The sequence below is a fragment of the Pyrus communis genome, chromosome 15, assembly GCF_963583255.1.
Source record: "Pyrus communis chromosome 15, drPyrComm1.1, whole genome shotgun sequence".
Classification (NCBI taxonomy): domain Eukaryota; kingdom Viridiplantae; phylum Streptophyta; class Magnoliopsida; order Rosales; family Rosaceae; genus Pyrus; species Pyrus communis.
This window is the reverse complement of record NC_084817.1, coordinates 18,607,919-18,674,739: the sequence shown is the minus strand read 5'-3', so window position 1 is coordinate 18,674,739 and position 66,821 is coordinate 18,607,919. Positions and strand designations below refer to the sequence as shown.

The 66,821-nt window shown below is 38.2% G+C and overlaps 3 protein-coding genes across 4 annotated transcripts; 1 reads left to right on the top strand and 2 right to left on the bottom strand.

The window, feature by feature from the left end:
- Nucleotides 1–15,130: 15,130 nt before the first annotated feature.
- On the bottom strand, nucleotides 15,131–18,186 carry LOC137717884 (uncharacterized). 2 transcript variants are annotated; one of them, XR_011065832.1, is made up of 3 exons: nucleotides 17,171–18,186; nucleotides 16,396–17,048; nucleotides 15,131–15,331 (listed from the first exon to the last, which is right to left on the bottom strand). XR_011065832.1 is itself a non-coding variant. In XM_068457381.1 (2 exons), exons 1-2 carry the CDS (start codon nucleotides 17,444–17,446, stop codon nucleotides 16,455–16,457), a joined length of 870 nt encoding a protein of 289 aa, XP_068313482.1. In that variant the 5' UTR covers nucleotides 17,447–18,186; the 3' UTR covers nucleotides 15,975–16,454. The 2 variants fall into 2 exon arrangements, 1 of the variants encoding a protein (XP_068313482.1); XM_068457381.1 differs by lacking the exon at nucleotides 15,131–15,331 and having other exon boundaries at nucleotides 15,975–17,048.
- A 13,985-nt stretch (nucleotides 18,187–32,171) lies between these two features.
- LOC137717733 (probable protein phosphatase 2C 10) lies at nucleotides 32,172–36,933 on the bottom strand. The gene is made up of 6 exons (XM_068457196.1): nucleotides 36,727–36,933; nucleotides 36,402–36,573; nucleotides 35,399–35,632; nucleotides 35,024–35,300; nucleotides 32,844–32,998; nucleotides 32,172–32,688 (listed from the first exon to the last, which is right to left on the bottom strand). The coding sequence occupies exons 2-6, from the start codon at nucleotides 36,438–36,440 to the stop codon at nucleotides 32,548–32,550; spliced, it is 846 nt and encodes a 281-aa protein (XP_068313297.1). The 5' UTR covers nucleotides 36,441–36,573; nucleotides 36,727–36,933; the 3' UTR covers nucleotides 32,172–32,547.
- A 17,550-nt stretch (nucleotides 36,934–54,483) lies between these two features.
- On the top strand, nucleotides 54,484–56,401 carry LOC137717133 (nodulin-26-like). Its single transcript, XM_068456437.1, has 4 exons — nucleotides 54,484–54,702; nucleotides 55,636–55,819; nucleotides 55,984–56,077; nucleotides 56,191–56,401. The coding sequence occupies exons 1-4, from the start codon at nucleotides 54,484–54,486 to the stop codon at nucleotides 56,399–56,401; spliced, it is 708 nt and encodes a 235-aa protein (XP_068312538.1).
- Nucleotides 56,402–66,821: the final 10,420 nt, after the last annotated feature.

The window sequence follows — 66,821 nt, the reverse complement described above, 5'->3', positions numbered from 1 at the left end:
CTTCTACTGGTACAACAAATTCATCTGTTGTACCAGGTCAAATAAATGCCTGGTGGAGAATATGCCGGTGGCCCAGGCACTGGCTAATGGTCGCTTGCTGGCGCTCAGTCCAGCCATCCTTGCCAACCTCTACCGCTGCCTGGCCGAGGCGACCATTGGCAAGATCGACCCGCACCAGAACGGACCCCTCTGGGTGTTCCAACTCTGGTTGCAGGTCTACTTCTCCACCCTTCGACCGGAGGTTCCTGCCTTCCAGCGAACGGCCGCCCTCGGCCTTCAACTGGCCTCTCGACCAGCGCCACCTCACCGGGCAGCCGAGGTTTTCAAACACTTCCTCAGCCTCGACGTCCTCTCGGATGACGAGTTCTTGGTGTGTCGGCGCCAGGAGTACCCATCCTCGCTTAGACTCCCTACGGCAGCATGGGCCGAATCTGAGGATGCGGGCATCCGCCAGCGCTGGGGGTCGTTTGTCTTGGCTCGCGACCTTCCTCTTGGTTGCGATGCTCGCCGAGCCAGCTGGGAGGTTTATCACCCTCATTTTCTCGCCCGGCAGCTCGGCTATCTTCAAGGCTGTCCAGTCCCCCTGCTCGCCTCTCGGTCGCTCCTAAGTCGGGGACGTCTTACTGGTTCCTCTGAAAGGGAATGCAAGACGTCAGACCAGGAGTTCCAGGAGAAGTGCAAGAAATTTCGGCTTCGGCCGACGGTTCCTGAGTCTTTGGGAACTGACACCTTCGGGGATTGGTGGGAGGAATATACCGGAGACTTCTTCGGCGCCCCGGCCGAAGATCTGGTAAAGAAAATCTTCGGCGATCGGCCCAGATCAGCATCCTCGACTCACCCTAAGGAGTCGGCCCAAGGTAGTATTTCCGTTTCTTTCCTCCTTTTGTTTTATTTCTCGTCCCTGTTATTAATTACTTTGCTCCAGGGGGTCGTGGGTCGAAGGCGGTCGAAGTAGTCGCTGCGGTGGCAAAGGCGAAGAAGCTAGTGCCCAAGAAGGCAATCCTTGTCACCGAGCGATCGGTGCCTTCCAAGCGCCCCCACCGAGAGGCCGAGCCTGCGGAGGAGACCCCTCGCCCTTCTAAACGTGTCAAGAAATTGGCGAAGAAGGGCGACCGGGAAATTCATGTCGTTCCCAGTGATACTACTGGGACGCCTGCTCCCGCCGGCTCTCCATCTGTGCCGGCAGCCGCGGCCTCCCCAACCTCGAATCCTCCAGCTGTTTCCCCGGCATATCCAAACGCCGCACCCGCTCTAGCTTCGGAGTCGGTCGCGGCACCTGAGGCACCCTTGTCTCCACCGGTCGTTTTGGAGGTATAATTCTGTTTTCACTTGCTTCCTTAGGTTTCTGATCGTAATGCTAACTGTTCTCTTTTTGTTCAGGATGTCGAGAGCGAGAGTGACGAAGTCCCGCTGCAACGCCGCCGTCGACCAGTCAACTCTCCTCCCGTCCATCCTCCTCCTGTAGTCGAGGTGACCGCTCGACCACGTCCTACTGCGGCGGAACTTGGCAAGAGACCCATGGTCGATCCTGAGGCCACGGCTGAGTCACCGATCCACCCGCAGGACGAAGACCCTCCCATTCCTCCACAGGAAGTCTCTTCGGCCTTTGTAAGTATTGTTTCTTTTGTGTTTTGAGTTTTTGTGACATTGCTTTTGAAACGATATTAAATGTCAGGTGCCTGAACATTCATTTCACCGGCAATTTTACGCGCCGAGGGGCGTTGTCTATATTTCCTGGCCGCCGTCGTGGCCATCAAATGTAGATAAACTCCATCGGCCGCGTGAATTGCGTAGCGGTCTAAGGCACTGGGCTCGGCCATTAAGCTCCCTGGGTTCGAGCAATGACCCAGAGGGCATGGCCGAAGTCTCCTCTCAGCAGGTCTAAAACAATCCCCTTTTTCTTTATGCACCATATCACGCCTTACTTTCCCTCACATTTTCCTTTTATGCGCACAGCCATCGTGGGAAGTGGAACTTGACGCTCTGCTTCAAAGCACGACCGGGGAGGTCGGCTCCTCTGCAGCTCCGGCCGAATCGGCAGAAGACACGCCCGCCGAAGTCTTCGTGAAGCTGCACGAAGTCCTATCTCTGACTGCTTCCCAAGCTCTCCGGAGCAAGGGCCTTGACTCTGTTGGGGAGTGTCTTAATGACCTTGCCAGCGGTGGTCACCTGAGCCCGGAGGGCATCTCTTTCTTGACCGACCTCCTGGAGCGGACTCGGCAACACTTTCTTATCTTTGAGCGTGCCCTACAGGCCGAGGACGATTTGAAGGTGGCCAAGGTTGCGCATGAGGCTGGCCGAGTAGAGATGGAGGCTTTCAAAGCAAAGAAAGCAAAGCTGACCGAGTTTGATCTCCAGATCTCTGACCTCCAGCGTCAGATTTCTGACCTTCAACGTCAAAGGTCGACTGCTGCTTCCGAGCTTGAGAAGGATTTCGAGGCTAACAAGTCTCGGCTGACGGCCTTCGCTGCCGGCGCACGGCGTATCCAGCAACTGCAGTGCAACAAGAAAACGCGGCAGGCTGAGATAATTTTGAGCGAGGCGAAGTGGCTGGAGCTGAAAGCTGCCCTTGAGACTTACCTCCCCTCGACCCCTTAGGAGTTCATCATTGTATTTGTACTTGTAATGATTTTCTGTTATCAATACAATGGTCGTTTTGCTATACAATGGTCGTCTTGCTCTCAATACAATGGTCTTACTCTTGCATTTCCCATGTAATTGGATAGTACTTCTTTAAAAACTTTCCATTAATCGGTAATTTGTGAACTGAACCCGTCCGATCTCTTAGATGATATGCCCCCTTGCCGAGGACTTTGTGAACGATGAATGGCCCTTCCCAATTTGGCGACCACTTGCCAAATCTGGGGTTTTTTATTCCAACAGGCAACACAGTTTGCCAAACCAGTTCTCCCTCGCCGAACGTTTTTTGTCTTACACGCTGATTATATGCTCGCTCGGCAATTTTCTTTTGTGCTATCAACAAGTTACCCGCGTCGATTCGACTTTCTTCCAAGTCTTCTAACTCTTGTCGCATCGCTTGACTATATTCAATACTGCACAAATCATTCTGCTCAATTACTCGCAACGAGCTTATACTCAATTCGACTGGTAACATAGCGTCGTGTCCATAAGTCAACGCGTAGGGAGTGGTTCCAGTAGCCGACCGGGGTGAAGTTCGGTATGCCCATAATGCTTCATTTAACTTCAAATGCCACAACCCTGGTTTCTCTTTTACCATTTTTTCAAGGATGCCGATCAACACTTTATTGCTTGCCTCGGCCTGCCCGTTTGCCTGTGGGTAATACGGCGTAGATTGCTCCAGTCGGATATTCAAACTTGCCGCGTATTCCCTAAACCTATCGGCCGTAAATATAGTGCCATTATCAGTTATGATCGTTTCTGGCACGCCGAATCTGGTCACAATATTCTCTTCTACGAAGTTGCATACTTCTTTAGCAGTTAATTCGGCGTATGACCTTGCCTCGACCCACTTGGTGAAATAGTCAGTTGCTACCATTATCCACGCGTGTTTCGCTGCCCCTGATGATGGCGTGATTTTGCCAATTACGTCCATTGCCCAACCCCTGAACGGCCAAGGTTTAGTGACCGAGTGTAGTAATTCGGCCGGGGCTCTCTGTACAGGTCCATGAATTTGGCATGGGACGCATCTCCGTGCATATTCGATACAATCTTTTAATATATTGGGCCAGAAATAACCGTGTCGTCGGAGCAACCAACGCATCTTTCGTCCGGACTGATGTGCCCCACAAATTCCTTCATGTACCTCGGCCATTACTTGGGTGGCCTCTTGTGGGCCGAGGCACAATAGTAGTAACCCGTCCTCGCCCTTGCGGTATAACTCATTTTGGTACGACACGTAATTCGTGGCGTGGACCTTCGTTCTTCGGTCATGTTTCCCATTGGGGTTATCGAGGTATCGTAACATCGTCCTTCTCCAATCATCTGGTTCTACTTCGACAGCACATATTTCCACGGGATCTCCTCGTTCTAGTAAGGATGGGAGAGACATTACCCTTGTGCGTATTACGTGTGCGCGCTGGAGAGTTTGCCGATTAATCAAGGCTGGGTATGAGCGCAGACTTGTGACTGCAATTCGGCCTAGCTTGCCCCCCTTGAGTTGTGCTCCGGAGGCGATCTGGGCGAGTTCGTCGGCGTCTGTGTTGTGGATGCGTGAAATGTGTTCAAATGTGATCCGTTCGAACGACTCGGCCAGGTAGGTGGCGACCATGTGATAGGGCGCTAAAGTACAACTCATGCAACGAAACAGGCCGTTTATCTGGTTAATCACCAGTTCGGAATCACCGAGGACGAGAACGCGGGAGGCCCGTAGATCGTGTAAAACGTGGAGGCCGATAATGAGGGCTTCATATTCGGCCTGATTATTGGTGCAGCTGAAATCCAACTTGAGGGAAAAATACCATCGGCAGTGGTCAGGCGATTGAATTGCAATTCCCACACCCGCCGAGGTCGAAGTGCTGGAACCATCAAAATGCATAGTCCAATGACTATCGCGCGTGGTGATGAAACCGATATCGACGTTGTCTCCCTCAGAACCATAAGGAGAAGGGTGTTGGGCCAAGAAATCGGCGAGAGCTTGCCCCTTGACGGCCTTTTGGGGTACATACTGAAGACTGAACTCGGATAACGCGAGCGTCCATTTCCCGATTCGGCCTTTGACAATAGGCCGAGTGAGCATGTACCGAATTACGTCTGTTTGGGCGATGACCTGCGTTACTGATGGGAGCATGTAATGCCGAAGCTTGGACGCAGCAAAAAACAAAGCTAAGCACAGTTTTTCGACAGGGGAGTAATTGAGCTCTGGTGAATTCAGATTTCGGCTAAGATAAAAGATCGCTTGTTCACGCCCTCCATTGTTGTCTTGAGCGAGGAGACAACCAATGGATTCAGTAGCTGCCGAAATGTATAATTTCAAGGGTTTGTTGCGACATGGTGGAACGAGCACGGGTGGGGTTGAAAGAGCCACCTTGATTTGTGTAAATGCCATTTGATGTTCTTCGCGCCATTCAAATTTGTCGGTATCCTTAAGTTTCAAGAGCGTAGAGAATGCCTTCATCTTACCCGCCGAATTGGCGATGAAGCGACGGAGGAAATTTATCTGCCCGAGTAACGACTGGAGCTGCTTCTTTGTCGTTGGTGGTGGGGCGCTAATGATGGCGCGAGCTTTATTTTCGTCGACTTCGATACCGCGGTGGTGCACTAAAAATCCTAGGAAATTACCGGCCGAAACACCGAAAGCACACTTGGCCGGGTTCATCTTGAGCTTGTTCTTGCGCATGCGAAGGAACGCTTGCCTCAGGTCGTCCAGATGTGTTTGACGACGTTTGGATTTCACGACCACATCATCGATATAAACTTCGACGATTGTACCGATTAAGTCGTGGAAGATCATATTCATGGCTCGTTGGTATGTGGCGCCGGCATTCTTGAGGCCGAAAGGCATGACGACCCATTCATAAGTACCAAGTGCCCCCGGGCATCGGAAAGCCGTCTTGTGGACGTCAGCTTCGGCGATGAAAATCTGGTTATAACCCGCATGACCGTCCATAAAAGAGAGCAGTTCATGATTAGCTGCGGCATCAATTAATAAATCTGAAATCGGCATTGTATACTCGTCCTTGGGAGTAGCCAGATTTAGATTACGGAAATCGATGCAAATGCGAAGGGCACCGCTTTTCTTTAACACGGGGACGATATTGGCCAACCATTCGACATACCGTGCGGTCCTAATAAATCCGGCTTTCAGAAGCCGAACTAATTCTTCCTTAATGCCGAGCTGTACTTCGTTCGAAAATCGTCGAGGAGGCTGTCGAAAAGGTTTACACCCCTCCTTGATGCGTAGCTCATGCTCTACAAGGTTTCGGTCGAGGCCGGGCATTTCATGATAGCTCCACGCAAAGCAATCTTTAAATTCGTGGAGTAACTTCCGTAGTTCGACCTTCATGGACGGTGGGAGTAACGCGCTAATAAACAATGTTCGAGGATCCTCGGCCGTGCCTACGTTAACTTCCTCCAACGGGTCCTTGACTTGAGGCCGATGGTCTTCGAGTTCGGCCGGCGCAGCCTGAACTTTATCGAAAGAAAGAACGGGGCCGTTATCTGCTTCGGCCAGAAATTCGATTAAATTGACGCCCGAGTGCGGTTGCTTGGTAATGGCGTACCAATGGGCCAGCAGACGTTCCATTGTAGATGAAACCGCGGCCTGACGCCTTTCTTGCGTGGTGTGCTCAATCATCGGCGTTGGTGACTAGATCTGCCAAGCCAAGTCTCGCCGAATCCTGTTGGACAGTCTCGGCGCCGACCTCAATTACTTTCTGTACCGAAATTCTCGTCGGCCGCCCATCCTCATTAAGGCCTTGGAGGGTGATGTAGCCGACGTGATCATCGTAATAGCGAGCCTGAATCATGTTGGTTTCAAATGGCTGGTTATCGGCTGGGTGGACCACGACCGATTTGCCATCCCAAAAGATGAGGACTTGGTAGAGTGATGACGGAATGCAACTGGTTTGGTGGATCCAGTCGCGACCAAGTAATGCGTTATAATCGGTCTTGGAATCAATGACAAAGAAAGCTGTCATATGTTGACGACCGGCAATGCTAACTTCCAACGGAAGTACGCCTTTGGTCTGAGACTTGTCACCGACGAAGCTGCTCATAGTAATCCCTGACGGAATGAGTTCACTATCAGAACGGCGTAAAGCCTTCATGACGGAGATTGGCATAATGTTGACTGTGGCGCCGCAGTCGACGAACACCTTAGAAATGGGGAATCCTTCGATATGAGCCGTGACATACAACGGCTTCAGGTGTTGGAGATTAACCGAAGGGGAGCGGGGAAATAGCTCGGCCAAAGCTGCCGTAAGGTTGTCCCCGCTTCGGTTTTCTCTATCGTCGTCGTTTGCGACGAAGTCTACTTGCGTTGCTTCCTCGGTAACTACGTCCCCGTCCAAGAAATTCGACTGGTGGGTACCTGGCTGGAATTCGGCTGGTAGGACGTGGACCATACTGATCTCCATATGTTCGAGGACCGAGGGACCCATTGGCTCGTGGTCATCGTCGTCTGCAGAACTAGCCTCAGTAGTAGTTGGCGGAACATCCTGAATTAAACTTTTGAGTTCCTCGGTAAGAGCCGGTATCTGAGAAGTAGGAACCAAATCGAATGTGGGTGGGCGATTTCCTTCGACAATGTTGACTGCCGAAGATTCATGTTGATCCTTGGTTACACGGGCTCGTTTTTCATAGGCAATACGGGCGTTCCTCGTGTCTAGATACGTATCCAACCGTGCTATCCGTTGTTCCTCGTCGGCCGTGAGGCCGAAAAGCGATACAGCCGAGAAAACTTCGAAATGATAACGTAAATGCTGGAGGTCTTCAAGCGAGAAGGGTAATTCGGCGGTGTCGATATCTGTATAAGGATCGACCTCAAAACCCAGGACCCGAGCCTCCCGTATATGTTGAAACCGAGCTTTAATGGCTGGATCAGAAGTTTTCTGGATAATTTGCTCGGCATCGGGACAAGTCAGCGCTAAGTCGAGGGCTTCCTGACATGCCTTGGGGAGTCCGTACAAATCATTTGCGGAGTATTTCTTATGAAATTCTCGCATGTATTCCATGGATGCAACGAGGAATGGAGGGTGTAAGTTGCGCCGTATTTTGATAAACGGCTCGCGCGGTGGTAACGGAGACAGTTTCCTTTCGGCCTCTTGTGTAAAGTACTCTAGACGAGCTCTCGTTTCCCCAGGCCGGAGAAGGATCTTAATACGTTTCTCAGCCTCCTCAATGGTGGTTTCGAAATTAGCATCCGCTACTTTCTTGCCTTCGGCTAACTCGGTCATGATAGTCGGGGTTGGCCGTTCGCTACTATCTTCCACGGCCTTTTTTGGTTGCCATTTGTTGGCCGGGCTGGCCTGCGCTTCTCGTCGCCGAGCCATGCAATCTATCCGTTGACGACGACGTTTTTGGGATTTGGACAGCGCCGTATACAAACCTGTCGGAGAATTGTAACTGTACCAGCGTTGATCCGATGTCCTTGGTGGTTTGAAAGTTTTGCGATCAACTGGCGAGCCCGAACTGTTGGCATTGCGCGAATAATAATCCTCATTGTAGAAGGGTGCGGCGAAGTCAAGACGCCGCCTGACCGAGGTCTGTTCTTTCGGCTTTACTTGTGGGCCGAGTCGGTCGAACACTTGACGTCGTGGACCTAATCCCTTTGATGACGCCGTAGGGGCCGTTGGTGGGGTTGAAGATTTCTTCCCAGGTTCAACTGTTGTTTTACAATGGTCACATAAAACCTTCGATCCACAAGTTTCGTCGGAATATGACCTCGTCATCGGCTCATCGGCGGGTCGCACCGATTGTTCCGTTGGTGGTGCATTTGAAAATATATCAAGCTTTAGTCTTGTTTGACCATTCCCTTTACGGATATGCTGCACCGGGACATATTCGGCCTTCCCTTTGTTTCTGGGAATGTGAGCATCCACCATACCAATCGTTGTGGAAGGGAAAGGATTAACATCGACCGCCATCTTTTCCGGAAATTTCAACTTTCCTTTTTCGATCCAACTTTGAATTGTGTCCCGGAACACAACACAATTATTGGTTGCATGCTTATTAGAATTATGATATTTGCAGTATATCTTTCCTTTTAATTCATCGGCCTTAGGGATAGTATGTCCCGGCCGAAGCTTGATGATTTTTGCTGCCAATAATTGATCGAAAATTGCATCAGCCTTGGTGATATCAAAAGTGTATACTTTTGATGACTTACTCGTTTCCTCGGTGGCCAAACGGGTTTTGGCGTCTTTGGTATTTACTTGCGCCAAGGCCTTGCAAACATAGGGTTTGTCTATTATTATCTCGGCCGCATCCACACTAACATACTGAGGGTCTTCACTTTCGGCCGATGCATAGCTCACCGTGGGGTTCTTATACAACGTCCCCCGGGATGGTGACTTGGATATCTTTTCTTCTCGGAGCAGATACTCATATTGTTCGACGTGTTGAGCAAGTTCGTACATATCTCGAATATTTGCCCCCAGAAACTTCTTTTTGTACTCCACGTCTAATCCGTTAAGGGCGATCCTGACGAACTCCACCTCCGGGAGTGGTACTCGGCACCAATTCCTGGCCGACTTAAACCTTGTTAGGTATTCCATTGGAGATTCGTCAGATGCTTGAGCCATCCTGGCCAACGACGATACGGACATCTCCATCCCTGGCCGATAAAATTGTTCATGGAACTTTTCGACCAACTCTTCCCAACTTTGCACGGAGTTGGGTGGAAGATTAATGTACCAGGCGAAAGCTGAGCCTGTCAGTGAAAAGTTAAACAACCGTAGTTTGTAGAAATCGCTATTGACGTCCCCACACTGCGCTGTGAACCGAGCCACATGTTCTAGTGAGGATAAAGATGATTCTCCGGCGAAGAGGCTGAAATCGGGGATCTTAAATCCTCGTGGGTATTCAAACCTTTCTACATAAGCTGGGTATGGATGGATAAATTTTGGAAACTTCGGCCCTTTCTTCAGGGCCGAGTCAATCATTCTCTGGACTTCGGTGATGTTTACGGAAGCGGCTTCTTCTCCCTGGCTTGGTCCCTCGGCTCTATTTCCTGGTCCTCTTCTTTCCAAGAGGACTGGTTGTGGCCGAGCGGACCCTCTCTCGGCTGGGATGGGCAAATTCGTCGGGAGCTGCCGAGGCTGGCCGACCTGGCCATCTTCGAAGGCTTTACTAACCAGTAGTTCAAGCATTCTGGTCTGTGTATCGCTGTTACTACGTATTGCGTCTAGCAAATCATTCATCTTCTGACCAATCGACTGCTCGACCTGACGATATTGTTCATCTAGTCGTCTCCGAAGGAATGTCCTAGTTGGTGGATCGGAACCTTCCCCACCATCGTCATCACAATCTTCCACAATCCCTTCCATGAACACCCCAGCTGTTTGATTCGGGACTGCGGGGTTGTAAGGTTGCCCGCCGAGACAGACCTCATTCTCTCGGCGTGTTACACTTGTGGCCTCGGGCGGCGCAATTATGATCGGATTTTTTGTAGAGTGCAAATCCTGCCCAAGGCCTTGCACTGGCAAGTCAGTCGTTGACTTTCCCATGGTTGTTTTCTGCTTCGTAGACCGTGTCTCAATGGTCATGAACTCCGAAGGTTTAGCACAAATGGTCCCACTGGGCGTGCCAAAATGTTGACCCTAATAATTACAAAACCTACGTGGCGCGCAGGCCGAGCAACTAGTAAGCTAACTACGTCCTTCGGTTGAATGCGGGGCGTGCCAACTCGTCGGCCGAGCTCGGCCGAGGAGTACAATTTGTTGATATCGCTTGGAGCGCGTCGTTGACTTCTGTATCTTGCGATTGCGACCGAGGAAGGAACGCTCTCGGTCTCTGAGTTCTACAGCCTGAAGACAAGGCTACCAATTCTGCGGAGTTCAATAATCGTCGGAGCCCGATTCGGTCACTGTGATTATATTCGTGAGAGTATAAGCACGTCGAATCGAGACCAAGGTGTATGGGCACAGGTACTCGAACGTGATATATGTCTTGATGGTAAACGTAGTTCGGCCGTCGGAATGCCGAACCCTGAAACTCACCTGTGAGTATCCAATCATAAAACCACTCGGCAACCAGTACGCCGAGCAATGTAATTCGTAACACCTAACTATGCCGAGAAAGCTTAGTAAGGTGACCTCTGCCAACAAAGGTTCGAAAACCTTCCTCGACCGAGACTTGGATAGATAATCGGTCGGCCTCGACGCAGTGCTGTTTATCCAAACTGAAGATGCTTCTTGGTCGGCTGATCCTGCGGCAGCAGTGCTGTTTATCCAAACTGAAGGTGCTCGCCGGTTGCTTCCACAGTGCTGTTTATCCAAACTGAAGGTGTGTCGGCAGGAAAAAGAAAAGGAAAAATCTCAAGGTGATTGAGAGGTTTTGCGCAGGGCAATTGTATGCTGAGTTCAAGGTCTTTTCTGTTGCATGATTTCTTGTATTTATAGTCCCCCATTCCTTGAATCTGACTCCGATTTGGATCGGGAGTCCTTTTCCCAATTCGCCTCTTCCTCGAACAATCCTACTCCTACTGGGATTCTGAATTTTCCTTCTTTTCGGGACTTCATTCCTTGCTGGTCGAGAATCCTAATTGCATCAGGTTTCCTCGACCTTTCTATTTATCCGGATTACCTCTGAAGGGATTTGGCCGACCCTGCCAGCTGGCCCGGGCCTTATTATTCGGCCCATAGTATTTATCATCTCCTTGGCCCGAGCACATCCTGCTGCTCGGCCCAGCAATAATATTTCGGGCCCAAACACATATATACAGAAGACCTTGTATTGGGGAAGACAAACAGCTCGTGGCATTCGAAACTCCAGAGACACCAGCATTATCTCCACCTGACTTAAGTGTAAGTGTCTATGGAGACGTTCATTGTTTGATAGTGGAGGCAGTAACACAAGTAGATTTGACTTGAAAAAAGTAGAGTTTAACTGGATGCCTCGTCCTATGAACAACACTTTCTCAAAGAGGATCATCTACAGCCATCCTTCATACTTGCTCATCGACTGATAAGAACATCGACATACAATATTTTGATAAGAGTGGTTACGCGTAATTGGTTGGAACCAAAGTGAGAGGTCAGACAAAACCAGAGATGGTAATGCGCCTGCATTCTCTTTAGATCCATCTCCAATAGAGAGGGCTAAAGGTCCAAGAGACAAAAAATGGCCTGATTTGTATGGCCTTAGATGAAACCGGTATTAACCCTGCTGACAGTGGATAGGGTTGCCCAAGTCATTGGAACTACACAGTCCAATATTAGCGTAATTTCAAATGCTAATTTGACACGCAGGCTCACAAGTTTAGAGTCAAAACAGGATGGAGAGCTCCATTGTTGCCGGCATGGCCGACGGTCGATGCATCCACGAGAGGACATGAGTTTGTTCAGGTCTGTATGACATGAAGACATTAATCTCTTCATGTTCATGTATATGAAAGAAAATTGAGTTCATTCCTTTTTATTCATTGCTAGGTTCATGTAGGTCCCGTGAAATTCACTGTCAATTCACTCTCAACGGGCCTCCTCACGTGTCACATCATCAATTAAGCCTAATACGGGTTTCACACTCCTAACGACACCATGCAATGTCTCTTAATTTCCCGATTCACACTCCCAACAAGCTAAACAAACAAGGATTTACAGTTTCTTATCTTCATAACTTTGGATTTTAAAAGCAAATGATGAAAATCACAGAAATTAAAGTTATCGTCATTTCAAATCCTTTTATTGCAATTAACTCCACCAAATTTTGTGTCCAATCCCCACACACCAACAAAAAAAAAACACAAAATCCATCAACTATGCTAAAAAATTAGGGTTTATGGTAATAAAAAAAAAGGATTTTACACAAGAAAAAGAAAAATTAAGGAAAAACAGAGAATTTAAAGGGAAGATTGAGATGTTCCAAGCAAGGGATAGCCAGAAAAGCAAGAAATACTAATCCGGCATTGAACCCCAAGACTACGGAATCAATTTATGCCTCCAGAACAAAGCATTGCAAGAAATTGATCGAAAGATCTTAACCCTTGCAGCCGAAAGAAGAGGCATTAATTCGCATCCTATTCAAGCTTCATTATTGCTTAATCTACACAGAAAACAGGGAGAAACGGAGAATGCAGAGAGAGACGGAGAGAAGGGAGAGGAGGGAGAGATGTTGAAGGATGTAAGGTTAATCGTGTGTTTATATAGGCGCCAGCTTAAAACCCTAGCGGCGATGTTTGGGATTTTTGTAGACCGAAACTGTGGTGTATTAGCCGGACCGCCCGCTTCATATCATATTTGCATATTGGTACCGCTGAAAAGTTGGGATTTATGATTTCGCCTCGTTTATTTGTTGTTTGAAGGAGGCACATTGTGTGCCCTCCTCTTTGGGTGCCTTTCTCATTTTCTTATTTTGTGCGATAACGGTTAAATTACGGCAACATTTTATATTGATTTTATTATAATATAATAAAACAAAAAATAATAAGAATATAAAATATTGATGTGACTTAACCGTGATCGCACACAAAATAAGAGAGGACGGGAAAAGCATCCAAAGAGGAGGGCAATCTGCCTCCTTGTTTGAAACCTACCTAATAATTTTGAAACCTGCCAAATGTCATGTCTGAACAATAATAATTTGAAGAAAAAAGGCAAAGTCTACAAAATATTTTGGCTGATTTTAGCTACTTGAAAACTCAATTACTTTGTTTTATTAAATTTAAAAGTCGTCATTTTATTTTTTGAAACTCATAATGTGCTCCATTTTGATTTTGATCTCATTCTTCCTCTTAAAAGTTAAAAATCCTCTTTATAAAACTCAAAATTCGTTACACATTGTCTTAGATTTGTTAATTTCTTATGTGGATTTGATTTGGGTTCGCCTAACTAATCATTTTTTTAAATATTTTTACCATCTATTTAATTTCTTTTAAACTTAATATTCCATGATTGTTGAATGTTAACGCATAATGGAGATTTATAACCAAAATTATTGCACATGTGTCATAATCTTATTGGGTGTTGGGTCCCACATATATTTAAGAACGCGACCTATAAGTTTCAGGAAGAAGAAAGAGTCCACAAGTTAAAGTGGAACGATTTTTAAGTTCAGGAAGTAAAGTATGACATTTGAGTTACAGGAAAAAAAATAAGATCAAAATAAAGTTGTACAGACGTGAAAGTAAAAATAAACCAAATATTTTTTTAATACGGTCACATGTCTCACATCACATGTTAGCCCAAGAACACACACAAAAAGAATTGCGTGCACTTAGGTCCCACACGGACCAATTTTAGTGAGCTCGAATGCAAAGAATTCTCTGGTGTGTGTTAAATGAAGGTAGATAAGGATTCTCATAATCTACAAGAGGGGTAATAAACATCTAGTATTTATCTAATTGTTTCATGAAGGAGAATTTCCACTAACATGGCAATGTTTGTTCTTTTTAAAAGCTTTCAACGTCGGAGAAATTCACCATGTTCACTGAGAAGCAAACATTGTTCCTTGTGCTCTAGCAAACCATAACATACTCTACCTAATCCTTGTATTTGGTTTTGTAACTTTTCCAAAGTTGTGCCTCTTATAAATGACGGATTCGATACCAAATTATTGTTAACTCATTATATGCTTAGTTAGAACATTGAAATAAAAGTAAAGTTAGAAAGAATTAATTGGTGTAGAGTGAGATAAACGCATAAACGCATATAAAAACATCGTACTTTCGGTGTTTTTATACTTCACAATAACAACGGGGAAGAAGTATTTTTATAGGGTAAAAGGGAAAGAGCTGGTCCAAAACAAAATGCATTTCGTCCAAATCACAAACAGAATACACATCAGACTAGTTCACCTTCTCAAACAACTCAATCAATATCAACTGCCTCTTGATTTTCCATGACCTGGATTATCACAGCAAAAAGTAAATTCTAAATGCTAGTATTTGTTCTTTAAGAAGATGCAGCTGCTGTTTAGTGAACCCATGGCGTTGTTGTCCCATCTGAGTAGCCAATCCACCTCGTGACTGGTTCTTGTTGCCAGAACCCCATCATTAGGATCCACAGCTTGTGGAGAAGATCCACTCGACTACCGATGGGCGATGGTATTGCGTCTGCAATGTATCTGGATTGTTTTGTGAGCTTTTTACATGGAAAGAGTTGTCACAGCCTGGCTTGTGTTTGCAGATGACCGCGCGGGATGGGTACAAGTAATTTCATTTCCAATAGGAACTGACTGCCTAGGTCACACCTGGTTTTCTCTGCCATGAACAAAAAAACTGCTGCATAGGAATGCTGTTATTATTGTTAAAGTTACTACGATTTAAACCTCAACCAAAAGGGTTAGCCGCCGCAACTGTCTGCTTTGCTTTTGCATAGCTAGACTGCCCGGATGCACCACTTGATGTATTAGCATGAGGAGAACTCTCACTCGCAACTGGGGGAGAAGTAACCTGCTGTTTTGACGCTGGAAAAGGTAAAGATTATGCAGCCATGTTGCTTTCATTAGCTTTTCATTGAGCAGCAATCCTCAACTGCAACAGTGGAATGCATCAAGTTGGCATTTCCAGGCTGTGAAAGATCAAAATTGTGCTCAAAGCGCAAATGCTTGCAACTGAGCAGCCAATGCAATGTGGTTATTTGGCATGTTTGGGCATTTGGCTGAGATTGTGGTGCCAGCCCTAGCCTTAACATGTTTTCGGGCATGAACCCATGACTGATGGCTGGGCTAAAGGCTTCGATTGTCCTTGGTCCATCTGCTTTTCTCCACGATTAAAATGTTCCAGTGCCTGATTAGTATGCAGCTAAAAAAAGCGTGTAACAATTATCCGTAATTTGGACCAAACCTCATAGATTAAACAATGTCTATGCACAACTTAAAAGTTCTAAAACAAATGCAACGAATGCAATCTTCGACTACAGTTGAAAAGTGTCCTGGTAGAGAAAATATTGCAGGAAATGGTTAAAACACATAAAGCAACTCAAGTGTCGTAATGACTATAACATATAAAGCAAACTCATGCAGGTATGTTACACTCCATAATAAAAAGGGAGGACTGAAATTTTAAAATACAATAACACCAGTGAAAGGCATAATCACAGTTCTGAAAGATTTTTAAACATCATCCAAACAGTTTAACCGACTGTGTTTCGATAACTAAAGTTGAAACGAGAAATCCTGATTATTGGAAGAGTTGGTGCGATGAAAGTCATTCTCGCTACTTCTAAGCTTGGATAGACCACGACATCAGACAAACAAGAAGGCATGCTGAGTGCAGAAACCAACTCCAAGGAAACAAACTATCAAATATACAAAGATGTTAACAGAAGGTAGATCCTCCAGTGCTTGACCCATGTCCTTTTTAAGAGAGAGGTCCTACATTTGATGAGACTCCCAGTAATAATGCAATTTCACAAAGCAAGCACAACGCAGTTAAAATAAACTGCAAAAACGCAGAAAATTAATCCAAGGAGATCAGTAAAGTTATATTCCAAGGCAAAGTCGGTTGGTCCTATTTAGGGTTTGGTGCTTGTATTTCGGTTTATTTTACCATATCCAAATGACAATATTTTCTTGCAAAGAAAATAGCTTATGGTATTGCTTCTTGATTTACCACTAACTAACGGGATAACTTTGCAGGATAAAACTCGAATGTACACAATATACTATAAGATGAAGCACAACTCTAACAAGGAAAATAGTGAAGATTGAGTACTCATTTGTTCAAGAAAAAACCAGTCATGTCCATTCAAGTAGTTACGTCATTTCATTAGTATTTACACATTGATTGAACTTTCTACACATGAGAGCTGTAAATACCTGCCATGTTAAAGACAAATCCACCTCTGTTTTCAATGCTGCCTCGTTCGGTATTAAGCTCACGTTCTGTAGACATCTGCACTGCCTGATAAACTCTCTTGGAATAACTCTGTGTTGCTAGGTCCATCTTCCCTTGCACACCTTCTTTTCATAACATCCGCTTTTTCTTGTTCCCAAAACAGTTTTGAATCAGAGGACATATTGTTTAGATTCTGGGACATAATTTCCCGATCTCGCTTGTCCATCCTTTCTCCCAGGAGTACCTCATCTTGGTTTCGTGCATACTCCCTTTCTCTCGCAAGTGCCTCGTCTCTTAACCTCTCCCGCTCAATATTAATTTCACCTTGGCGAACCAGTTCTTTCAAGAACTTTGCACACTCATTGAAAGAACCCCCCTTTTTACCTCTTTTCTTCGCAACCTTCTTACCCACAGGAATCGACCTTTTTTCAGTTTGTGACTCCTTTTCAACTGGGGACTCCAACGGCAAATCTCCATTAGGTGAATTGTGCCGTGGCACCTCGTTTTTGACAACGGTTGGACAAGTGGAAACAATTTTAAATCTCGGACATCCCTTCACAACGGCCCAACAATTGTGATGTTTGAATGACTTATTCTTGTTGTCTGCACTATACAACAAGAGTGCTTGTAGTGCCTACAAAAACATTGCAAGAAACAAAATTTAATCATCTACAAAATGACATTACACATTTAAATTTCAAAAAATGAAATTTAATTATCTACAAAATCACATTACATTGGATTAAATTCTACTACCTGATGAGTAAGATTTTTGCCACTTTGAAAATCATCTTGGGCTTTTTCCAAGGCGTTTCTCCAGCTGCGTAACTTTTTGTTTAGAGTTTTCCACCTGCTAGAAATACTTTGCTCCGTGCGAGTCGAATTGCTCCTCTCGGAAAATTCTGCACGGATTTGTTTCCACATTTGATTAAGCTTCAATTCGCTACCCGTAAGCGGGTCATGAGCAACACGAACCCAACACTCGCACAACAAAACATCCTCCATAGTCGACCACGAGGTGCCGGGTTCCATGGTGAAATATTGCAAGCAAAGAAAATGGTAGCAGCAAAGCAAGAAATGCTAATCCGGGTTTATAACCCTACAACTATGAAATCAATTGATGGCTCCAGAACAAAGCATTGCAAGAAATTGATCGAAAGTAGAGGTATTTACTACTCTTACCAGGGTTTCAAGACCCATTAAACAAAACCCACGTCCTAATCAGCATCCTAATCATGCTTATTGCTTAAAATACACAGAAAGTAAACAGAGGGAAACATAAAGGGATTTGTATTAGGATTGGTTAGGCTAGGATTGGAATGGATAGGTTGGGATTATTGTCAAGTGTTTGGATTGAATCGAAGACTGTAACCAAAAAATGACTCTGCATTTCCAAATCCAACATGAGCCCACCTGAAAATCAGACCCGCAGCCACTCACCCAGTATCAACCCACCTGACGAACGCTGGAATTTAGAATTTCAATACCCACAGATCTGAAAATAGTGGTTGAAATTTCAATACCCACCAATCTAGAGACAGAGACAGAGACAGAGACAGAGACTTGTATTGAAAAAGTCGGTGGGGGAGTTTTGATTACAGTCGGCGGACGACAGCCTGTTCAACTGCGGAATCACCAGAGACCGTTAAGTTCAATGTCAGCTCTCCCAGATGAGCTGTGGAGGAGAATTCTGGAAAATTAAAGTGAGAGTGAGAGAGAAAGTAGATAACGACGGAAAGAGGAAGACGATAAGAGTATAGAGCGGCGCCGCGCGACTCGTCTCAGTCTCAGGATTCATAGCGCTTGAGGTTTCGCGTAGATAGAGCTGTAAATGGGTCAGGTTCATTGGGTTTGGATCGGGTTCAACTTGACTCGTTAATTTAATAGGTTATTCAAATCTAACCTTTTAAGTTAACGGATCATCTGAATCTATCTGTTAAGCTAACAGATCATTCATTTCATCCGTTGACTTTTTTTTTTTTTTTTTTTTTTTAACATTTCATCCAAATCAATTATAACCCTGTTTTGTATAGTAGGATTTAACTTTCTATCAATTACATGAGTCTTCGAATCTTAGCATGGATCGGGAAATTGTTCAAGTAAAACACAATAATTCTCTTCCTTAAGTTTCGAACAATGTCTCGCTACAGAGTCTACAGTGGCTCTATTTTTTTTCTTGCATTGCATCCTCTGCTGCTGTTTTACCTTCAACATTCACCTTTATTGTAACTGATGAAAAGAAAACAAAGGAAAATAAACAAGAAGCATTAATAACAACACAATCTGAAGTCTGTGAAGAAACAACAAAACAGAACCCAACAGAAACAAAACAAAAGGACAAAACTAATTAACAACAACATCCCTCTTAGAATAAATAATTTAAAGAAACTAAAGCCTGTGAAGAATCCCAAAATACACTCCCATTAAAAATCCACATCTTCCAACTTAGGCCTTTAAGAAATCTCCGATAATAGGCTTCTCCAAACAACCCAAAGCAATTTCAGTGCATCACACTGAACCTAGCACCAAGCCCCCTTTCCTCTTCTCCAAAAGACAGAGGCTTCTCCAAAGTAATGGAGCACAAGATTCAGGGATTCCCCAGCTTAACCTTGTCGCCCTAAACAGCCTTGTCCATAAAGCTTACACAACTGGACAATGGAGCATAAAATAACAATAGAACCTAAGAACCAAGAGCATAATTTACTATAAGTAAATTATTCATATACCGCTTTTCCACCATAGGCTTAAAAGTTGATAAAAGTTGAAAAATATCTTTAAAGGACAAGTTAAAATACATACCATGCTTAATCAAGACTAATACTATTAGAGCATTGTCCTGTGAAAAATTTCTTCAGTGAGTTTCCACCATGAAAGAATATCCAACTCTTATTTTTTTATCGAGTCTCTTTTCTTCAAGATATAGATGCAATTTAGTTTTTTCAACTGAAGTTGACCCATCTTGGTAAATATTATCAAATTCCTACATATAAAAACAAAATAGAAACAAAGATCAACGTACAATATAAAGATGCATATAAAAAGTATAAAAGAGGAATAACAAATATAAATACTACCTCAAAAAGTTTGTCTCCTACTTTTATTTAAGTAGGAGTTTGATTAACCGGGTTGGATACAAGAAGATGAGAGAACTTGTCCATGTAACGACCAAAGAGTGCAAACAATGTGTCACTAACATCCTTCAACTCTCTCGACTCCTTACCATAAAGCTTGTCATAACCCCACTCTACAAATTGCAATTTATAGCGAGGATCAAGAATCACCACAATGGCAATGATCAAACTATACTTTGACCAATACTTTTCAAACTTCAAATTCATATAATTCCCCATCCGTCTCATGAAATCATCACAATCTTCCATAGCATCTCGAATACAATAATGGACTTTGAACACTTTTGGGAAGAACAAGTTTGATGTAGGGTAATTTGTTCCAAAAAATAAGCAAGTAACTTCATAAATATACCCCAAGAAATTGGAAATCTTCTCTATTTTATCTCACTCTTCCAAGGAAGGACATGAACTAAAATTAGAATCAACAAGTGCCAAATTGAGAAAAGCATAGAAAATAGCACTATCAAGCATTGTATATGTTGAATTCCATCTGGTAGGCACATCTTGTCTCAACCCTCTTTTACTACCTGCCAACCCTACTTGCACAATGCAAGCAAAAAACTCATTTTTTTCTCCCTTCTGAACATTTTATATATTTGATGCATTCACGAACTTTCGTCACTGATCCATCAATTTCCTTTAGACCATCTTGGACTATCAAGTTTAGGATGTGAGCACAACAACGAACATGGAAGAACTTTCCATCCATTAATAGCAAACCTCTAAAATTTAATTGTTTCTTCAATAGCTCAACAGAACAATCATTTGTAGAGGCATTATCCAAAGTAATGGAAAACAATTTCCTTTCAATCCCCCACTCAACTAATAAGGCGTTAATTTTTTCAGACAACATAGTTATGCTTGGTCAACTAGAAAATACAATCAGTACACACATGTAAACAAGTCTAACTAATCTTGAACTCCTAGGTCTAGCCTTTAGTAGTCCAATTTATAGAGAATGAAACTACTATTTTAATCATCACGTAAAAATAAGACATGAATACTAACAGCACAATGATGAAAATTACTTCTCTCAAATCAGCATATGAATACCAGTGTTCTAAAACGCGGTCTGGGCAGCCGTCTAGGAGTTGGGCGTCGGGTCGACGCCGCGATTATTTCAAAAACGTTCAGGAAATCGGCATGGGTATTAGGCCGTGCCTAGACGGCCGACTAGGTAGGCTAGGCGGGCTAGGCACCAGGCTAAGCGGCCTTTGCGGCGGTTTTGTTAAAATTTTCCGTCAAACTACACTGCAATGGTGACGAAAGAGAAATTGAGAGAGCGTGAGGGAAGAGCAAACGTGAGAGATATGTAGAAGGAATTAGAATAACAGTGCAATTGCAGGAAAAAAACGATAACTTTGACCTGGAAGTCCAAATTTCTTCACCGGAGAGGATTTCTTCGCTGTGCTTGAGGAAATTGACTAGACTCATGATTAGGTTTTGGAAAATTATACAGAGCAAGAAGATGAAAATTAGGTGGAGAGATGGGGAATCAAGCGGAGCAATCGAAGAAGAATGAAGGGAGAGGAAACGAGAAACTTAATTAGGTGGAGAAGATAGGGAATTGGGCGGAGCAAGCGAAGAAAAAAGGGAGAAATTACAGAGGGAAAATGGAAAAAAGAAGAAGAAGAAGAAGAAGAAGAAGAAGAAGACGAAGAGGATGAGGAAAAGGAAAGAATAAAAAAGAAAAAAAAATATTCGGTTTTCAAGGCGTCAAAATGGACTCCTTGGTTTGGGAGTTTCTGACTGTCTTGGTTGATGTAAGGCATGGGTCTTGGCTGATGTGAGGCATGGGAAATTGGGAACAGACAGGTGAAAGGATGCATATGCACCTTTTCAAAATTCTTTTTATTATGAACCACCTAACCGGATTTTTACTTTTAATCTTTAAAAATTAGATATAATCATTCAAAATGTATATGCTTAATATGTTTTTAAATTCTGGACTTGCTAGATATTTTATTTGCATTTTATCATTCTTTATTATTTTATTTATGTATTTTATACAAGTATAATTTTTTGTAAGTGTCAATATGCACTTATTTACAAGATATACAAGAAATTTACCTAAATCAGCCTAGACCGCCTAGGTGCCGGCCTAGACCCCGCCTAGCCACCTAGGCGCTAGGCACTAGCCCGCCGCCCGACTAGCACCTAGCGCTTTTTAGAACCTTGATGAATGCTAACAAGCTAAGATGCAATTTGAGAGAAGAAAAGAAAATGCTACTATACTCAAAGAGCAATAAAAAAATTTAAGGGAAAAAGATGAGGAAGATAGCCGGAGCCAAAAGGGAAGGAGCACAACAATGAGCGATCTCTCAATCTTAGAGAGCAACGTCGTAAGACGGTGCGAGAGAGAGAGTGAGTCGTGAGGGACCTGAGGGTTTTCTATTAGGATTATTGAAATTACACAAAAGTCCTCAATAACAGGTGTTAACGACGTGGTTAATGGGTTTCGCAGGCACCCAAAATGACCAGTTATTTAATGGGTGATTTGTGGGTTAACCCGTTAACCACCCAACTCGTTTATCACTCACTCGAATACTAATTTTAATGGGTCGGGTTGAGTTGAGTTAACGGGTCCGGTGGAAAATGACAGGTCTAATTGTAGACTGATATTACGGTGTATTAGCCCTCATGACCTGGCAAACGGTTTCGTGCCATGTTTGTGTCTTTTTACTATCAACATAGGAAAATGATCATCTTTTGATTCTTTTGTGGAGGGATCCAAGGGATCAATTAATCATGTCTGTTTATCGTACATCGTGCGGTTAGAAATCATTTTAAATTTGAAATTTAAGAATATAAATAGTACCTAACGAAAACTGATCGCACAATGTACTATGAATAGACATGATTGATTGATCCTCCAGATCCCCACAAAGAGGATCCGGAGAGGATCCTTTTCCATCAACACATATCATCTTAATGATTTATGTCATGTTTATTTTTTTATTTTTGAACAAATAATTATTTATGTCATGTTAAACATGTATTTTAACGAATTTTAAATTCAAACCCAATCCATTGAAATAAACGGGTCACTCAATCCATTTTATCCGTTAAAGATAGTATTTTATTACTTCAATAAATAATCAAAAGAAAATCTTCACACTAAATTACTAAACTTTAAATGAATTCAAAAGCTCTCTTTGATTCCGAAATACAACTATAATTATTTCACATCTATATGCCACATAAATCAAGGGAGAGACTAATAGGGCTAAAACTTTAGTTTAATGGGTTACTCATGGGTAACCTGAATTAACCTGTTATTTAATGGGGCTTAACATGTTGTCTTGATAAAATCCCTTGACGCGGTAAGCCTCAATCCAAAACTTATTTCTTTCGTTTCATTTCGTGTCAGATTAACAGGTCGTGATTGTCAGGTCTGATAGGAGTGTATTTATGCGACTTTGTTATCTTATTTCTTTGCAGTTACTTCGTTAATTTCTATTTATTTTGGTAATTTATGTTAATTTCGTATTACTGCAGGTCCAATTGGTAAAGACAACAATAAATGGCCAAATGGAGCAATGTGGAGCAGTTTTGGACTTGGATTGGATAGAATGCGTGGAGAGCATATGGGCTTAGGAAATACACAATCTTATCCAACCTTATCCAAACTTATCTCATCTTATCCAGTCTTATCTTATCTTATCTAATCTTATCCAACATTATCTCATCTTATTTCCAGCTGCAAAAGGAATCCTTATCACATTCTAAAAAATTCCCATTTGATTATAGGGGGAGACTGGTGCTGCATGTTTTATTAAAAGCTTGTGCCACAACCTGCAAGGGCTAGAGAAGAAGGAGAGTGTCGTGTCTACCATTCATCCATTGAAGTTGTTGTAATTTTCAGAGTTCTTTTTATCTTTGTTTTAAGTTTCAATGTTTATTTTAGATTGCTTTTCTATTATGATGAACATGTGTAACTAAGTTTCTTTTTAGCTAGAGGTGAATTCGAAACCATGATCATATGTTTTATATAAATTGATTACATCCAGTTATTGTTTCGTAAAACATGAATGCGATTTACTTATCTGCTTTATAGAGAACTTATTATTGTATGTTTATTAAGGGTGCATACTTAGTTTGCATGCAGGGATTTGATGCTAGAATATAAGGGAATTTCACATAATCATTACGAACTTATATTTGCAAGTAGTAAAAGTCACTAGTCATGATTGAGTTAAGTTAATTCTTGGCAGAAGTATCATGCTTTTCATAGTTACGAATGCTTTGTCAATGCTTATTATTTTCACAGAACTTAATGATCTTTGAGATGTATCTCTATCATGCTTTTCATAGTTAGGGAACTTGAGAAGAATAATTTGGTTGCGTCATTGAGTCCAATTCAATGAACCTAGGAAAATCTGAGAGTTAATTTGTGCAGTTCACAGTTAATTTGGGGCATTGTCATTCATGGTTTATAGAAATAATAACTGGAAATCGATTTGTATGCATATGTTTCATGTGTGGAGAACAATCCTCTAGCTAGCCTCTCACCTATATCTCGTACAAGACCTAATTCATTTGCTGCAATTTACTTTATTTTTGTTAAAATTCGTCCAAAAATCCCCCCTCTTTGTTTTGTTGTTAGTTTAACTTAGTTTTCAGTTTTATAAGTTTAATTTGTGTTAATTAGCATTCGTTCTAATCCCCGGAATAGAACGATCCCTACTTACTCCTACTATGATTGCATAATTTATAGGGTTTAATTTGTGTGTTAGTTTTTATCACATCAAGACCTACTTTATACCGCGTATTTTAATATTGATATGACCTTCCCCCTTCTTTTGTATATAACGATACACTACACTAAAAGGGTGGATGAATAAATTTTGAACTTGGATAACCATTTCAATTTTAGTTTCATTTTTCTGAAAATTTAAAGTGGTTATAAAATATGAAAACTGAAAACAAAATGGCTATTAACCGACCCCTTAATGCATCTCTAAAAGAGATGTCAAATCTTACGAGGAGATGCCACTGTGCATTTTTGACATAAAAATTCTTCCAATTAAAGTGTTATTTGTTAACTGGATTTAAAGCATTTGTGATTAGGAGTCAAATTTGATTAGTTTAATGGTAGGTCCCTTATGCCACTTGGTACTATGATCTAGTGATTTTCTTCTTCACATGTAAGTGAGAGATCTTAGGTTAGATTTTCACCAAAGGCGAATTTGAATCGCATTATTGCTAGCCTATTGTGAGGTTAAGCCCACTCCCACCCCCTTAATGTAGATTGATAACAGTACTACAAGTATCAAGAAATTACCAGCGAAAAGGAAGAAATGCATAAATGAAAGAAGAAGGAAGATAGAATTGTAGAGAGAGAGAAAGCTATGAATTTCGGTGTATATTTCACTAACTGAATTGCAATGATAGTTTACACACTTTATATAGCTCACTAATTATCTTGCACTGTAAGCTATTAGCCATAACAACTCTAACTAACTGTCACATCAGCTAGATATCTAATTGTTTTGCCATATCAGCATAACTAGCCTTTGGACAATACTACACTTCAATCGATATCAGTCAATATCCTTCAATCTGAACTTGGGTTACCAAGTTGAAGATTATAACCGTGTTTGACAAATGAAGGACCATGTAACCCCTTGGTTAATATATATGCAGACTGATCTTTAGTAGGTATGGGATTATTGACAAGAAAGACAATATATCCAATCATAGATCTTTGAGTATTCAAGCCTGCAGCCCAATCTGAGTCTGAGAAAGCATTAAGAGTTGGTTCTGCATCTGATGAGTACACAATACCATACTTCAATATCCTTTGGAGTTACCTCAATATTTGTTTCACGACCCCAAGATGAATATATGTTGGTGTTTTCATAAATTGACGCACTGAATTTACTACAAATGAAATATCTGGCCTAGTGAAAGTCAAATATTGCAAGGATCCCACTATACTTCTGTAAAATGTAGGATCATTATGAGGAATTGTTTCTGTCACTAGCAATGAATTATGTGGTTTGCATGGTATTGAAGCAAGTTTGTAAGAATCCATACCAGCTTTATGAATTAAGTCTTTGATATACTTTGATTGATTGACAAAGATATCACCATTTGACTGATATGTAATCTGAAGGCCCAGAAAATAGGTAAGTTTTCCTAGATCCTTTAGATCAAACACCTCAGACAACTCATGAATAACCTGATGTACTTTGACAGAGTTGGAACCTGTCAAGATGATGTCATCAACATAAAGAAGAAGTACGATAATATCAGTCCCATCTTTCTTCATAAACAAGCTTGTATTAGACATAGAGGCACAGAATCCCATAGCACTCAAATAGCTTGTAAATTTAGAATTCCATGCCCTTGGTGCTTGTTTAAGGCCATATAGGGATTTGATGAGTTTACAAACATGATTAGGATATGTAGAATCAATAAAACCCTAAGGTTGTTTCATATAAACTTCCTCCTGCAAATCACCATGTAGAAATGCATTCTTAATGTTTAACTGTTTTAATTCCCAATGATTCATTGCAGCTACTGCAAGAATAATTCGTATTGTGGTATGCCTAACAATCGGGCTAAATGTATCAGAATAATCAACTCCATACTCCTGAGAGAACCCTTGAGCAACCAACCTAGCTTTGTATCTGAAAACACTGCCATCAGGATTCTTTTTCACCTTGTAGACCCATTTACTTCCAACAATCAACCTATCAGTTGGAGGTGGCACTAATATCCAAGTACTTTGTGCCCTGAAAGAATCATATTATTCTTGCATAACAATCTGCCAATGTGGTACACTTGTAGCTTTTCAAAACCTAGATGGTTCTGTGGTATCAGAAATCTCAGTGACAAATGAATAACCACTAGAGAATGGTTCATCTTCAGTAAGGTGTAAATTTTTTGACTCTAGAAAAGTTGCTAGATAAGTAGCATAATTCTGTCTTTCAATAACCCCACTTTTCAACCTTGTAACCATTGAATGATGAGGAACTGGATTTGTAGTTGATGCATGAGTTTCAGAAATTGCATTCAATTAAGGTGAGAAATGAAAAATTACCTCTAATTGAGAACTATGATAGACAGGCATCAAAGGTGATTCATTTGTTGTAGGAGTAGAGTGATGGTGATAGGAAGTTGATGCTGAAGATGGTTGTTGCATATTTAAATCACTAATAAGTGAAACTGCCATATTCCCAATATCAGATTCTTGCTGCTTATGTGAAGATTGTCGTTGATAAGTAGTCTTTGTTAAATATTCACTCTGTAATTCCTGAATTGGAACACTGTTTGATTGTGGTACTTGATTTTGAATTGCAGGAATTGGCATTTGAATCACAATAGTATTAATTCTTGCATTCTGTGACTGTGTAGAAATATTGGAATCTTGAACTGATGCAGTTCTATATGGAAATTCATCTTCATTATGAACTGCATATCTTGATAGAATCAACCTTTTACTTTCCAAATCATAATAGATAGCTCTTTTATATCCCAAAGCATAACCAAGGAAAACACATTTGGAAGATCTAGCTTGAAGCTTATTCACAGTGTATGGTCTCAAAAGAGGATAAATTGCAGTTCCAAAAACTTTGAAATTATGAATCTCTGGAACTTTACCAAATAAAAGCTAATATGGAGATTTCAAATCCAAGCATTTAGATGGCATTCTATTGATTAATAATATTGCATGAGAGCAAGCATGATACCAAAACCTTTGTGGCAAGCTTGCCTTAGTCAATAGCGTAATTGTAGTCTCTATGACATGTCTATGTCTCAATTCAGTAATTCCATTTTGCTGAGGAGTATGTGGGCGTGAAACCATGTGTGTAATACCCTTTCTTGCTAAGAATTCCTTAAACTCTCTACTCATATATTCACCTCCTCCGTTAAATTGAAAACTTTTAATTGAAGCATTAAATTGAGTAAACACAAATGCTACAAACTTAACAAAGATTGGAAATGCATATGATTTATTGATCATAGGAAATATCCACATGTATCGTGAAAATTCATATACAAATGTGATGTAGTATTTATACCATTCTACAGACTGTGTTGGAGATGGTCCCCATATATCAGAGTGGACTTTCTCAAACAAAAAACTGGCTCTATTACATCTAACAGAAACCACTTGTCTACACATCTTCCCTTTAATACAAGAGGAACATACAGTTTGACATGAATCTTTATTAACTGGAATATCAGCACTCTTCAGCATTGAAGTCAACACTTCTTTAGATGGATGGCCTAGCCATTTATGCCACATTGCAGTTCTCACTTTCTGTCCCAAGAATGCGGCACATCTACTTAAGTTTGCAACAAAAGAATTAGCAAACACATTTACTAGAATCTTGAAGATTTCCCTACCATCACTCCTTCCTTGGTACAAAATCACCCTTGTTGCCTTGTCCTGTATAAAGAAATCCACATCATCACAAATAAACCAGCATCCATTATCTTTGCATAATTTCTTCACAGAAAGAAGATTCACAATTATTTGAGGCACATATAGAACATTATGCAATATTAAGGCATTATAAGGAGTAATAATGGAAGTAGAACCAATATGCTTGACTGCCAAACCTTCACTGTCTCCAATTGTAATTTTCTCATCTCCATTGTAAGGATTGACTTGAGATAAGGCATTGACATTTGCTGTCATATGGTGTGTAACACCAATGTCTAAGATCCATGCATCACCATTAGAAAAACTATGTCTGTTGTACTGTGGTGGACCTTGACCACTACGAGTCTATGCAGTCATTACAGTTAGAGATGGTGGTGGTGGACTTCCCTGGTAAGTGAAATTATTTCGATGGTAGCATTCAAGAGCAATATACCTTTTTTCCACAAATCTGACAGATGATGAACCCTGTGTTTCTAGTATCAGCCCTATGATAACAATTGGCAACAGTGTGTCATATTCTAGAACATATATGACACTCAGGTGAAATACCAAACCTATAATTTGTATTACTATTCCAATTATTACCTTTCTGAAACCTATTTCCAGAAAAAGTACCATTTCTAGAGAAATTACCACTCCATGACTACAAACTCTTCCCATTCCCAGAGTGATTACCATTAGTGTTTCCATTAACATTCCTATTACCAAAGTTGCTCGAAAAAGGTCTTCAAGTATTGTTATTGCTCCCAGTATACTTCTTGTTACCTCTAGAGAAATTAGGCTTGTGAAAAGACTTGCTAGCATTCCCTATGAAACCAAAATCACCTTGAAATCCGGATTGATAACCATGTGGTTGCTCTCCTTCATAACCATCTTGAGATCTTTGGGAATTAGAACTCTCACCAGTTTCAAAACTATTGTAACTACCTGAAAACCCATTAGAATCGGATCCTTCTCTTTGAACATACATTGCTGCCATAGAAGTGCTCATAGATTTCATTCTTGACTCAATACTCGATTCTACTCCAAGAAGTTGAGCTCGCAGATAATTATATGAAATAGTTGAATCCCGAGCAAGTATGATAGTTTTGATCATTTCAAATTCAAGTGGTAATCCAAACAAGACAACTATAAGAAATTCATTCTCAGTAATCTTTTCTCCAACAGATACAAGTTGATCTCTGATAGCCTTGACTCGTAACAGAAATTTATTTATCGATTCCCCACCTTTCTGAATGGTGTGAAATTCACTTTCCAATTGATTAATTCGCACCATGGAAATTGATGCAAACCTTTCTAGTAAACGGGTTTATGCCTCATAAGAAGTCTTGCAACCAATAATATGCTCCATAGCATCATCAGACAAAGTAGCTATGAGCAAACTCAGCAACGCCAAATCTTTCTTTACCCAATCTTTGTAAGCCGAAGCAACCTTTTTTGTAACTCCTATCTCTGTATTGATCTCAATTTTTGGAGGACATGGTGCATCTCCCGTGAAATGATAAAAAATATCATAACCTTTAAGAACTGACTAAAATTGAAAACTCTATTTAACAAATTTGTCATCTTGTAATCTCACTGTGAGCATACCAAGTAACCCTTCAATCTTTACAGTATAATCTGTCATTTGAATACAATCGCAACTAGTTTTGATCACACAATACTTGTTCTTAACAGAAAGCTGTGTTCTTAAATATCATGAACCAAACTACAAATTTCTCAAGAAACAGCTCTTTGGCCATCGGCCTTTTTCGAGTAAAAAATTAACAATCTTCAACAATTCTTATACAACTTTAACAATTTTGGCTATTGGCCTTGTATCTTTCATAAAATGGCTATCGGGCTTTCAATCTTGAACATAAATGACAGACATTTGATACCGAAGCATTAAAGTAAACAGTTGGCGTGCACATAAAAATTAGAAGCATAGAACCTAATATACACTGCAATCTTGATCATGAACGATCAAGAACTTCAATTAACCAGCAAAGAACCTTCGATCGACCAAAAGGAATCGCACAGCGGAATCAGCATCGAGGATCAACGGGCTCGTGATACCATGATAATAGTACTACAGGTATTAAGAAATTACCAATGAAAATGAAGAAATGCAGAAATGAAAGAAGAAGGAAGAGAGAATTGTAGAGAGAGAAAAAGCTATGAATTTTGGTGTATATTTCACTAATTGAAATGCAATGACAGCTTACACACTTTATATAGCTCATTAGCCATCTTGCACTGTAAGCTATTAGCCCCAAAAACTCTAACTAATTGCCACGTAAGTTAGATATCTAATTGTTTTGCCATATCAGCATAACTAGTCTTTGGACAATACTACCCTTCAATCGATATCAATCAATATAGATAACATCATTTATTAAAAAATAAATAAATAATAAATGGTAGGTCCCTTATTCCACTACCTTCCAACCAATAAAAGTTTGATTTTAACATTTTTTTTTAATAAATACAACCAATTAAAGTTCAACATTAAAGAAATAATATTTGACAATTTGGTTGGAGAAACACAAAAATTTACATAAGACTTCAGATTGCCACATTAGCCATCAATTGTATTTGGACTATTATATAATTTGATATTTTCATTGGACATGTTAAATAATAAGACTAAAAGACATCAAGGTATTCTTTAGTGGAGATCTAATATAAGATGTGGCAGTTAAGTCATTTGACTCCTTATTTTCTTACTGCCTTTTTGTACAACAAACAAAGATAAAGTCAAATATATTTAATTTATCATGGGTTCCATTGACAACTAATATGATGACAAAAAAAAAAAACTAATATGATGAAAACTAGAATCAATTTTAATTATTTTTGAATAGTTAATATAACTATGAGTCCAATATATTAATAAAATAAATATTTGACACATCCATTAAAAATGAAGAAAATTTGATATTTAATCAATTGGTCACATCAATCATCAAATAAAATTATATTATATTCAACATATCATTTGAAGATTGTCTTAATTGCGAAGTCTTTTTTTTTTTTTGGAATTAGAACCTAACACCTCAATGAAGAGGAATATCATTGGACAATATTACTAAGAGTCACCTCTTAGTATAAATAGGAACATACATAAGATTTATGGATACCATCGTATTTGTCCCCTACCTGTTTGCCAAAGATGCATACATAAAGGAATTTCATACATTTCAAGTTCCATACGAGCCCATGTGGAACCTAAATGTAGAAGATGTGTGTCTTGTGTGGACATATCTAAGATGAATAATGCTAGGGAGATTAAATTTGTAACTAAATTTTGCAAACTAAATGACATGGATGTTGATGGCTGAATTTTTATTTACGTGTTGATTAACATGCTTATTTCTTATTGGTGACACATTATTTAGTTCACAAATTTAACCTACAAATTTAATTTACCTAGCATTACTCATCTAAGAATTCTCAAAATCTAGGAGAGTTGTCATGACATTCTTCCAAATTCTATAGCACAAAGATATATTCTGTTGGCTTTAAGGGAGTACAAAGATACATTCTCTCCCCTCCTATTTTCATCCCCTTCCTTCCCCTCCTCTCACATATTGTTTTTTGTCTTATTATCTCTATAAAATAATCAATATAAGATGTTGAAGTGGCTAAACCGTAACCGTTCAAATAGGATGGGAGGGAAGGAAAGAGAGATTAGGAGGGGAGAGAATCCTCCTCCGGCTTTAAGTGGGTTAAACGTCTTGGATTATCTAACAACTTTATTGAAGGAGATTATCAAGTTATTATGGAAATGACAAATGTTTGCACCCCTTTTGAGAGCTTTCAATGTCCGAAAAATTTATCATGTTTACTGAGAAGCAAACTTTGTTGCTTACGCTCAACCAAACTATGGACTCACTTTTACTAATCTTTGTATTTGATTTTGTAATTTTCCCATGGTAGTATGAACGTTTGTGCAAGAGTAGGCAGATGTAGCTCAAAGGGGAGCTTCTTTGTCGCCAAAATGACCGTTCACCGCCACTTGTAAGTGAGAAATCACGGGTTCAACGCCCCTGAATGACGGTTTTGAAACCAATCTATTGTTGACTTATTATATGGCTTGATCCCAACCCCACCGGCTGCCTTCAATATCGTTGTATTAAATCAACTTACCATGAAAGGGGAAGGAGAAGAATCCCAGTACCCCAGCTAAGATGAGCGTTCAATGGTAGGCAAATTTCACAATTCCATAGAGTAAATGGGATAAACCTGGTCCAAAACAAAATGCATTCCTCCAATCACAAACAGAAGTACGTCCACGTCATCGCACAGCCACGTTTGCTCATTTGTGTAAAGTAGAAGGCCATATACACATCAGACTAATTCACCTTCTCAAAGAATTCAAACAATATCAAAACACCAAACATAAAAATAAGAAGCATAAATTTACACTGACAAGCATCCCACTATTTCTCTCTTCCTTTTTCTTTCGCCATTTCCCTCTGCAGAAATTCGCTGTACCGGAACCCCCCGAACCAGGTAAGTATTCGTTGTTGTGTAATCCATTCATAAATCACCCTTGCATATGAAGAAACTTCAATTATTCCTATATAATGCACCCAGAAAGCAATACGGTTTTACTGGTATCATCCCCTCAGTCTAACAACAACGCATGAAATATCATCTTTACTGTCTCTTTTCAGTGCTTCAGCGGTTAGTTGCTTTGCCGCCTTCAGAGGGTCTTTAGTCCTTCTTGCCATATTAACTACCTCTTGATTCTCCATGACCTGGATTGTCACAGAAATAAGTCATTGCTAAGAGACTTTTCAATTTTATCTTGTTGCTATGAAACTAAAGCATGCAGTGTTTAGGCGAATTCCTCCTGCCTTTTCTAGAGTGCACAATGCACCAAGAAGAAGAAGGATCAGGTAAAATGATTCACCTTCCAAAGACCATCACTGGCAAGGATTAGAACATCAGTACTATTGTCTACGTAGACATCTTGTATGTCGGGATCCGATCGCAAATGTGACTTGAGGCTTTTGTCTCCAAAAGCACGAGAAACTGCCAGCTGCCCATTGACTCTAGGGACATCTCCTGCAAAGAAAAGGGTTCAATAGATGTCAGTTCAACGAAAGACTTAACATAAGCTCAATTGCAACCTCGTGTTACAGCAATAAATACCAATGCGCTTAATATTCATTAACAGAAAAGGTTCATAACAGGCTGATGTAACTTAGAGCTGCATCAGACAAGTATTTCAAAGACTTAATCTCTTTCGCACAGATGGCAAACTAATATTAAGGTAAAAAAGAATCAAGTCATGAAGGACAAACTGAAAGCTTTCCCATAACCATAGGGTTACACCAGAGCTCAGCTTTAAGTCCTAACCTTTTTGCATTGGTAATGGACAAGTTAACGGGACATATTCAAGAAGATATCCCTGGTGTATGCTTTTCGCAGATCATATAGTGTTGATAGTTGAAACACAGGAGGGGGTAAATGCGAAGCTTAACCTTTGGGGGAAGTGTTGGAAGCTAAAGGTTTTCTTCTAAGTAGGTCAAAGACGAGTATATGGAGTGCAAGTTCAGTGGCGGCCCAAATGAGGTAGGGGTGAGGATTGGAGATCAGGAAGTACCAAAGAGTGAACATTTTTGTTAGCTTGGATCTTACAAAATAACGGAGAATTAGATGGAGATCCCAACCATAGAATATGATGGATGAAGTGGAAGAGTCCATTGGGTGTGTTGCGCGATCGTCATATGCCACTAAAGCTCAAGGGAAAATTTTATATTACGATAAGACCCGTGATGCTTTATGGCATGAAATGTTGGGCGGCCAAATAGCAACACATGCAAAAAAATGAGTGTAGCGGAGATGAAAATGCTTCGTTGGATATGTGGGCATACGAGAAATGATAGGAATAAGAACGAGGATATCCAGGGTAAAGTATGAGTTGCCGCAATTAAAGATAAGATTAGAGAAAATCGGTTGAGAAGGTTTAGACATGTGAACCGAAGACCCACAGATGCTCCGTTTAGAAGATGCGACTATGAGACGGAGGCTCAGGGCAAAAGAGGTAAAGGAAGACCTAGGAAGACTTTGAAAGAGACTACAAGAAAAGATATGGATTACTTGGAGCTAACGGAAGACTTGGCGCAAAACCGTGTGCAGTGGTATTCTATGATTCATATAGCCGACCCCATTTAGTGGAATAAGGCTTTGTTGTTGTCGTTGTTGTTTAATTGGAACTTGTGAGTTTTTCACCACCTTGTGGCATACAAGTGTTCTATTACTGTAATAACCACGTCTATACACAAACAAACAAACAAACAAATGAACAAGCAAACGAAAGTATAACGTTCTAGGCTAAAATGAAAGCAAGGATTGCATTAAACCACAATTGAAAAGTGTCCTAATGAGAGAGAAATATTGCAGGAAATGAGTAAAAAATGTAAAGCATCTCAAGTACCGTAAAGATAGAAAATAATGCAGGGGATGATTATAACCTATAAAACACTGAAAGGACACAATAACAGTTTTTCTAGAAGATGTTTAAACATCACAGTTGAACAACCAACAGTACAAGATGTCTTTCACTGGTTGTGTTTCGATAGTTAAATTTGAACAGAGAAATCTTGATTTTGTTGCTTCAAGAATTTCATTACTTCAGAACATATAGGAAGAGTTGGTGCATTTGAAAGTCATCCTACCTACTTCTAAGCTCGGATGCACAATAACATTGGACAAGCAAGATGTCCATATTGCTGAGACAATTCCAAAGAAACAAAGTATCTACATTTACAAAGATGTTATTTTCTTGCAAACAAAATAGTCCATCGTATTGCTTCTATCTATTTGGTGGAAGAACTCATCAACAATTTTAACTGTAATGCAAGGAGGTGAAAAGAGTCGTTGGAGTTTACAACTAAGGGAAGAACCTTGCAGCATAAAACTAGAATGCATACCATATATGAAATGATGAAGAACAATTTAAAATGAAAGTAGTGAAGATTGACAACTCATTCCTTCATGAAAAACCAGCAATGTCCATTCAATTAGTTACATCTATATGAGTATTTACACATTGCTGAACATTTTAGACATTGGTGCTGTAAATACCTGGCATGTTAGAGACAAAGCCACCTTTGTTTTCAATGCTGCCTCGTTCGTTGTTGGGCTCATGATCTATAGACATCTGTACTGCCAGACCTGCCCTTGAAAGAACTGCCCGTGAATCTCCAACATTTGCCACCAATAACCGCCGACCGTTTACCAATATTGCAGTAACAGCAGTAGACCCGCCACGCCCCAAGTCAGAACTATGTGAAAGAATTGCCTGGTCTGTCCTCTCATAGGCTTTTGAGATAGATCTGTTAGGATCAACCCAAAACTCTTCCTAGAATAGTTACATGAGAAGTGTAAGATAGCGTCATTCCACTTAAATGCACCTAAACAAGACCAATAGATGAAACTATCTGAAATTAGTAGCAATACCTCCTTCAGGATATTTGAAAATAAATGCTTCTGTAGGTATGCAGGCACATTATCCCCCAAATGGCCATCATAAATAGCAAACAATCCTAACTCATGTCCCTGGATCTGAACAAACTTAGCAACATGATAATCCTCCATTGGATGATTTGCTTTTCCTTTTACCAGGCTGAAGCCATACTTTATTATACCATCATTGTTTCTTCCCTTACCAGAGCCAGATGAATGGCCCCCATACTGCACAGAAAAATTAACATAATACAACCTCAATCTTGTGCATCAGGGACGGGAAATATTCAAAAAGAAACAACTATTTTCGATTCTGTTTCTCAGAAAACTGAAAAACTTTCAGTTCCTAATCCATTTAGCGGGGATAGATTTGAATATTAGTTTCAAGCGCGCAGGCTAGCATAGAAGAAAATTGAACTTAAATCTATTTTTTTACAATTTATTTTCCCTTCATAAGCTTCTTTTAACAACAATGAAACATAACTCTAGTCTCTGCCTATAGAGTATAAAACAACATACTTATACTAACTGCACCAGACCGACAACAGCAGCCACTTAGATACATGTTGATTCGGTTTTTAACGGCCCTAAAGTTTTAGTTATTCAGAACATCAGCTGCAGCTACAAAAATTATCAGTCAACTAGAACCCGAAAAGCAGTTCAATTTACCCAATATTCCATAGCAATCCATTAAGAGCAGCCCAGAAAACCAAAATACACAAAACAATCGATCGAAAAGCATGCATGAAGGATCATGGTCCCTCTAAAGTCCCAAAAAGAGTCTATCAATCCATCTCACCATAATAACACAGAATTTTCACATCTACCCAAAATCTAACAAAAATCCTACTAGAAAACAAAGTACATGAAAAAAAAATAGAAGTCAACCGGATTCAACATGGTCCCAGAAAATAATTGAAACCCATGATTCATAAGACTTATGATTGAGCAAATAAACACCAAAAAAGAGAAATAGAAAGTGCAGAAAAATGATTACCTGAGAGCGGGAAGAACTAAAACAGCATAACCAATCCATAAAACAGAAAGAAAAAAAAGGAAGTAAACTGGAGCTAAATCTGCAGCATCCACCACTTGTAATCACCTCCAATCCAAATTCCAAACCAAACCCACCTCCAAAACCACAAACAAAAATTGCCAAGATTCTCAAACTGCACGATCAGACCCGAATTCAATCAGTATAAACAGACCAACCAAAAACCCTTTTCAGAAAATATATAGATAAATAAACATCCGTAAAACCCATAAAAAAATCTTAAAAACGAGTAAAATCAGAAGGTGGGTGTCCTAGATTTTGGTCATACCCATCCAATCAAAGGTAGAAATTGCTTGGCGGTCTCTTATTTGCCGGTGGTGGCTGCTTTTCCTTTTCTTCTTCTTCTTTGTTATGACTTCGTACACACAAGATAATAAAAACAGAATGGTGATGATGACGAGTTATAAAGAAAATATAAATAAAAGGGAGAACATTTCAACCTTTTCTTCTTCCAAAAAAAAAAAATAAATATTTTTTTTTAAAAAATTGTTTTTCTTGGGAAGTTTTGTGGCAGTCCTAGGAATTGTGTTTGATGATTTATAACCGCTGTCGTGGGAGTTTGGGAATTGATATTAATTAATTAATTAATTGTGTTTTTTATTTTAATTTAATTTAATTTAATATTGTGAAAGGTCTTAAAGGAAACTGGGAAAAGGCTGCCATAAAAGACTTGTTGGCTGTTGACTTTTGCTGCCTGCCCCGCCTGCTTCCCTTCCGTCTACTCTTTCTCTCTCCATCTCTTTCTCTCTCTCTCTAGTCTGTTTCTTCGTAGACTGCTTTTTCGTAATTTTAGCTTTTTTTTTTTTTACACACGCGGTTTTGTACTTTTCTTTTTTCTTGATATTCAACAGGGACACGCGCTTTTGTATTTCAGAATTTGGTACGAAATATTTGTACCTGAGTATTAATAATAAATAGGAAATTTTGACCAATAAATATGTTATTTATATAGCTATAGGTAAAACCTAAACAACAATTAAATTAGACCAAATAACTTGGTTATTTAATTCACAATTTACTTGGAGGAATTTAATCTTTACAATTGAATATAAATATTATTATTTTAGTATTAACACCTAATTCGATTTACTTTTATTTATTTATTAAAAACTACAAGTGTTTAGTAAATGCAAAATATCCTAGTTATTTTAAAAATAATGGTCTCCGCACAACAGTTTTTAGAACAGTATGTATGTTGATTTTAAAAGCTATTTTAATAAAAAGTAGAGCTGAGCTTTTAATGAATATTTTTAATTTCTATATTACACTCATTAATTTAAAAAATAACATTATTTATCCTTGCAGACACATTTTATCGTAGAGAACAATGTGACTACTAGTACTTAGTACTTACCACTACAAACTCTAACATCTTACAACACCATTGCCATTACCACCACCTTTGTTGTCACCACCACCACCATCACAACTGCCACTATTATCGTTGCCTCCACCGCCACCACCACACCACCACCATCGCGGTTGTTGTTGCACATACCACTATTATTACCTCTGCAGCATAACCACCACACCCCTTTATTGGCACCACCACCACCACCACCATCACAATCATTGTCATCGTCACCATTGTCGTTGTCATCGCTCACACTATAATTTATCAAACATTCAATTACTTTATTTTTCAGTTGATTATTTTTAAAACATAACAAAAGAATTTTTTTTCAAAAAAAAATACAGCACCCCAAACTGCCTTATATAGAAGATCAACATAATTTTTTAATAATTACTAAAAGCCAATTTTGATTTTGGTCTTGGTCAATGGGGGTGCATTTATTATTTAAGTCCAGGCCAATAAGAAATGCCACATAGGTTTCACCCGCATAAAGGGTTAGGAAAATAAATTTTCTGCCCTTAATAATATTATTGAGACTTAAATTGAACTTGCGCGTCCTTGAAGCCTTGATCAAACTCTACTTTGTAGTTTTTAGTTATAGTTATATGGATTCTGACTATACGTTAATTTTTTTTATGCATTTGTTAATTTGCTTTTTAAACTTGTAAGGTGTCGTGAATCTCCTATAAAGTTTAACTTTCGCTAAATTTCTCATGAAGTTTTATAATTATCCAAATTCATTCTACCGTTTGATTTTCAAAATTTTCAACTAACATTTCGTCCATTTTTTCAAGCATTGTCTACTTTCGGAAACTTATAAGGCCAAACAATTCTGTTCTCTGACTCATAATTAATTTTAAGCAAACAAATGGGAGAAAAGGTAGAATTGGTTGCTGGTATGGGTGTTACTAAGGGACAACATGACTACTTTTTTTACTCCCAAGTCTCTCATTGGACAACACGTGACGAAGATGAACAAGATGTTGGATAAAAAATTCTAAAACCTAACCGCGGACGAATTTGGTTAATTATAAAAATTCAGAGGTGTAACTAGCTAAAACAGAGAAATTAATCAGATTTTACAAATTCGGAGAGAAAGTCGAGGAATACTTCTTTTCTTTTTAAGTGAACTATGTTATTGCATGTCCACCAAACAAAATAGGGTGTGGCGTGGGTATGTTAGGTGAGCATACAGAGACTTGGTTATATACAAATTAAGGCAAATATTGTTTAATATTCTTATAAAAAATATTGTTTGAATGCAGAAGGGTTATGCCTTTTGGCAGAAGAAAGAACCTTTTGACCAATATATTCTCCACTAGACCTGTTTTGAGAGATAAGGAAATTCCACCCAACTGGACACACAGGTCAATGGTTAAGACTTTGCATTAGCATCCATCCAAATCATATATATACCATTCATTCATTGACACAGTAGAGCTTCTGCAGTTAAAGAAGCTAATCACTTTTAGAGACTAAAGAATCTCTACAATTTTGTGCTGAGGGATCACAAAATTGTTTTCGAAAAACAAAATTTCACAATCTTTTACTTCACGTTTTTGCTGACCACTTCAAAAACAGCTCATTTTGTCTTCGGCTGAAAACAAATTTAAGGCCTAAACAAAATTAAGGATACATAAATTAGGTTTGGACATCTAAAGCTGATTTTTACGACAAAACTATCCGAATAAGAAGGAAAGCTATTAGAATAAAACTGTCTAATTCTAAATTGGTTCTAAAAAACACTACCCGCTAGTAGAGCGGTGGGCTGGAGTCAAGGTAAATTTAAGTAAATTTATTATATATATCATATAAATAAGTGTCTGTTTACACTAAAAAAGAACTATACTTGTTTTGAAAATTTAGGAAACTAAATGCAAAATAGAAGTATGAATAAAATGCAAAATAAGAAAACATAGACTATAAAATACTACAGTTTTATTAAATTTATTATACAACATATTTATTTAAAGGATATTTAGCCAAAGATCAATAAAATCTTTATTAATTAGCCATATATTAATGTCCAAATTTTTTTTTTGACATAATCAATGAAATATTTATAATAACTATACATAAATCAATGAAGCATTGCCACATAGGTTTAAGTTAGTTAGAAAATAACCATTATGCTCTTCTCATTTTATTTTATTCCATTCCTTATCCCCTCCCCTTTCTCGTCCTTATTTATGTGATTCTCTCCCAATTTTCATGTCTTTCTCTTCCCTTCTATCTTTTCACCCTCCTGTTTATCTCTCCTCTCCCTGCCTCTCTATCTCTCTTTCTCTCTCCTCCCCCAAACCCAAATATATACTTTGACTAATCTCAATACTGCGAAACTTTCCCAATACCAAACACAATGGCGAGAGAAAAGAAAGGAATTCCAAGTGTTAGTGTTTCTACAATGGCTTTTATGAAGTGCTTTACATCATGTCATGCTTTTACTATAAATACACTTAGTGATGATGTGGAGATTTATGAAATTATGGTGGCATAATCATACATATTATATGTGTTTATCATGCATGCTTATACTAGTGTCTATAATAATCGTTTAGGTTAGGATCAGCTTCATGTGTATGTTCACATCGAATTGTTAACTTATGCTCACATTAGATACATTGGAGGTATCAGCCTAGGACTTGTATGTGACGCACTTAGCGTCAACTTCACGTGTATGTAATAGTCAAGGTTCTAAAAGACGCTAGTCGCTAGTCGGGCGACGAGCTGGGGCCTAGCGCCTAGGCGGACTAGGCGGATTTAAGTAAATCTATTATATTTCGTGTAAATAAATGTCTGTTTATACTTAAAATATGTATAATTTCATTATAAACTATAAGATAGAATGACATATATAACATGAAGTATTGGAACATAATGAAAACATGGGGAACAAGCATATAATGTGTGTTCATTTAACTATTCAATAAGTCTCTTAAAATTTATTGAAAAAAATAAAATACAAAATGAAAATTATCTATTTTTTGTCTAAGTGAGTCGCAACCTAAGTGGGTGCCTCATCAAGTCTAGGTACCCTTTCTTAATTTTCAAACACCTAGGCATTAACCGGGACGGTGGCTAGTCGCCTAGCGCCTAGGTGGGGATTTTTAGAACAGTGGTACTAGTCGAGTGTGGATTATCACACCCAGCCTATTCATGTAGCTACTTTTTGAATGGACTTGTGTGTATGCATTTTTTATGAGCACCTTGTATTACATTATTAAGATATTTGTGATTTATCCGTATCCTTAGCGTAACTGCTTTTACAATATATATTGGCCTTGACTTTTCATCCTTATTTGTAGTATAATTTGGAAACTATACAAGTTTAAGCGAGGGGTTACTATGTTACGAAAAGCAAAGGTTTTTAGTAAATCATTTTTTCCCAACTCACACTTGTTGTTATGCGCTCCTCTAGGCTTAGAAGTTGAATTATGTGGCGAACAAGAGATCACTGGTGGTTTTGACATCAGTTTCACTTAATGTAGGAAAATTATTTCCTGTTAGTTTGTATAATATTCATCCTACCTAGGGTATGAATATTCTCATTTTTGCTGCACTTTTTAGCTGTGCTCTAACACTGCATGTATTGTAATAAGGGTTCACCCTACACTTCACACTTTCACTCTCACTTTAGTTTAGTTCTAGACTTTGGTTTTAATTTAATCGTACTTTTTACACATCATTTGCATGTGGCTTCGTCACCTTCCAGGTCTTGGTCAACATATCTCAATTTTGGTATCTATTTGGATACCCAGGTCACATGGTGTGTCGTGTATATATTCATCATGAATAAACGATATTAGATCTGATTGATATTTTATAGAAAGTAGATAAATTAAAAAAATGGACAATTTCAATTATGATATTTGTACTGTAAAGATAGGTATTCGTAATGTGGTGAACCCTACGGGGTAGATGCAAGTATTTCCGTTCAATTTTGCCTTTACAAGGAGACCAATGAAGAAAAAATTTTGGATAGTAGTTTTGGTCTTAGTCGAAGATCAAAATGTTTTTAATAGGCTTATGTTAGAAGATGTAGTGTTTATTGACCCACAACGAAATAGGTAAATTATTTATTGACCACTAAAACCAAATTTCCATGTTTTTAATTTGGTACAACAAGAGATTTCGATTAAGAACATAATAGTCCAACCATAATTAAGTTGTTGAAACGTAATGCTAGTGGCTTTTACTATAATGTTGAACACTTTAATTTTTAATACTTGTCTTAAGAGGGCAACTTATATGGAATAGAACGTTAGAATGGTGGTGAACCCATTTATATAAGTTCTTTCCTCGTTTTAGGGTCATTTGCATTGGTTGTACCGTTGGATTTGGATTTTAGTTGATTAGTATTGTAGGTACATTTACACTCATAGTTGTATCAAAATTCACTATAACATTCGAGTCTAATGGAGAAACAAACCTTATTCCAAGACAAATTAACGTTAAACTTTTCCTTTTGGTTTGTGAGCAAGATACATAAGCAGAAGAAAAGACGAAACTATTGCCCAATTAGAGTTTAGAACAAAAAAAAAAGGGACTATGGAGCTTGATAGGTAAGTGATGAGATGAAGCACATGTGCTGCAGTAAGTAGGGGTATGCATGATTCTATTACATTGATTTTAAAGAGCTAACTACAACATAATTGGCACAGTTCAGCTGTAACAAAAATCATTGAGAAACTGAACCAAACCAAGCTGATTTTGATCAATTTGATTTGGGCGGTCTTGCTGAACCAAACGATCTTTTTTAGTAAAGGTTGCCTTAACCAACTGTGCAATCCACCACTTGCCATCAGACCATCTTTAAACTTTAACTTGTCATCAAACTTCAAAAATCTAAACTAAAAGGGAGGAGAGGAAAGAGGGAGGGAGGGAGGAGAGTGGGGTGTTCCTTATGGTATCTTTTTCTTAAGTCTTTTAGAGCTGGCCGTCTCTCTCCTCTGTTGTAGAGAGCTTTAGTTTTCCCCAGTTTTGTTGCTAGGCTGTTTTGTCGATCCCTTAGTTGTCTAGGGGCTTCATATCGACCTTTTTGGATTGGATATTGTTTGATTTACTTTGTTTGATCATTTTGGATGTGCATGTTGGTGGCTCTATGGTGTCGATCTGGTAGATCTTTCAGGTTAAACTAATTAAGGAAGATGCAGATCTGATAGGAGCATATTTATGCGACTTTGTTAGCCTATGTCCTTACATTTACTTAGTTTATATTTATTAGAGTGTTTTAAGCTATTTTCGTGTGTTTGTAGGTTCAATTGGCAAAAGTAGAAAGAAAAGGCAATTTGGAGCATTTTAGAGCAGTTTTGGGCTTGGAATGGATAGCACATGCATGGAGCAAGGTGGATGGACGAATTTGAAGTTCAAGAAAGGCTAAGAATAAGCTTAAGAGATGGAAGAATTAATTCAAGACAAAGAAGATTTGGAGCTCAGCAAGCAAGAAGGAACATGAGCCAAACTACCTTATTTTGTCTTAGCTTAATCCTAATCCTACACTACCTAAGTTCCAGCTGCCAAGGGGATCCCTAATTATATTAGGACACCTAAATATATGATTCTAGAAGGCTTAATCCTAATCCTACAAGGGTGCCATGCCTATCCCTTCTGGAAAACCCATTCCTTGCCGTGCACTCCTTTCCCCTTTCCTCTAGGATCTTGCCGCACCTTTCTTTCCCTTTCCCTCTTGGATTTTGCATTTAATTAGCCTTTTTCCTTGTGGAATTGGACTGCAAATCCTTCTCCAAAAATTAATTAGGGTTTCTCCCTATAAATATAAGTTTCTGTCGCACCAAAAATGACACCACCCATCCATCACACACAATAGCCCAATTTCAGAGCAAACACCTTTGTGCCGCAACTTTGCAAGGAATGAGAGGATAACTTGGAGTCGTACGTGCCATTCAAGACTTTTGGATTGTTGGAGCATTTCTAGGTGTATTCAATCTTCTGTTTTCAATGTTTAAATTTAATTATATTTGTTTAGTTGCAAACATATGGAACTAAATTCAATTTAGTTAGAGGTGAATTCAAAGCCATGAACATATATGTGATATGAATTGATTTCCTCCAGTTTTGTTTCGTAAAACATGAATGCGATTCACTTATTTGTTTGATTGATAACTTATTCTTGTATGTTGATTAAGGGTGCACACTTAATTTGCATGCACGAATTTGATGCTAAAATATAAGGGAATTTCACCTAATCATTATGAACTTATATTTATAAGTAGTGGAAGTCACTAGTCATGATTGTGTTAAGTAAATCCATGGCAGGAGTATCATGCTTTTCATAGTTACGAATGCCTTGTCAATGCTTATGATTTTCATAGAACTTAATGATCTTTGATATTTATCTCTATCATGCTTTTCACATAGGGAACTTGATAAGAATAATTTGATTGCGTCACTGAGTCCAATTTAATGAAGTTAGGGAAATCTGAGAGTTAATTTGTGCAGTTCATAATTAATTTGGGGCATTGTCATTCATGGTTTATAGGAATAATAATTGAAAATCGATTTGTATGCATATGTGTCATGTGTGGAGAAGGACCCTCTAGCTAGCTTATCACCCATCAATTCACTCCAATTTTGTATCCTTTATTTAGTTTCTGTAATTTGTTTGATCAAGTTTTAAATTCGTCAAAACCAATTCCCCCCTTTAATATTTTGTGTTTACTTAGCTAGGACTTGTTTAAATCTATTTTCATTAATGTTTTGAGTCAAGTTAAGTTAGAATTCGTCCAAAGTCACCCTTAGTTTTTGTTTTGAGTCAATTTGCTTATTTTGTGCTGTTTTGAGTCATTGTAGTTTGTTTTAAGTCATTAGAGTCTAGTTTTCTATTTTTGAGTCTAGTTTAGTGTTTTAGAGTTTAAAATTGAGAGATTAGCATCTCTTCTAATCCCCGGCCTATAACGATCCATACTTATTCATACTACAACTACATAGAAAAAGGTTTAAGTTTGTGTGCTATTTTATATCACATCAAGATCTGAGATTTATTGTTACTTCGAGACCTTCTAGTGGCTAGAAGAAGCTTTGACATTCTTTAGTGTCTAAAGATTTATTAACTTCAAATCTTGTAATTGCCCATTTGGTTATCAATGAAATTGATTGTTGTTCTAAAAAATGTAGTTACAACTCGAAGATAGTATGTTTTTAAGTTACACCAAACTTTGGAAATATTTTTAACCACCTAAGGTGATGGGGTGATGCTTACCACCCGATTGATTACCGTTGAATGAGTTTTATTTAATAGAAAACTTCATTTTAATCATTGGCAAAGATGACTTTTAGATTAAAATTATGAGTAAGATCAAAATCTAATTTTAATCCCTTGATACATTAATAACCTCATTTATTAATTATATTTTGATTTTTTTTAATTATTTCTCTTTTTCTTCTTAATTTTTAATGTTCTAATTTTATTTCATTATAATTTTCATTTTCATTTCATTTATCGTAATATATTTTGTTGTAAACATTTAGATAAACTAATTTTTGTTATACAATATATTTCGATGTACTTTCTCCTCTTTATTTAGGTACATTAAATTCATTATAATACATTTCGGTGCATAGATTTAAGTACACATAGTTCGGTACATACATTTCGATACAACCATTTAGGTACATTAATTCAGTATAATACATTTTGGTACTAACATTTCGGTGCATACATTTCGGTACACACATTTAGGTACATTAAGTTAATATAATAAATTTTGGTGTATATATTTCGGTACATACATTTCGGTACTAACATTATATACATTAGTTCAATATAATACATTTCGGTATTAACATTTAGGTACATTAATTGAGTCTTTCAAATTTGAAGAATGTTAAATAAAATTAATAAATTAAAAAACTCTTTTTTGGTCAAAAAATAAATTAAAATTTGTATATTAATAAATTTAAATATTTCATGGGAGACATTAAATACAATGCAAATTAATTATTTTGAATTAAGGACACATCAAGGGATTATAATCAATATGTAATCTAACACCACGTTTATTTTATATTTCAATCTTCTTGAAGGATTAAAGTTAAAAAACCCCTTTATTTAATCTATTAACTACACAAATCTCGAAATTTAAACTAATTTAATGGTAATTAATAGGGTGTTAAGCATGGCGAACAAAAAACACTCACAAACTTCAAATTAACATCTTTATCTAGTTAATTAATAGCCAATTGGAGCACTATACATGTAAAATAAAATCAAATAACAATAAATATGTAAGAGCATCTCCAAAGGAAATGTCAAAATCCTAGGTGGAATGCCACTGTACATATTTGACACCAAAAGTCTCTCCAACCGAAATGTTATTTGCTGACTGGATTTGAAGGCTTAGTGATTTGATGTCAAATTTATTTTTAATTCATTTTAATAGTGGGTCCCTTATTCCGCTAACATTTCAACCAATAAAATTTTTTTTTCAACATTTTTTTTAATAATTACAATCATTTAAAGCTCTATTTAAATAATAAAATAATATTTGACAATTTGGTTGAAGAAGTACAAAATTTGACATAAGGCTTCAGATTGCCACATCAACCATCAATTGTAATTTGACTCTTATAATTTGATATTTCCTTTAGAGATGGTCTAAGTGGTCACTCCCGTCTAAATTAAGCTGGTTTACAAAAGCTCAAACCACAATCGAACCAAACCAATAACAGCTCTTGCTTCGGTTGGAGTTGGATCATCATAATTCTGGTGGAGGGAGAGGGGGAATTTGTAACATCCCACATCGTCCAGGGGAGTGGATCTTGCAAGCCTTATATGTATATTCTCATCTCTACCTAGCACGAGGCCTTTTGGAAGCTCATTGGTTTCGGGTTCCGTAGGAACTCTGAAGTTAAGCAAGTAGCGCGCGAGAGCAATCCCAGGATGGGTGACCCATTGGGAAGTTCTCGTGTAAGTTCTCAGAAACAAAACCGTGAGGGTGTGGTAGGGGCCCAAAGCAGATAATATAGTGCTATAGTGGAGTCAAGCCTAGGTTGTGATGGGGGCTGGGGCGGGGATGTGACAATTTGGTATCAGAGCCAATCCTTGACCGAATGTGTGCCGATGAGGACGTCGAGCCCCTAAGGGGGGTGGATTATAACATCCCCATCGCCCAGGGGAGTGGATCCTGTAAGCCTTATACATATATTCCTATCTCTACCTAGCACGAGGCCTTTTGGGAGCTCACTGGCTTCGGGTTCCGTAGGAACTTCAAAGTTAAGCGAGTAGTGCGCAAGAGCAATCCTAGGATGGGTGACCCATTGGGAAGTTATCGTGTGAGTTCCCAGAAACAAAACCGTGAGGGTTTGATAGGGGCCCAAAGCGGACAATATAGTGCTATGGTGGAGTCAAGCCCGGATTGTGATGAGAGCCCGGGCCGGGATGTGACAAAATTAGGATTATTTTGTTATAGAGAAATAGATTTAACTTGGTTAATCAGGTAATCCTTAGAAGGCACGTGGTCTCGTAAACTTTTTTTGAGAGCAAATTAACCACAAATCAATGATATGAATATAGAACTAGCTAACAATTAAAGATTTGATCCACTTTGAGATGATGACAAGTAATTCTGTTCTAATTGGCCACATTGACAGTCATAGTAACCGCAAATGTCTGTGACTGTCGGCTGAGGCCTGAAAGCCAATAATCTCATAGCGTGATGATCTTGACCGAGTCTCAGAAATCCATAGGTGTATGTGTCTTTACCTAATCACAAAGAGATAAGGGGTGTCATATTAGTGCCAGAAAGACTACAAATAATTATACTCCTCGTGAATTTTGTAGTCTGCATTTGCGCTCTGTTTTACTATTTATTTAGGGTAGCGCCATCACATACTTTTCTCAAATTTTAATCCCTGAATCGAATAAAATTAAAGAAGATTAATAATATAAAATTAATAAAAGTGTGTAGAAGGTTAAAATATGTGTGCAAATAGTATAATGCTTTATTTAAATAAAAATAAACAAGTTTACAGTCTAGTTATCCTTTAGTAAATTTGATTTGTTTACAGCTTTCTTCTGCACTGCCACTTAATACTATAGTTTAATAGTATTTATTTTCGCTTGTATGTGAGAGGTTTTAGCTTCAATTCTTTGCAAGGGAGAAATTGAATTAAATTATTATGGCTACCTCATTGGAAGACTTAACCTACTCATCCACTTCCCAAATATAGATAATATTGTATGTATTTAAAAAAAATCACCCCGCACTTCAATTTATAAAATCACAAGATTTATTTTTTATTTTTTATAAAAAAGAGTGTAAAATGACATTTTTAAAATATGCGCCTTTAGCAGTTATAAGGTCCTGAGTCCCGAAGAAAAAGTAGGAATTGTAAAGGGATGCAGCATCTCTAATCTTAAGTTATTACATATCATCTTCTATACATATAATAATCTTTTAAAATAGATAAACATAAGAAATTCATGACCAATACTTTACGCTTTGTTACTCTCATAGCTTTAAGCTTTTCATATTTCGTGGTGGTATATAGCTTTCTTTATCCCCCATCAAATCATTTGCGCATTTTCCGACTAGGTTATGTATTGGTGTTGACTTCTGTACTAGTGGCCCTGAATCCGATACTTCTTTTCTGCTAAGAAAAATTGAGAAAATGCAGGTGTTGGATGCCTTTTTTTTTTTAATTTTTTTTCAGAAGAAAGAAAAACAAAGCAGTAAAATATTTAGTTTGAGAAAATTAAATACTACAATATATATATCACAAATACAAAATACTTGTAACTTACATATTCGAGAAACCATTGTGGAAACAATTCTCGGTGTTTAATGACATACAAATGTGATCGATGTTCTCGCTTCATCATCTCTTCATGCTCATCTAAGTATGCCATTATCTCGTCACAATTGTTCAGTAAGAACCAATGCGCTACCTTCATGTCATTTTTGGAAAACGACTCGCCTTGTACAGAATCTCCAAAGGGTTGTGCGCTTTGGGCAAAAACAAAAAGTTTCTCATTTCTCATACCCCCGTCATTATTGCGCTGAGAATGATTGAAAGTCATCTCCACATCTTTTAAATACATTCCACAAAAAGTAAGCGACTCATATTGAACCCAAGCCTATATAATTGATCATTCGGGCTTCGCCCTATTGCGTACACTTTTTTAGCTTTCCAAGAAGTCTGCCAAAATAAAACGATACGATACGATACAAATTAGTATGCGTGGGCTAATGATGCATAAACAAATGATGAAGATTATATACCTTTATATTGGATACATCCAGCGATAGTTGATAGGACTAGCAAGCAAGGCCTCTTCGGGCAAATGAACCATCACGTGGATTATACTTGTGAAGAAGGCTAGAGGGAATATCATCTCAAAATTGCATAGGACTTGGACAATGTCATGGCGCAACTAATTAATGTCTGTCTTTCGTAACATTATTGCCGTCAGTTGGGAAAAAAATGTGGACAATAACATGATTGGTTTCACTACATCTTCCGGTAATAGGTGTCGAATACCTACAGGAAGTAGGTGTTGCATAAACACATGGCAGTTTAGTCCAGGAAATTTACCCCCATCAACATTCACGCAATGCACGATATTAAAAGCTTGCCCATCGGGAAACTTTACAGATGATACAAACTTTAAAAACTCTTTTTTGTCATTCGGTTTCATGGAAAAAAACACAAGATCCCTGCTGGCTTTATCACTGTCCCTATTCATCTATAAACCCCTCCGTATGCCCATTCTTTCCAAATCAAGACAAGCTTTGATCGTGTCCTTTGTCTTGCCCTTGATATCTACAATTGTGCCCACCAATGTGTCAAAGACATTTTTCTCAACATGCATAACGTTGAGGTTGTGTCTCAATTTTAGTTTCAACCAATACGGGAGCATAAAAAAATAGGCTTGTGCTTCCAGTTCATATGTGTAGAAGGTCTAGTTCGACTCACTGTTTTCCCGAACGAAGCAAAATCCAAACGGTTAAGCTCTTCCAAATTTTGATCATCAGACCATTCTTTAGGTCTGAGGCGATGCTTTGTGTTCCTGTCAAACTCTTTATCCTTTTCTTGCCACTTGTGGTCCCATGGCAACCATCTCTGATGACCAAGGTAACAAACTTTTCTGGCGTGCCAACCAGATGTTACATCATCCTTGCATACAGGGCAGGCCATATAACCCTTAATGCTCCACCAGAAACTATTGCATATGTGGGAAAATCATTCACATAACTGTTGCCCTTAAAGTGAACATCTTCCCATTGAACTTATCGTACATGTGCACACCGTTTGTCCATAAATCCTTTAGCTCATCAACTAACGGCCTTAAGTAAACATCGATTGACCTGCTAGGATCCTCAGTTATCAAAAGAGTCATCATCATGTATTCTTTTTTCATGCATTTCCAAAGGCGAAAAATTATATGAGAATACGAAAATCGGCCAAGTGTTGTGGTGTTGGCTTAGAACCCTGAATAGATTGAATCCGTCAGTGGCAAGTCCCAATCTAACATTGTCGAGGATCAGTAGCAAATTTGGGGAACGTTCAATTGAACTCTTTCCATGCAAAGTCAATAAAATCCTCGATTCCACCGAAGTATTCGCCCGTGCATCTATTCGGGTTCTATATCCATGTCTTGTCCATAATTCTTGGAACCACAATAATAATACAGCAATCACAACAACTTCATACAAAATGATAATGTCACCTTATGCCTCCGGTAAAGGCCCTATCCCATTAGGGAATGCACAGTCATGTCACGTAATTTATGGCTACATCAGATTAGATTTCGACGTGGATGAATTTCGGCAGCATCTTAATACAGTTCTTCAGGTGTATGATGTAGATATAAAATACCTATGTACCACCCGAATAACGTATAAAGATGACACCAAAATCTCCACAATCGAAACCTAATCCTTCAACCATAAACTACGCATCAGAACTGTGCATTCCCAAATTATCCAAATAATGGGACAATTCAAGAATTAATTGGATCACAGTCATGCTTTCGCATCCATGTGCGAAATCCAACTAATCCTCGAATGGGAAACTAAGTTTTACTAAAAATAAAAAACAAGTACGAAGTTAATTTCAATTAACTCTGTACATCACAACACATATTTGTACGTCACGTACAAATTTAACAACATAATATAAATATAATTTCATAATACAATATAAACTTAACAAACTAAGTTCAACATAATTTAATTAATTTTATATTTTTTAAAAATAAAACCAATAAAACACCTTCTCAATCGTTCACCACCAATCTCTAATCACACACAATATCCCTATAGATAACGAAATTAATGGCGTTTGTATGAATTTACATTAATACTTTTACCCTAACGACAAAAAATGCTTATCAGACACACCAAGATAGCTCGATCAACCTAGAGAAGAAGATGGAGGGATTATTAGATGATGAAATTGAGAGAAAATGGAAATGATGGATGTCGAATTGAGCAAAATCGAAGGGATGAGTGTAGAGGCACAATCTGCAATTTTTTTGCAGTTTGCCTATGCACATGGCTGAATCCAGATTCAAAAGTTTACTTTTGGACGAATAATTTTTCGCGAAGAACAAGGTCTTCGTTGCACAAATATCCTTTGAGTGACAAACATGGTCTTCGTTGCATAAATGTTATTTGTGCGACAAAAAAAGAAACATTTGTCGCCAAGTTTACCATTTTTTAATTTTATTTCCTTTACTTTACAATTTATTCTTTTCAACAAATTGCGCGACGAAAACATGTATCGTCGCACAATGCATATTTTTAATTTTAATTTTTATGTTTTTATGTTTTATTTGTATGTATTGTAAATTTTTATTTTATTATAAATAAAAAAATCAAACCTAATTAAACATTAAATGTCACATCCCGGCCCAGGACGGATCACTTCCCGGGCCCACTCCACTACTGTAGCACGATATTGTCTGCTTTGGGCCCCGACCACGCCCTCACAGTTTTGTTTTTGGGAACTCACACGAGAACTTCCCGATGGGTTACCCATCCTGGGAATGCTCTCGCGCACTACTCGCTTAACTTCGGAGTTCCCATGGAACCCGAAGCCAGTGAGCTCCCAAAAGGCCTCGTACTAGGTAGGGATGAGAATATACATTTAAGGATCACTCCCCTGCTCGATGTGGGATGTCACATTAAATTAATTAACAAAACTAATTTACTATCCCAAATAGAAATTATAATTAATGTAAATATTAATGCTCATCTACATAACATAAATTTATTAATTAAATTAAATATAAAGTCCACAAAATCTTTTTATTAAAAAAAAAAAAAAAACCCTCCTCAAATTCAATTCTCCCTCGCTCGCAACACATCAAACCTCCATTGCTCTGCTTGAAAAGCCAATCCACATATATCCGTTGCTTCTCATCGGTTTCATCAACATTCCAATGAACCTATATTAATGCCAATAACAATAAATTAGTAATTTAAAAAATATTACGTTTTAACAAAAATAATTGTTCATTATTTACTACAAACTTACCGATAACTCCCCCAGTATGGATGTCACATCCTAGTCCGCATAGTAAGATTTGTCCACTTTGGGCCATGCCCTCACGGATTTGTTCTTGGGTTTCAGCACGAGAACTTCCTAGAGGGGCACCCATCCTAGGACTGTTCTCACCCAAACTCACTTAACTTCGGAGTTCTTATAGGATTCAGAGCCAGTAAGTTCCCAAAACGCGTCTTGCAATCGGAGGCGAGCATGTACTTCTTCAACTCCTTAGGGACTTTTTTCCAAGACTCAAACTCGGTAGAACAATCCCTCCGCACCAAATTCCCAATGTCATACACAAATTCAGCGTACGCCTCAGCCATATTTTTGCCTCCAAAGTACAACACTTGCTTCCGTCGATGCCTTTTTAATCGCACTACAAGTTTCTTTTTGCTAGAACATTCTCCAGAATCAGCCATTCTTTTTGAAACAAATTTTTTTTGAAAACTAGGGTTCTGAAACTGTGTTTATATAACACCAGGACACCTTTGCGCGACAAACCCATTCGTTGCGCAAACCTCCATGTTCATCACACAAAATGTGTCATAAATGTGCAATAAATAGGAAGGTTTGTATGCAGTCTGACCGTGCTTTATGCGACAAACATATGACGTTCGTCGAGCAAAGCTATCTTACACAATGAAAGCAGTGTTGCACAAAATATTGCGCTATGAATGAAATGATTGTAATTATAAAGTTTACGTAAACATAGACATCTATGTTTACGTAAACTTTATAATTCTATGTTTATGTGAACTTTATAATTACAAACAAATATTTAGAAAATATTTAATACCTTAAATATTGATTCTAAAAATAATTAATACTTTAAATATTGATTCTAAAAATAATTAATACTTTAAATACTTATTCTATAAATAATTAATACCTGAAATATTATTCTATAAATAATTAATACCTTAAATATTTATTCTATAAACAATTAATGCCTTAATCCATACAATTATTTTTAGCATAAGTATGATATTCATTGAAGATTAAAAACACATATAAACCGAGGATATGGTGCTCACATTAGATCTCAATAAAAAAAACCTAACAGGAATTGAAACCTAATTAAGTCCAAATACATAACTTATAAACAAAAACCTTAAATTTAAATATTGTCATACAAAACATAAATTTAAAACTACTATTTGGATGGTCCTGGTCCATTCTGCAAGACTTCATAACGTTACCGATTGTAACCTCCCTCCAATGCATCATCCATCAACTTCATCAACTATTCGTTCGTCTCATCGTCAAGAGTATACTTACACTGTTACACATATATGCAAATAATTAATTCCAACATATAACTAAAAATTTCACAAGCTTAATTATTGATCCATCAACAATATACTTACTAATAGGTCATCCATTACAACCTTCTTTACATTCCTGGGCACATCTTCCCAAGAACGCCACTCAGCAGTGGGACAATTATTCCTCATGGCTACAACAATCGCATGTGCAAACTCAAACTGTTCCCTCAAATCATGCGGGTTGGCATCGCTCACACTCTCATCCTTGTTTTTATACGCCATCCCAGCACGAACATAATGTGAAGAATAAGGATAGCAGAAGCGCATATTTATAGGAAGGTTAGGACCTTTGCGCGACGAAGGCTTTGTCGTGAAAACATCTATATTAAATGCAGTATTGATTCCTCTGATTCACCTGTAGTAAATGGTCAAAACTGACAGGAACTTGTGCAACGAATCATTGGTCGCGCAAATGCCCCATTTTCGTCGTGCAATTTTTTCGCGCCAAACAAATTACCCCGTGTTTTCTTGCTGACTTTACGCGACGACAACAAGCATTCATCACGCTAAGTATTCTTGCGCGATTTTGTCGCGCAATTTTTTTTTTCCCTATCCTTTCTATTTTGCGCGACAAAATTTTTTTTCCGTTGCGTAAGTACGTCTTGTGCGACGAAACATTGTTCGTCGCACAAGCTGTTTTTTCTACTAGTGTTTACATGATAGCAACTTTTTATGTTCAACAACTATCGTTCTTGAGCTTTGTTTTAGTAGACTAAACAGCCTTTGGCGGCATGGCGATAACTAAATGTTATGATCATCTACTCATCAAGAGTTTAATTAATTTATTCGTTTTTTACTATATACATGCGATCGATGTCTTTGCTTATGTGAATAGATGATAGCGGAGCTTGTGGGCACATGCATTCTTATATTTATAGGCTGTGGGCCTGCTCTCGTCAACAAAATACAACCCCTTTCAATCGTGGGAATAGCAATCGCATGGGGTCTTGTTTTTATGGCCGCAGGATATGCAGTTGGGCATGTCTCCGGCGTACATTTCAATCCTGCAGTTACTATTGCCTTGGCTGCTGGCCGCAGATTTCCAGTCAAACGTGTGAGACACAATTGCACACCTTCCTATATTTGTTACAAGGAATTTTTTTAGGGCTTCTTCATTGAAATAACTTCTTTACATAAAGTTATAAAAGTTTAACAACCTTTATTCTCTTATAAAATAGAAACTTGGCTTATTTAGATTTAAAAAGACTAAGATGGGGCAAGTGATGTGGGTTCCATGATGGTTAAGGACTTTTCACCCACTTTGTTTCAGGTTGAAGCTCTTCTTATTCTTTTAATGTAGATTAGTGTAGAACATCACTTGTAATGAAAAAAAGAACTAAGATGAGGTTGAGTTCTCGTATCCTATCTTTACATAGTGTATAGTTTCAAAATTTGGTTTGGTTTTTTAAAAGAGTCTTTTAGCTAGCGAACTAGATTAGTTTTTTTTGATAGAAACTAGCAGAAAGCACACATTTTGTGTCTGTAAACAATTTCTCTTAATATTACATAATTACTGTTTTTTGTCCTCTTTATTTAAATATTGTGTATCAAAAGTGAAGGTAAAATAGAAAAAATAAGGATATGATTGTCATTTTTTCAAAAGGTACAAAATTACTATTTTGCCCTCTTCATGTCAATATTGTGTATTGAAAAGTAAGAGCAAAATTGGAAAAAATGGGAAAAAAAGTTGACAAGGGCTCTTCTCTTAATAAAATAGATAGATGATCCACCACAAAACACGGGTAGTGATTTTCACTTTCAGGTCAGCATGAGTGTAAAAAACAATAAAAGCATTAATTTGGAGTCACGAAAGCTAAATTATGAGTGTCAAAGTCGTTTTTTGAAAGCATCATGACAAAAACTCTACAAAGTGAATATAAATTAATTAAAACATAAAATTAAAGAATCACTACTTTTCAAGTGTCTTTATAAACATTTTCAATTACAACTTGCTAAAAAATGCTTCGTAAATATTGTTGTGCTATAGGTACCTATGTATGTGATGTCACAATTGTCTGGTGCAACATTAGCAAGCTTGACTCTCAGGCTGTTGTTTAACGATCAAGACAGTATTCAAGCAACCATGACTCAATTCTTTGATCCAACAACTTACCTGCAAGCCCTCACTTGGGAATTCGTTATCACGTTTATACTGATGTTCACCATTTGTGGTGTTGTCACTCATAACAGAGTGGTATTATCCTTGACTTTTCTCAGTCTATTTCTCGGTTCGGTTAGGGTTTTGGCTCTATTTTATTAGCCGTCTATGTCGAAACTGAGTATGTGTAGTGCAGAAGGCTAAAAAAAGTGTTAAATTGTTTTTTCGTTGAGAAAGCACTAACCCTATGCTTGACTGATAAAATTAGGGCCAAAATTCTCTCTGGTATTGCAATAGGTGGTGCATTAGTGGTGAATATCATGATTGCTGGGTAATAAACTCCTCACTAGTAATCTAAAAATCCCGTGTATTACCATTTGCATTGTATGTATCGTCACTCTTAAACATGAGAAATGCCCTTTTCTTATGTATTGGATTTTGCAGGCCAATCACTGGAGCTTCCATGAATCCTACAAGGAGTTTTGGACCGGCTATCGTTACCGGAGTTTATAAGAACATTTCGGTTTATATTGCAGCCCCTATTCTTGGAGCCATTGCTGCTATTGTGCTGTACAGTCTGCTCAGGGTACCTAAGCTAGTAAAATCTGATGAAAAGGCTGATCCAATAATAGCAATAACCCTATCACAAGTATGAAATGTTCAACAGGAGTAGAATTTTATTTTAACAAACGTAGTTTAGAATACCTCATATTTTAGAATATAAAAATACTAAGGGGACTCTCCATGGACTTTCTGTCGTCTCAAAGTTGGCCATGCTAAGAGGATCTCAGAGGAGTTTCCAAACTAGACAAGTCCATTATCTCTGTCAGTTTCGATCCCAGGACCTATTGCATTCGACATCCTCAAATCCAACTATGTACTAGGGAACCGGCTCAACAGGAGTAGAATTGGCTGTACACAAAATATCACGAAAAGCACTTCGATCACTCCTGTCGTGCCAAGTAAAATAAACAATAGAATGATTTCTTATTTATCCCTCTTACAACGAAAAAGCAATTGTAGCATGGAGGGTTTTTTTCATTTGCTTACTTATTTCTTTTAGAGAACAAAATTCATTAGAAATAGTAAAAAAGTACATACGACAAACATATTAAACGTATCTTAGAATAACTTAAGAGACTACAATGATGTAAGAACATCATAACCCTACCATTACAAAACACATCAAATATACAATACAATTCTTCAAACATGGAGGAACCTTAGGCCATCTCCAACCGAATGATCTAGACAGCCAAAATAGCCTGAAAACCGTCTACTACATACGACAAACATATTAAACGTATCTTAGAATAACTTAAGAGACTACAATGATGTAAGAACATCATAACCCTACCATTACAAAACACATCAAAAATACAATACAATTCTTCAAACATGGAGCAACCTTAGGCCATCTCCAACCGAATGATCTAGAGAGCCAAAATAGCCTGAAAACCGTCTACTACCAAGGGCCAAGCCAAAGGGCTCGTGAGCCCCATTAGACAAAAAAGGGCCAAAGGGCCAAAGGGCCAACCGGCTAGCCCAAAGGAATTAGCTAGCCAGCTCGGGGCGGGCCACAATTTCAAACACAATGGCTAGCTGACGTCAATTACCGTTGGATTTGAAATTTTTTTTTTTTGGCCAATTTTTTTTTCAAAAATTTTAAAAAATTCTCATGTTTTCCTATAAATACCTAAGCCATTCTTACACCATTTGTCACATAATTTTCACCATTCCTACACCATTTCAATTCTCATATTTTCTTACCTCTTCCAATAATCTTTCCTTCATTTTTTTCAATAATTTTCAAATGGCCTCATTTCCAATGAAAGGTAGGGTTTGGACCTGAAAAGAAGATTAAGCTCTTTGCAGGGCTTATAGATGGGTCTTGGAAGATAGTGTGAGGGTGACTTTTCAAACAAGTGAAGGTGTTGGGACTCGTGTGTCCAAAAAATACTATGAGTTCTACGAAGGCACCACTTCATCGAATGCCCGAAACCACAAGAGTTGTTCTTCAAAATGGAAGAAACATCTTCATCCAAGTTTGAGTAAATGGCATCAAGCACTGTTAGCAGCCGCAAGTAAACATGAAAGTAGCGCCAATTACTACGACGAAGTAAGTGTTTCCACAATTTATTTTAAATATTTAATTATATTGCATTTAATTTCATAAATTAATTTCCTTTAATTTTTGTAATTATATTTTCTAGGTACGCTAAGCGGAGGAATTGTATATGGAGGGCAGCTCGAAACCGTTTCAGTTTCACGGTTGTTGGGAAATTTGTAAAGGATATGTGTTATTTGAAGATACCCCTCAACATAGAGTAGGTCTTAACCTGGTGTTTGGAACTGCATCCTCAGCTGTAGATGGGGATGAAGATGGATTTCCTACCATTCAAGAAACAAGGGTAGAAAATCCATCGGGTGAAGGTTCCATACCTAAGGCTATGGGACGAAACAAGGCCCGAAGGTTGAAGGAAAAGGGCAAGGCAAAGGATGATTACGCCGCTCAACAGGAAGTGGCAGCCTCATTGCGATTAATGGCAAAGCAAAATGCCTTTGCCGCAGAAGAAAGGAACCGTAGGCATGAAGAATGGGTCAAACAAATACAAGAAGAGATGGAAGATAGGAATATGCAAAGGAACACTTCAGATTACACTCCAATGAGTAAGGCCTATTTTGATAGGAAAAAGAGGGAAATTATGACCCGACAACAGTTGTTTACCTCCGACTATACTCCTACAATGGCAGATGATAAAGATGATGTTGATTATGGACTTTAAATTTAAGTTGTTGTGGTTTTTAAATTTTAGTTGTAGTTTTTAAATTTAAGTTGTTGTAGTTTTTAAATTTAAATAATAAATTATGTCTGGCACTATAGCCCTTTGGCCCTCAGTTGGAGATGGTTTTTTGTCACAGGGCTATGTTTGGCCCTGGGTTGGAGATGGTAAGGCCATCTCCAACCAAAGGATCCAGAGGGCCGAAAATAGCCCGAAAACTGTCTCCAATTGAGGGCTAGGCCAAAGGGCTCATGGGCCCTACTGGACAAAAAAAGGTCAAAGGGCCAACTGGTTGGCCAAATCCAACCAACCCCAGGCCGTTTTGGATTTGTCATTATTCATGTCGGTTATATTTGACAACATTGTACTTATTTCCGTCGCCCTCTGGCCCTCGTTTTAGCCATCTAGATCTCCAAGATATTAATATTTTAATGAACAGTATAGGGTCATATTTGCTTCAATCTCCAACCGAGGGCCAAAGGGCCATATGGCTCGTTTTAGCCTTATCACAAAAAATCATCTCCCACCGAGGGCCATAGGGCCAAACGTAATTTATTATTTAAATTTGAAAACTACAACAACTTAAATTTAAAAACAACAACTTATATTTTAAAAATACAACTTATATTTAAAAAGTACAAATTAAATTTAAAAACTACAAATTAAATTTGTAAACAAAAAAAATTTGGCCCAAAAAAAAAAAAATTGAATCCAACGGTAACTAGCAGTTGTTTTTGAAAATTTGGCCTACCATTTCTGTCGGATATAACCAACAGGAATAATAAAAATTCTGGCCCGACCCGAGGCTGACTGCTTTGGGCTAGTCAGTTGGCCTTTTGGCCTTTTTTTGTCCAGTGGGGCCCACAAGCCCTTTGGCCTTGCCCTCGGTTGGAGACGGTTTTCGGGCTATTTTCGACCCATTTGGGCCTCTAGACTATTCGGTTAGAGATGACCTAAGAAATATGGTCCTGCACTATTCATTAAAATATTAATTTCTTAGAGAGCTAAATGGCTAAAACGAGCCCTCTGGTCAGCCTTCGGTTGGAGATGGCCTCAGAAGGCTTGTTTTAGCCCTCTGGCCCTCCAAGATATTAATATTTTAATGAACAATACAATGCCATATTTGCCTTAATCTCCAACCGAGGGCCAAAGGGTCATAGGGCTCGTTTTAGCACTGTCACAAAAAACCGTCTCCAACCGAGGGCCAAAGGGCCAAACATAATGTATTATTTAAATTTAAAACTACAACAACTTAAATTTAAAAGCAACAACTTAAATTTAAAAACTACAACTTAAATTTAAAAACTACAAATTAAATTTAAAAACTACAAATTAAATTCATAAAAAAAAAGAAGAAAAGAATTTAGCCCAAAAAAATAAAAAATAAAAAAAGAATTCAACATGAATAATGATAAATCCAGCCCCGCCCGACCCGGGGCTGGCTGGTTGGTTGGATTGGGCCAGCCGGTTGGCCCTTTGACCCTTTTTTGTCAAGTGGGGTCCACGAGCCCTTTGGCCTAACCCTCGGTTGGAGACGGTTTCCGAGTTATTTTCGACCCTCTAGACCCTTCGGTTATAGATGGCCTGACCATCTTTAGGTTGGAGATGGCCTTAGTCATAAACCCTAGTGACTAGTCACGAGGACTACAAAAACTCTCATTGATCAAGCGAGAGAGCGACCACAACCACGAACTGAATGCTCTCTTCACAAAGCGAGAGAGGGACTACAATAGAAACAAAGAAAAAAAAAAGAGTAAGAGATCAAGAGGAATTGCCGCCAACCCCAATATCAAAATAGGAGTTGACAACTAGAGATTCTTTCTCTTACTTTTCTCTAGCCGCAATAAGCCTTTTGTAGAGTAATACTCAAATTAATTGTGCTCCAGTACAAGAATTGTAAATGGGGTGCAGCATCTAATCTAATTTATTAAGAAAAATTATCTTCTTCCTATAAAATAAAATTAAGAGATAACAATTTCAAAGCATCTTCTTAACAATAATATTCCGGGAATCGGATTTTGTTGTGAATGCGTTGGCGGCAGTGGGATATTCCTCCAAGCTCGTATCCTTCTATTTGGCTTAATACTTTGCCTAGTTAAACCAAAGCAGTGTGGTTTTGGAAATTTCACCAATCGTAGCTGTTTTAGGAGCTTTTTGTTGTAATCTTTTATTTTGCGTTTAAGGAAATAAAAAACTTAAGAGATAACATATAAGAAATTCAGCCACTTAGCACTACAATTTAGTGGTATTCCTCTTTGCTCGTAAGCGAGAGATCTTAGGTTTGATTTTGGACAGAGACGAATTTGAACTACATTATTGCTAGCTCATTGTGAGGCTAAGCCTACGCCTCATTCTTAATATTGATAATATCGTTTATTCAAAAAATAAAAAAATAAGAATTCCATGGCCATTACCTTTTATTTCTCATGAGTAATAAATATATTGTGTTGACTTCAAAATCATACACTTTCTCCTACTGCGAAAATTGAGAGAAAAAGGCATAGTAAAATACATATTTTGATAGGCTTTATGCCCTAAAAGACGAGAGATTTTTTATTATACTAAAACACATGATAGTACATCATGTGTCATTATATAAGTAGTAATATACTTGTGTTAAAAATTTAACAACTTAAAAGATAAAAGAATTCACCATTTATATAATAACGGTGATGGTGCATATAATCTCTACTATGAGCAATTGGGCATCTCATTATTTGTCCTTCTATTTTATGAGTGAGGCATTGTCTTTTCTCCCCAGTTTTTCTACTTTTCAATCTGAAGAAAATGTAATAAAGCTAAAATTAAGAGAATTGTTATTAACACTTTATAATTCTTATTTTGCACTTCAAATTTTCTATATTTAGAAAGAAAAATACACTTGTGAGGAGTGCCAAATGAGATTTTTGGAGTGTCAATAATAGTTTTCAAAATTAATTGTATAAATATTATTTGTTCAACTCACAACCAATAAAATTATATCATTCTTACAGTCGTGGATTGTTCGGGTAGTTCATCTCCTTCACATCCAAATTGCATTAGGAAGTAAGAATATAAGCAGATAATTGTGCTCCAAAATCCAAGTTAACAGACCAGTAAAATTTCAAACCTATAAGAAGAGGTAAATGTGGATACATAGAATATGTTACAAGCATCTGTTACCAATAGAATGAGAGAAAAAACCCTGAGCTTGTTCAATGATTACATATCTTATTTCACTCTCTTCCTTTATAAATACAACATTGCTTTACACCGGAGCTATATTATGGTGGAACCAAAAAAACAAAGATAGCTAACAAGTTGCCTGCATTAATTAGAAAATATCATTCACAGATCTACTGATGTTGAGGGCACTCGTGGAGGAGAAAGGGTCGGAAGTTTAATGTGGACGGCGAGTTCCCTATCCGGCTGCATTAGATAGTGTGCTGCGTGCATCATTACGCCTCACATCACTCTTTTCGTTTTCCTACTTGCATCTATATGTTTCATCTGTAAAAGAAGAAACAATGAGGAAAAAAATGAGACTGCCTGCGTGTGAATGTGAAGATTAAGTCTATCTCAAACAAATTGGCATTCACTCATTGCTTTGTGATATATCATTTCAAAGCTTAGAAGCTTGAGAAATTTTAATAATGCATACGAGACCAGAAGATCGATTCCATTTTGTGATACGTCTCAAAGCTCTTAACTGCTAAGGCAAGATGCAGGTTCAAAATTGTTTGTTTGGATAAAGAACCCAACAAACTGTTTATTTTCAGTCGTAGTTTCTGTGTGGATATTGGTGAATCGTTCAAGAATTTTACCCAGTTTGAGATAGCCGCCTCCAATTCATTATTTGGTGAGACTGAGGATGTCTCTGCAAGTACGAACTTGTTCCAATGCTATTGTCTTCACTCCCAAACTGCTATGAGTAGCTAGAACTGTTGGATTTATCCAATATAAATCAACCTTCAAGTGGTCTACTACATGTAATAGGAATGTAATATTGGAGAATAATGTTGATTGTGATTTGATCTCTTAAAGATATCAATCGTATATAAGGTGTCTTATATTGGAAATAGGATTGATGGAATCCTTAATTGAATATCATTATGATACTTGACTTGGAGGCTAAGAAAGTAAAGTTTAGGTTTCCTTTATGGATGGAAACCCTAGCTTTTAGCTTATAGCTTATATATAAAAACACCAGTCTCTATAAGCCCTAGAACACACAATATAATGCTTCCCATAGAGTAGTTGTATTCGGCTAGGAGTTTATAGAAGATCTTGGTGTTGATGTGCTCTACTACTTTTGTGTTCGACTTCCATGGCCGCTGTTGGAATCAGGTCAATCACTCATTCGTTTAATTGTATAACCTTATAAGGCTAATAAGAACTTGAAAGAGACCAAACTGAAACTACACCTCCATCCATCTCTTGCCTAGTGCTACTGGAAGATGTTGGATTTTTTTGTATCAAGCTAGAGCATTCACAAGATTTCATAAAAGATGCGCAAGATTTGGATAAAAATGGAGAAGAGAAGAATTATGTGAAAAATGGTCATTGCCAACAAAACCAGAAAGTTGGCATTTGGCTTTCTTTGTTGACTTCAACGGAGAGAGAGAGTTTCAAGGGAGAGATTTTCTCTTCTTACAATACCATGGCTTCCTTAACACCCTTCCGCTAACTTATCTGCAGCCATATCGGTTTTTCAAGATAAAAGCAAAATACCAACGTAGCCTTCACAAAGCCACACAAGTCCTAATGAAATATTACACAAAAGGACAATTGAAGTTCTTATAATTACAACTTAACATTAATATATATATTTAACACTCCCCCTCAATGTGAAGTTGTTGAACACCCAAGAGTGTTCTCAAGTATTGGAACCTGATCTTTGGCAATGCTTTGGTGAAGATGTCAGCAACTTGCTCTTCTGTTATGCAATATACTAGGTTAACCTATTTTTCTTCAATAGTATCTTTGATGCAATGATTCTTCAGTTTGATGTGCCTAGTAGCACCATGGTTGACAAGATTCTTGGACATTGCTATGGCAAATTTGTTGTCACAAATGAGAGGAGTTGGCTACTTTTACTTCTCACCAATATCATTCATGATCTTCCTCAGCCACATTGCTTGAGTGCTTGCCAAAGTAGTTGATACATATTTAGCTTCCGCAGTCAATAGAGCAACATTGTCTTGCTTCTTTGAAGTCCATGAGAGAACACCAGTACCTAATAAATAAGCATACCTCGATGTACTTTTCATGTCATCCATGCTACTTGCCAAATCATTGTCACAAAATCCAACTAGTTTTGGCTTAACATTTATCTCATACAGAATGCCAAAATCCAGTGAACCTTGAATATATCTTAGTATTCTCTTTAGTAGTCCCAAGATGAATTTGAATTGGTTTACTCTGAAACCTAGACAACAGTGAACTTGCATACATAATATTTGGTCATGTAGCAGTTAAAAACATCAAGCTTCCGACAATGCTCATGAACTATGAGACATCTACCTCATCACTTCCATCTTCTTTTTGTAGCTTCTCATTAGCCACAAGAGGTGTAGATACAGACTTACATCCTCTCATTCCATACCTTTCAAGGAGATTCTTAGCATTTCTTGTGAGATAAAGATGCTTTCATTGGTTTGGCACTCACCAATTCCTAAAAAATGATGCAACAAGCCTAAATCACTCATTTCATATTTCTTCATCATATCTCTCTTGAAATCAAAAATCATTTTTTCACAACTTATAGTAAACACCAAATCATCAACACAGATGGAGACAATAAGAAATTTTGAATTACCTTTAGTTTTTTCACAACTTTCACTCTTGCTTATTTTAAAACCTGAAGTAAGCATCAATCTCCCCATACCATGCACAAGGTGTTTGCTTCAACTCATAAAGAACTTTCTTCAACTTGTACAATTTCATTTCTTCATTTTTACAACAAAGCCTTCTGGTTGATCAACATAGACTTCTTCTTTCAGAACCCTATTCAAGAATGCTGACTTGACATCTAGCTAGTGCAAATACCAACCCTTATGAGCCACCAATGCAATTAGGATTCGAACAGTCTCAAGCCCTGCCACAAGCCCTGCCACCAGTGCAAAAGTATCATCGAAACTCCAGGTTTTTGTGAATAGCTCTTTGCAACTGGCCTTACCTTGTTCTTTTGGATTGAACCATCCAAATTCAACTTTGTCTTGTAAATCCACTCAACACCAATGACACCTTTATCACTAGGCCTATCCACCAATTCCCATGTGGAATTCTTCTTAATCACTGAGATTTCTTCCTCCATAGCTTTCTGCTAAGCTACATCTTACATAGCCTTTTCAACTTTCTGATTCAATGACACAAAAATTACAACTTGCATACACATCACTAAGTCTTCTCATCCTAATAAGAGTTGAGTTAGGTGTAGACGTTTGTGATTGTGGTGCTGAAGGGCTTGCATGTGACTGTGGTGATGAAGAGCTTGCTTCTTGAGGACGAGATTATGGTGGAACTTCATTTTCAACTTCAACTTCGTTTTCTTCATCTTCATTGCTATTATCAACTTGAAGTGAAGAATTTTGGGTGGATTTGTTCTTCTAATCCCAAGATGTTTTTTCATTGAAAACAACATCTCTTGAAATTATAATTTTCTTCTTCAAATCAAAAAGCTTATAACCCTTTGTATGACCATTGTACCCCACAAAGATACACTTCTCACTGTTTTCTTCAAGTTTGTGCCTGAGGTTCTTGGGAACATGAGCATAGCAAATCGACCCAAACACCCTCAAATGATTTACAGATTGTTTTCGGCCATTGTATGCTTCAAATGAATTCTTGTCCTTTAAAGCTTTAATAGGAGACCTATTGATTAGGTAGACAACAGTATATACTGATAGGATTAAAGGCACACCACAAAGTAGCACACAAATGTCCTATTGATTTTCCTTAACACTAAGATTTGTCAATTGTAGCATACGAAAATAAGGGTCTTTCCCGCAAAAGATTGTTTTATCTAACTACTTAAAATGTCACAAAAACTGTGTTGCTGTCCCTACTGACCAGTCACCGAAAAATAATTATTAGACTAACTTACACTTATCTAAAGTCTACGAAATTTTATATGAAGACACTAGACACACAGAGCTACATTCACACAAATTTTTGGGATTTTTGGAGTTGATTTGCTATTTAAATTAAATCGAACAAAAACAGGACAAAAACAGATTTTTAAGTAGTTCACAAATTAAGAAAAACGAGTTAGGGGAATTGTTATCCACCACCAAATAATCATGCAAACATGTTGTGTTTCATTCAAATTCCTTTTATTTCCGGATGAAGATGCTCAAGTTGGCTCAATGTTAGAACTGAACCTATTACTCTTTCTTATGTAGTATGTTAAGAGAATGGCGTTTTCAACTTAACTTAGTCCCTAGCATGCAATCTAGAATGGTGTGTTCATATATTTAACAAGTAGAAATCATTAAGAACGAAAAGAGTTTGAGTCATCACAAGGCATCGTAAGTACTGGCGTTGTCTTACTTATCCTAGAAATTGATTCACATGTTAATTGCAATTAACAAGTACTACTCTAGAACATATGTAGGTCCTCATTCGACAAGGGCAGGCACACACATATTCATAGCATTAGAATCCTAGATATGCTTACTAAGTATGCATCCGTAGAAAACACATAAAGAATTCATCAATGAGACAAGTAGTGAACCAATTTTCATCCATTATAAAAGTAATTCAAACGAAATGTCATAACAAACTTGCAATCATATTTGGGGCTTCAAACAGCCCCTAACTACTAAAAATTTAGTTACATAATCCTTAAGTTAAAACAAAAGAAAGACATCTTTTACTTTCACCTTTTTTTTCCACCCTTTGCCGCTGCAACCTGCAGCCCTTTTCTTCTTTTCTGCTGCCACCATTTTTGTTCCATAACTCACCCCACTAACAGCCATTTAGTGATGACAATAAGTGAAAGGAAATACTAAAACAATTGTAACTGTTTGGGTAGCCTTTATGCCAATTACTCTCACTTAATTTTCCATTTCCTCTGATATTTGAATAGGTGTTAGCTGGCTTGTTCTTGGCTGCATCAGTTTTGGCTGTTAGTTTTATTGGATTTATTGCTTTTAATGCTTTCTTGTCAGTTACAAACTGCTCAGCCTCTTGGGAATCTTTCAGTGTTAAAACGGCCATAACTTCTTCTAGAAAAATGATATTAACAATCCACGAAATGCTTCAGAAAATAGACATCCGTAGCTTTCCAAGCATATAAGGCTCATTCTCTAA

Coding starts and splice junctions, on each gene's coding strand:
- LOC137717133 (XM_068456437.1), top strand. CDS start 54,484: ATGATAGCGGAGCTTGTGGGCACATGCATTCTTATATTTATAGGCTGT. Junction 54,703..55,635: donor GCAGATTTCCAGTCAAACGT/GTGAGACACAAT, acceptor GTTGTGCTATAG/GTACCTATGTATGTGATGTC. Junction 56,078..56,190: donor GTGAATATCATGATTGCTGG/GTAATAAACTCC, acceptor TGGATTTTGCAG/GCCAATCACTGGAGCTTCCA.
- LOC137717884 (XM_068457381.1), bottom strand. CDS start 17,446: ATGGAACCCGGCACCTCGTGGTCGACTATGGAGGATGTTTTGTTGTGC. Junction 17,049..17,170: donor GCAAAAATCTTACTCATCAG/GTAGTAGAATTT, acceptor ATGTTTTTGTAG/GCACTACAAGCACTCTTGTT.
- LOC137717733 (XM_068457196.1), bottom strand. CDS start 36,440: ATGGATTGGTTATGCTGTTTTAGTTCTTCCCGCTCTCAG. Junction 35,301..35,398: donor TTTCAAATATCCTGAAGGAG/GTATTGCTACTA, acceptor TAACTATTCTAG/GAAGAGTTTTGGGTTGATCC. Junction 32,689..32,843: donor CCAGTGATGGTCTTTGGAAG/GTGAATCATTTT, acceptor GTGACAATCCAG/GTCATGGAGAATCAAGAGGT.